Below are 68,505 nucleotides of genomic sequence, written 5' to 3'. Positions count from 1 at the left end.
TCTTATTCTTGTTTCTCCATTATTTTCAATAACACTATATTCTATTTCTTTTTCATTGGGTATCTTATCTTCCTTTTGGTATCTTACTACATAAATAATCTCTACCGGTTATTAGCTTGGCATACCTTTAGCTTGGTATACCTTTTTTTCATTCTATTACTCTAAGGTTGTAGTTTTCCTTGATAGTGAGGTGTGTTTCTTGGAAGTAGAAGAATGATAAATCCTGTTTTCTAATCCAAGTCTGTGTCTTTTTATCTGAGACATTAAGACAATTAATATATGAGTCACTGTTGAATATTATTTATTAATTCCTGTCATTTTGTAATTATTAAGAAATTATCTAAATTAGAAAAAAGGAGAACCACATACTTTGCAGTAGGACAGAATGGGTGCATTGAGGTTAAGCTACCATTCATCAAAGGCTGCAGTCTGTGAAATGTGAATTAATTTGGTAGATGAGAGACTAAACTGATAATGCTTATAAAGAATGATATTCTCTGAAAAAAAAAAAAAAACACCTGTGAAATGTTTTCATAGGTTTTTGACATCAGAGGCCACAGAGACAACTACTGCTTTTGGTAGAAGTCCACTAAAGCTTGACCAGGAAGTATAATTTACAATGTTATCCACTCCATTCAGTGTATTGGTAGAAGACTGTAATATACAAGAACTATGGGATTTTGGAGGATGGTACCAAGGTCCTAGACAGTTGCTGAGGTTGGAGAAAGGTATCTCCATGTCAGAATTTCTACAAGGAAACACTAAGAGGGCATTTTATGAGGCTATGAATGTGAAGCACAAATTGAGAAAGAGATCTTTCATCTCTGGATGATGCCAGGATTGTGAAATACCCAGCTGGAAATATTGTACACATGGAAAGGCATCAGTTCAAGGGAGAGGGTCACGTGCTCCACGTGAAAGCACTGGCGGGGAAAGGCTTCCAAAGTTAGTAAAACAATGATTCTAACATGAGGTTCCAATGCTAACATTGAGCTACAGGATTTATTTATTTTTTTCCTGCTGGGCTTTACTCTTGCCTTGGCACGGGTCTTTTCTTATTATGTTTCAACTTCTCACACTTTGAATGAGAATATTCCTTTAGTGCCATTCTGTATTAATTTTGTAGAGTCTCAGTTAAAAGTTTGTTTTGAGTCTCTGATGAGTCTTTTAGGCTTTTAAATTGTGTTAGAATTATTAATATTTGAATGACTCTTGCATCAAATGCATTTTGCATTATGAGATAGCCATGAGCCATTGAGGACCAGGAAGAAAACTTATGACTTAAAAATAATGTTTTGGAATATCACATTGACAAGGGTGAATATTTAATAGTTAATCTTAGTTATGAACTTTACAGATTTCAAAATAGGAGACAAACTGACAAGGGGTGAATATTTGATAATTAATCTTAGTTATGAACTTTACAGAATTAAAAATGGCAGACAAACGTCTGGGTTTGTCTTTGATGAATTTCCAAAAAGGCAAAAATAAGTGGGGACACTTACCTGGAATATGGACAGAACCCTTTCATGGGCTATGTTCCTGGGTTGAATAAAAGAGAGAGTGGGAGAGAGAGAGAGACAGAGAGGCAGAGAGAGAGAGAGAGAGAGAGAGAGAAAGAGAGAGAGAGAGAGAGAGAGAAATGGATCATCAGCTTTCATCTCTCTGTTTTCTAACCAAAATGGAGCCAAAGTAGCTAAATCTGACAGTGTTTCTTGGTCCTGAAGCTAGTGTCATTCTCTTTATCAGAAACTTCTGTTTTGTCCACCTAGGAGTCTGAAATACCTCAAAACTCTTTCCCAAACTAGAGAACCAAGCCAGATGAGTGCAGAAGCAAGTACCAAAAATCTGGAGAGACTATGAAACACAGCCACCAGATTTGTTCCATTTTTAGTTAGTTACTAAAATCTATTTACAATAAATTTCCTTGAGACAGAATCTGAAATATTCTCTGTTCTTTAAGAGATATTAAAATAGCGTAATTCATGAGGTATGTTCATCTGACTTAAAAAATTTTCCTAGGTGTGATGGTGCATCTCTGTAAACCCAATAATCGTGAGTCAAAAAACAGAAAAATTGCAAATTGGAGACCAACCCAGGTATAGGCAATGGAACAGAGAAATTAGCTAACAAGACTGCTTCACGAATAGAAATAATAGAAAGAAAGGCTTACTGGGAAATCACACTGCCAAGGCCATCTCATGGGGGGCGGGGCTTCAGAGAGAGGAGAGAAATGGTGGAAAAATGAGCAGATTTTATATGACAGTCATCATAGGATCTCAGCTATCAGGACTGACCAAAGCTTTGGTGCCCTTAGCCAACATAGTTGACTTTTGTGGGAAGATTAAGGGATGTTCCTGAAGGATTAGGATAGTTCCTGGCAAATAGGAACCTTCCTTATAAGATATGCTTTTCTGGTAAACAAAAACCTATACTTAGGCTTCTTTAACTGATAATAATCCTGTATCCCCCCTCAAAAAAATCCTGCTGTTAAGGACAATACCACCAGCACTGCCATTTGGGGCAGAAATTTTGAACCCACCACTGGGCTGCACTAGAAAACTTTGTCCCTTAGAAAACAACAACAACAAAAAAATGTTTTTAAAACAAGTATAACTCTGAATTTCTAAAAATTCATACCAATTTAAAAAGAGATTTGTTGCGTTCTTAGTCTGAAAGAAGATAACATAATAAACAGCGAGTTCATTAGAATTAAGAAGTTTCATAATTGGTGCTTTATAAAACATGTCCTTTTTTTTTTTTCAATGCAGTTTATTCAGGAACCTTGAACAATCCTCGGACCCTGGGGAAAGACATCCCACAGCTTAAATAGCCTCTGGGTAGCCAACCCAGGCGTGCCACGTGGGCAATGCAGATAGGTCCACATACATGGAAGCAAGCCAGATCCTCAGCCTTAGCCAAATGGGAATTGTTCGTGACAGAGAGCACTCACCATCGGGAAGGTGGAAGGCGGAAACCAGCTCCATCTTTAAGGCATAGCATTCCGCAGCTCTCTACAGTTCCCCCTTTTTGTTTTAGACGCATCAGGCAAGAGTAGAGGTCTGATCTCTGATATTAGAAATAAATTGGGACTTTGTACCGATGTTCGTTCAGGTGTCATCCACCCAAAGAGCATCAGACCCGACCGATACCTTTTTCTCAGAGGCGGGACCTGGGGCATCAACCCACATGCAATCAGACATGCTCTTCTCTGGGTCCAAAGCGGCTGACCCTGAGTGCAGTGCTTAGCCTCGCATCCTGAGCGTAACATTTTAGCTTTTTATGGTATCCAAACATGCTTGGGGAGAATGTCCTGCTTCAATGGCTGTAAAGGCCTGAATGATCATGGCTGCATCACACTGTTGTGAGACTCTAATCTTGCATATATACCACAGGCAAACCAAGGAGACCAACACCAGAAGGCCTGCTATGCCTTAGTTGTACATAAAGGAATTAATGCTCAACTAAAAGGAAGCTTGATGGTGTTCAATCAGAGGATTGACCTCGTGCAGGAGCAAATTGATACCCTATGGCAAATCGCTCAACTTGGCTGTCAATGAAAATATGCTGGACTTTGAGTCACTAGCATATAACATGAGAATTTTTCCTGTGCTGCAAATCTGTCTAAACAATTGTCGAGCTATATTTAGGTAATTGGACTGGAGAATTCGATACTACGATGGAGCAGCTGAGAGTGGCCATTGTCACAGTAAATTCTACCAGAGTGGATGCAGGACTAGCCACAGGATTATCATCATGGATTGCTGCAGCCATGAATCATCTGAAGGAATGGGCGGGCATAAAACATGTTCTTAAGATGGTTGAGTCACATGGCAGTTTGCAAGCCATGTGGTTGACATGGTTGCTATTTAAAAACATTTGTTTCTATAGATATATATCTATGAGAGTTGCATTATATACACATGAAGTTGAATTAGAGTTACATACACAAATGCACATATATATGTATGTATATATATATATATGTAATGTTTGTGTGTCCTAAAGAAGAGTTGAACTTAGATTTTAAACACCATACACAATAAACAAATTATAAATCTGTTGGGGGTTGGTCTGATGCTTGTATTTTGATGCTAATTACTGGCCTTAAAGAGCTGGTTACTGTCTGGATAAACCTATCCTTGTTGTGTAAACCTGCTTAAGACATTATAACTGATTGGTTGATTAAAAAGCCTAAAATCTGGGTAGGGCAGAATGGGGTAGATGTGGCTAAGGTTCCCAGGGGTTTGGGAAGAGGAGAATCATTGGAAAAAGACAGAAGGACAAGAAGAGAGGAGGAAGGAGAATGTCACAATGGGTTAGTGTGAAGAAGAGACCATATGGGCTAGGAGGAAGGACTCCAATAATGATGTGGAAAGGCCCAGATGAAGAATACAAGCAATTATTTATAAGATTATGGATGAAAGATAACCCAGATGAGGATGGTTAAGGAGGATGGCATCGGATGGGGGCTGGGAGGTGGGTGGGGAGGTTATTGAAATAGCATAGATGGAAATATCTGCCCAGCCTAAGGGGTTTTAACGCAATTATAAGATCCAAGAGGTGTTTGTGTCTTATTAATTGCAATAGTGGGTTGCCGCCACAGTAATTATAAGAATAATAAATAATATCATCTAGCCTAACACCTATTTTTATCGCCAAGAACAGTTTATAGTATAATCTTAACATATGTATTTTCCTTTTGAGAGCAGAGATAAAAGATTTTAAAGACTTTGGATGTAGAGTCTTAGAGCTAAGAGGCTTTGGGAGCATAGAGCAGAGTTTAGATCTTTGGGAATTATTTGTTTGTGGTTGAGAGAATCTGGAAATTTGATATGCCAATTTTTGGCCTTTGAATGGGGCCGGCTTTCTGTAATTGAGGGTCCACTGAAGGAAGAGAAAGGAAGAGCATTGCCTGCAATCCAGCTGCAGGAGTGGGGAGGGGCTAGCTGCAGAGAAGGGTCCATGTGGAGGGAGAAGCAGAGAGTCTGGGCCATGTGGAGAAATCAGACTCTAAGTAGAATTTGGAATCAAAATCACAGACAAATGGTCCACACATACCTCAGGAGTGGTCTTGAAAATAGCTGCTTGCAGAAGACAGGGGGTTTCCATCCCTGGCCTCCCCTGCCCTGACCTATTATAACTTACAGACAAGACATTTAAGCAGCATGGCTAGAAAGACAAGAGAGAGAGAGACAGGACTTTAAGAAAAGAGAAGGGAATCACTTTCCATTTCATCTATTGCTCTTAGTGTTCCTGAATAATATTAAAAATTTGATTATAAAGGCAAATAAATTTAAAGCCCTAAGGTCAGGTTTTAGGTGTAGAGGCTAGAGATTGCTCAAGGGGAATGAGAAAGTATGACGACACCATTTCTGTGGATGAGAAAGGGGAAGGAGGAATGCCACAAGCTGTTCACTGAGTCATCACACATTTACTGGGGTCAGAGCTTTGCCTGGCTAAATCCAGAGAAACTCTGCACCTGGTACCTGGGACTTTCAGAGAATCCAGAAGGCGAGGAAGAAAACCGAATTCTCGTAGAACGATCTTATTCACAAAGACGAATTGAGGCAGAGTCAGAAAAGCCATGAGGGCCTAGAGGAGCAGTTCTGGAGTGTAGGTGATAGAGAAGCAGGAAGCGGTGCAGGGGTGCAGTAGCCCACTGGGACCAAATAGAAACTTCAAGGTTGCAGAGACAGGCGAAATTTACCTGTCAGTGGTGGAGGACAGTGAGTAACCTGTGAGCTGGAAAGCAGATTGTATGCAAGTGGCAGGAGTTGGAAGCAGGATCTCAGTGTGTAGCTTAGACCCCTGTGAAGCACCAGGGAGAAAGCAAATCTGTTGCAGGCATGAGTAGAAAGGATCTGGTTAAGCCAGGACAATGTGAGAGCCCACAGAGATTAACAGCACCAATGTTATAATAATGTTTATGCCACAACATATCTGGTAAAAGGAGGTTTATTGTGGGAAAGGGGGAGGGGGTGAGAGAGGGAGGGGAGGGAAAGAGAGGAGGGCACACATGACAAGGAGAGAAAGATAAAAAAAACAATGAGGGAGCAGAGGAACAGTAAAGATAAGACAGGTAGAGAGAAAGAGTGAGAAAGCTGGGGAGGCAGGTGGGGTCTTTTATCCAGCACACACCTGGCATGCACCTGGTGGTGGCAACAGGTGATTTCATAAGAAGTTGCCAGGACCCTGAAAGGCAGGCTAGTGGGACCACCTGCACTCTAATAATAAATGTAATTATAGAAAAAAAAATCAACCTGAGTGAGGTAACCAAGACCCGAAAAGACAGATATAGTTTGTATTCACTTCTAAGTTCATATTAGATGTTAAGTGAATGATAATCAAGCTACAACCTGCAGACCCAGAGAGGTTAAGTAAGGAAGAGTGTCCTATGGGGAAAACATGGATTTCCCTGGGAAGAAGATATAGATTTTTGGGGGATGGACTGTGGGTGGGTGGGGCTTGAGTGACATTATGGGAACCTAGTACAGTGGAAACTGTCTGGAATTTATGAGGGTGTCCCTAGTGAGGGCTCCCAGTAGTGGAGAAGGATACAGAGTCTGAACTGACCATCTTTTGTAGTCAGGCAAGTCTTCCAGTGGTGGGACTGAGCTGCCTTCAATTGAGTTGGCTAACGGGGTCCCTTAGAGGTCACTAACCAACCAAGCTTGATGCTAGGACATAAGGTCATTCTCTGAAAACTGACAGCCAGGGTCCATTGCCAAGGACAACATCTAACACAGCTCACTGAACATAAAATGGTCAAGCTGGTCTCTACATGAAAACGTCACCCCTATGTTCTAGTCTGTTTGGCACAGGAAGGTACTTTGCCAGATAATGAAAGAGAAACTTTGACAGCAATTTAGCCATAAAATCTTTGGCCTACAATATGTGCTCCCTCAAGATGTGCAGGGGCAATGATGGCACAGAACTTGTAGGAGTGGCCAGCAAATGACTGGTTTACCTTGAGGCCCAAGCCTCTTTTCTACACTTCCTAAATGATCAGAAACCAGACACTGGATAGCCCAGAGATCTAAGGTAGAACCAAACACAACTGGCCAAATAATAATAATAATAATAATAATAATAATAATAATAATAAATAATTCAATGAAATATTATCGAACGATATTCTGCTATACCTGTAGATCTGTGCCTTGTACAGTCATCATCAGAGAAGCTTTCTCTGGCAGCAGATGGCAGTAGGTGCATGTGGAGACCCACAGCCAGCCATTATGCAGGGCGAGTCTAAATTGGAGGTTTTCGTTGGGTCCCCACACGCTGAGATCTGGGAATCCCACCAAGGACTGGGAGAAAAGATTCCAGCAGTAAGAGGGTATGGAGGACACCATGAGAACATGGCCCACTGAATAACCTAAGCAGGGCTCCTGCGGGTTCATAGAGCCTAAAGTAGTAAGCGTGGGACCCAAATAGATCTGTACAAAGTCTACTCCTATGTATAGGCTATAGCTGTTAGCTTGCTGTTTTTGTGGGACTCCCAACAGGGGGATAGCGTGTGTATCTCATTCTTGTGCTTGCTCTTGGGACTCTTTTTCTCCTATTGGTTTCCTTGTCCAGCTTCAACACAAAGGCCTTTGCCTTGTCTTCTTGTATCTGGTTATATTGTGTTGTCTCTTGGAGGCCTGCTCCTTTTTTGAAAAAGAAACAGGGGGGAGTAGGTCTGGGGAAGAGAGGGATGGGGAGATAGAAAACGGAGTGGGTGAAAACTAGAGCCAGCATGTTTTGTATAAGAAAACAATCTATTTTCAATAAAAAACAAATACACACATTAAGAGAGTAATAGTAACTTTATATCCAACTTCTGCTTTTCAATAAAATTTCAGACAAAAATAATTTGTTTTTATTTTTTATGTATGAGTGTTTGCCTACATATATGTATGTACACCATGTGTGTGTGGCCAATGTCTACAGAGGCTTATAGGGGAGACCTTAAAACTAGAGTTATAGATGGTTATGAACTACAATGTGGTGCTGGAAAATAAACAACCCAGGTCTTCTTAAAGAGCAAGAGGCCATGAGACGAAAAAGAAATGGGGTCAGGGGAAGGGAGAAATTGAAGGAAAGGATAAAGGGAAATTGTATGTGTGTGGGGGGGAGCATCTATGCAATCACCAATTCCAGCAGAATGTCAATCTGTGTGAGAAAAGGTAATTTGTTTCAACAAGACTCAGGAGTCAGTGTAGTGTTGGCCCAAACTTTGAGTGTCTGACACAGATTAGCTTATTTCAGACACCTACTAGGACAGCACAATTTGAAAAAAGTTTTTTTGGTTATAATTAACTCAATATCATGTGCACAGCAAAGCTTAAGATATGATTACATCAAAACTAATATAAACTCCAAGTGACATCTTCCACAAAATTAATTAATTAATTAATCAAGGTAAACAAAGGTCTTGATAAGGATATGCAGGAGGACAGTGTAATAGATAAACTGAGATAAACAAACTTGAGATAAGAGGCTAGGGAAGCTGGTGCGGACCTGCCATACAGATAACACAGAGGTTACCAGGGTATTAATCTTCTCCTCTCCTCACCTTCTGGGTAAAACTAAAAAGTAATACATATCTCCATTTGAAGAGATAACCTTGTGTATTTAATGCAGCTGGTTTTCCTGGTGCTTACCTATGTCTCCTACATATCTCCCCTGTAAATTTTTCAATGTTAACGTACGTGGCTAGTCTAACTAATATAGATATGCATTAGAGAATTATAACAATAGTCAACAGAGGGCCAAGGAAAACGGAAAGTCATCTTATTTTGTCCTCATTGTTTCTCCAAGGTCTTGGAAGTCTTGATGTCTTCCCATGTTATAGGCTTCCTCTTCTTGAAACATCTCCCCTAGATGAATTTTTATATCTACTTTCAGATGCTTCATTTGTCTGGTGGTCTCTGGGATACTTTTCTGGTTGGATGCATCGAAGTAGAAGCCATTTAGGACTTTATTCAATTTCTGAAAAGACACAATTATAACCTTACCCTCATTCTACAAGAACTTCAGGGCCTTTCCATTGATTAATTTTTAGATCTTTTTATGTAACATATACTTTAGAGTGTGTCCCCATCAAGGCAAAAGTTTTTGGGGGGCAGCAGAAAAGGTATTATCCTTTAAAGTAAAATAAAATGATTAAGTTTTACATAGCTAAATGTAGCATAGTGTGCAGGGATTCTGGTGGCCCCTTTTTTATTTTTAAAATCTGTTGTTTAGGTATTTGGTGGTGTCATTCTACAATAGCTTACTCCTATGGAATGTAAGGGGTTTCAGGAACATGTTAAATATTTTGTAAATTGTAAAAAGTTTTACAGTATTTGTTTGTACAAGCAGGACAGCTATCATCATTTAGTTGTAATGAGAGTCCTAGAAAAGAAATATACAAAGAGCTGTTTGACAAAGTCAAGTTTCGCACATGACACAACAATATTTTTGTGGAGTCCCCAGTGCCCCATTTTATGCCTGAGGCAATGTTCTGCAGGTGACCATTTAGCAAGTGACAGTGTGCATGCCTTTAGTGCACTCCAAGCACATGTTTTTATACACCTGACAGAGGAGAAGCCCCAGACACAGACACCCTAGTTCCAGATATTACGTGAGAACCACCCGCTAATTATTCACCGGAAGCTTGGAATCTTACATAACAGATGCCTTCAATACAGGAAAAGCTATCATGAGTCTCCTCCAACTTCCTCCCTTGCCAGAGTCTGATTGTTCATGACAGATTAAAGAAAAGCATGAAAGTAAAATAAATAAATAAATAAAACCTACTTAACAATGTCATTAATTTCTAAAGATCTATGTCTAAGGCTTTTATATAATATTTAGGAATTTTGAAATTTAGGGCATTTTACTTACCTCCCCTACTAGGTAAAAGGATAGTCAAAAGTACCTGAGAAATAATCACAGAAAATACTGAAGGAGAAAATGCTTTTTTATTTTTACTGCAACCATGAAAGTATCTAGCTGATACTGTAAATCAGTGTTTTTCAATATTTCTAGTGCATTATTTAATAAGATATTCACCTGCTCTGCTTTTAGTGTTTTGGAGGAGGTTAACTGGGAGCCTTCAGAAAAACACTTAAGAGTGGAGTCAAATTCTTAGTAATGATAGGCAGATAAGGACATACAGTTCTTCATTTGGCTTTCTTTTTATGTTACTAAGATGAAAGGACCAGAAAGGTCACCTTTTAGACATGTGAGCACTGGTCACCTGAAACAGATCTTCTGAGTTGCTGCTATTCCCATCATAGTTACCTTCCAACCTGAAGTAAATGATTGAAATGAGCTTGAGGATGAACACTATCAGCACACACAGGATCACACTAATATCTTCCAACCACAGAGCGTCCAATTCAAAATGTGGATCTGAAGCTGGGACTGGAAGAGGGGAAAGAATCAGGACAGTTGCAGCCAAGAGAGGAGATTACTTTATACAAAATGTAGAATCACTTTTCAGGTTCCTATCGTTCTATGCTTCCTAAAAAACAAACAAACAAACAAACAAAAAAACTAATAGAGAACAAACTTTGCCTATTTGATGGAGATGAGCATGTTTGTGTCAAGCCTGGAAGAGGAGACAGAGAATGGCTTGAGGTAGCCATTCTCCTCAAGTAGCATGGCTTTCTCTTACCAGTCTGTCTGAAAATCACATGGATATATTGTGGTTTTATTTTATTTAGTGCTGAGGCTGCCCGGAAGCTCTGACCATGGAGGTTATAGTGAACAGAGCATTCTTAGATGATCAGGGTCTCTGGAATGGAAGAGGTCTTACAATCCTCAAGCATCATATTCCCTGGGAAGCATCCTCCCTCCATCCTCATTTTCATCTCTGTCTTCACTTTCCATCTGCTACACATCTCCCCTGATACCCATCTATACCATTCCCCCTCTCAGCATGGATGTCCGTTCAAGACCCACCCATTGACAGTCTAGATCTTTGATGAGGATCTTTTGATACTTCCCCATCCACCCATAGATGTGCCTTGCAATGTAGGGCACAGATGTTCATCAAGTACATCCTTCTGAAAATGTTCAGGTGAGGAATAGTTTCCTGGCTCCTCCTCAGGTTTGTGGCTAGCCATGAAATAAAACTGAAAGAGACAGATTCGTAGGAGAAAAGAGCAACAGATATTCACCAGTGTTCTCTCTATGATAGAGCATCCTTTTTGACAAAGATTCCAGCTCAGGATGACTTAACTATTTTTATGCCTCTGCTTGATGAATCATGGGCAGCTGTTTCTCAGTATGATTGGACTAAAGAACAGACAAAACAGAGCCTGCCAGTTTGGTTTGTTTCAGGCTTCTGTTTTTCCCTCTGTGATGTAGGTCAGATCTCTTCTCAGATGAAGCTCTTATGGCCTACTGCCAAAACCAGGCAAGAGAATTTCTGCCTTGGCCAAGCCATAGAAACAAAGGCCTGGAAGTTAGGGCAGGGTCTTCGGGATTGGGAAAAAGGAGGAACCAGGTTCCTGATTCAACTCGGCATAGAGGAATTCTAGATTTTGGCCTGCCTCGGGAGGAAATGTGAGAAGGAGAAAGAAGGGCGGAGGGAGGGTAGGAAGGGTTTCCATTAATGTCCTTTGGGGTCCCCTTCAGTTTTAAATGCACAATGTATTGAAGTAACATATTTTGTATTTTCATTCTCAGATTCTCAACAATCCCCACTGGACACAGGCACTGCACCAGCTAGCATTGGAGCCATCAGTAAGCCAAATAGACGGAATTCCTCTGGAGAAGAGCTCCCCACAAAGTTTACAGTGTGGTGATGGTGGGGAGTAGAAAGACAAAAACAATGACAAGTGTTGGCAAGTGCATGAAGAAATGGACTTTCTCGTGTATTCTGGTGGGAATTTCAAATGATGAGGACATGGCATGTTATCTCCTCAGGAAAAAAAAATACAATTACCATATGATTCAGAGTTTTGGACATATGTGCAGAAGAATGGAGAACACTCTCTAGGAGTGGTATTTGCCTGTTTTCACAGGAGAATTAGGGCCAATAACGAACAGATGCACAATCCATACTTTTATTCTTCAGGCCTGATCTAAACCATTAGAAGCTACCGTTCTATACACAGAAGACAAAATAGCATGGGAAGGAAGTCATGCTTTGGTCCAGCTCCCTTGTGAAAAAAAGAAATAAAATCTTCTAAATTTCATTTGTCAATGTGCCCATAAATCTTCATTTCCAGCCTGTAACTTCAGTTTTCATGTGTCTAACAGGCCCTCTTATAAAGCAGAAGACATCACTATTTTTCATTTTAATTATGGCAAAGCTACCTGATATTAAATTTACCACATTGGCCATTTTTTACTTTATAATTTTGTGACATTAGGTACATTAATATTGTGCAACTCCCATTACCATTCATCTTTGTAAATGTATTTATATTCCCAAATTAAATTGAGTCCATCAAACAATAAGACCACACTTTTTTTTCTGCTTTTAGCTTCTGTAAACGGCCACTCTACTTTCTATATGTACTGTTCTATGTGTTTTCCAATGGCTATGATTCACAGTTTGAGAAGTGCTACACAATATAGGATCATTTTGTCTCGTGGCACTGTGCCTTTGTACATAATTTCCCTAAGCACCTTAAAGGTAAAATGGAGAACAAACATTTCAAATATATCCTTGTATTTTAATTTCCATCTTTATTTTACCCTCAATGGTGAAAAGAAAGAATGACCCCAGCTGTCTATGGACACCATAAAATCAAACAAAATTTGTTGGAAAAATGGGAAATTTAGAAAAGGATGTCTTTTGCTTTGCATCAAAATCTAAGAAAAAGTTTTGAATTTAAAATTATCTTTTTACAATGCAGACGTGTTTTAAAATTAAAAGTATTCAAATCATTGCTCAATTATAGCATTTCACTTTGATAACTATTATTTGAACCAATTTTGCTTTTGTGAATATATATTATTTTGAATTTATTCTTTAATGTTCTTTATTTCACCCAAGACAGGGTTTCTAAGTGTAGCTTTGAGGGTCCTGGACTCACTTTGTAGACCAGAACTCACAGAGATCTGCCTGCCTCTGCCTCCCTGAATGCTGCCATTAAAGGTGTGGGCTACCATGCCTTACTACAAATAATTTTTTTTACAACATATTGTTATTATGTTTTTCCCTCCACTCTGCTATTCTCAGCTTCTTCTCATCTCTTCAGCCACCCAACTTGAAGTCTTCTTTTACTTTCTGATTTTACAAAAGTTGATATTGGGCACAATGTATCTCATTCCCCTTTTACTACAACATCTTCTGAGCTCTCCAATTCATCTACCTCCCTATGTCATGTCCCTTTTTTAGTTTTTGGTAAAGCAATGAGTTTAATGGGTGTTGCTGGCTTGTAGGGCGTGGAGTCACAGAAGCATAGGCAACCTACCAATGGCCAAACTCCCAAAGAAAACAGACTCTTGCTCCCCCAGCATCCATTAACTGCTAATAGCTCCTCAGCTGGGGTTGGCACCTAAGATGCCCTGCTCTTTTTAATGCTGGAAATTTTAGCGGTTAGACCTTGATTACAAAAGTTTGAGATATTGGAACAAGAGAGATGGCCCAGCAGTTAAGAGCACTAACTCTTCTTTTTGAGGGCCCAGCAACCACATGGTGGCTAATAACTACCTGGGGAACCTAACACCATCTTCTGGCTTTCACAGGTACTATATATGAAGGCAAAATACCAGTGCATATAAACAATATTTAAAAAGACAGGAAATTTAATATACTGTGTTATTATCTCCTTTAGACTAAAAGTATAAGGAATTCAGAACAATTTACTAGGTAATTATGATTGTTGAATTTCTGAAAAAAAAAAAAAAACCTCACTATGAATTGTAAAGAAATTCTTTTGAAGCAGAGTAATCAGCTGCATGCACTCTAAGCCTATAAAATTCAGGGTTCTGGGATCTAGAAATTGTGGTTGTGTTTTAATGGCCCACTGACACTATAGTTCAAGCAACAATCATTCTTCTTTTGTTAAATGTCTTACTGGGCAGTTGGGAGAAGATTTTTACCAGATGGCATCAGCCTCTTGCTTACATACCTCTTTGCTTTAGATGCAAAATGAGCATGACTCCTACAATTGCACACATGGAAATCATGAATACCATTGGGCCCTTTAACCAATGACAAATTCTCATGCAGTAGCTACCTAAAAAAAAAAAAAATGTTATAATCACTTGATATTTCTCTGAGGATACTCTACATTGGAAAGCATACATTAAGAAATTAAGAGCTAGTGTGTGTGTGTGTGTGTGTGTGTGTGTGTGTGTGTGTATGAAGTGAAATATATCAGCGCATGTAAGGGCTGTTTTTCAATACTTTCTGCTTGTGTTCATAGATGAAGAAAAGATTTTGGATTAGAATATAAGATAACAGGAGTGAAAAGGAGAGTTGTTTTTAAGATGGGGCAGGTTTGAGATTGAGATTAAGCTCAAAGGAGAGTAGCTAATTTTTCCACTGCTCTATCTCATTTGTCATGAGTGGGCATTCTTAAGATCAAGAGACAGAGCTCTGCAGTCCTGATTATTATTTTTCTGGGTTTTAAAAAGGATGAAAGGAGGATAGCTCTGCAGTCCCCTAAACAGGGCAATAGGTCCTAATTTTCTTAATAGGAAACAGTTTATACCTACAGGGCATTATCTAGCACAACGAAAGTTGTGAATCTGTGGCTTTCAGGTGAGTGGGCACAGGCTAGGCCCCACAAAAGGGAGGCTGGAAATGGCGCGCTGTTGCAGTCAGACAGCAGTGTTCAGAAGGCCACTAGGAATGATGTAACACTGGGATGTAAACAATGAAACCCCAAAACTTCAGAGAAATACAGAAGCATTTATTCCTAGACCCTTAGGTAATGGCCATACTATATTTGTTGGAGTAGATCTACAGGATCTGAATGTCTTAGATAAATAGAACTATAGCAAAAAAAGGTGTTAAAATTTTAATTTATTGCCACATATTCATGACATATAGCAATGAATTTCTTTAATATATTTTCATTCAGATACTCGCTAATCATTGACCATATCGCCACCCCCATAAAATCTTTTGTCTCCCTCCCTCTCACTTAATGATCCCTTTTATCTCCCAGACAACGTTGTTTTAACATTAACGTCACACATATTTAAAAAGTTTCTCGTAGCTATGGAAGCTTTAGAATCCACAATTGAAGAAAATCATGATAAGTGTATTTCTGAGTTATATTAGTTAAAGTATCAATTTCCCAGTGCATTCACTTCATGCCCTACAAATAACTGACAGTTCAATTCTTTGTAGCTCAGTAAAACATCACCATACTTGCATATCACATCATTACATATTTTTATCTGTTCCTCTGTTCACAGCCCTCAAAACTGACCTCATGCTTACTTGGCTATTTTGAGTACCGCCTTAATAAAATGAAATATACAGTTATTTCAGTTTTGCGGTAACTTGGAGTCTATGGGAGTATACATAGAATAGTCATAACACTAGGACATATCAAAGTTCTAAGTTCAGGTTTTTGAGAGACTTTGCCACATGATTTGTCATGGGAGGATGTGAACAAATAACAGTCTCAGACATAACATCTACAATAGAACAAAGAAAGTATTCTACTTTCAGTCCAGTTTGGTGGACCAGTGAGTTTCCTGGGATTACTTGGAAGAACATGGCTTACTCAATGGTAACTGTGTAACTGAAAGGTTCCTTTCAGTATTAATGGCAAGTCACAAAAATTGCTTCTCTGGAGATCTGTGCTCAACTTAAAGGGAATTTCAACGAAATGATTTTTCTCCGGAAGTTGTTTACTGATTTTATAAGTAATAATGAGGGTGAGAATTATGAGATATATAAGTTATGTGAGTTTCCTGATCTTTTTATGCTTCCTTTGCTTCTTAAGTGTTAGGATTCTTCCTTTACTTGCTGGGAAAAAAAAAATTCTATTAAAAAAAAAAAACTACACAACACCCCTCCCCCGTTCCTTCTTCCAACTCTTGTGTTCTTTCAATTCATTTTTTTGACCTTTTCTGAACTTTGAAAAGAGTTGTGCAGGTGTCTTCATTTGTTGTTTCACAGATGCTTTTCCAAATCTATAAGACACTTACAAGTTAGCCTTACACAATGAAATCTCTTTTACAGAACTCGGGCAGGATCTTTGAAGGCTCAGTACTATCCACCTCAAGCAAGAGTCCATTGGTTCTTGAGGGCTAAAAGAATACTAATGAGCCAGGGTGAATACTGTATGAAAATGTCCTACCCTTTGTATCAATTATTCCATTATGAAGATCCATGCTGGTATAAGTGCATGGACATTAGAAACTACCCATGTAGCCATCTACAACTCAATCATATTTTCTAAGTCATCAGGTCTCCACATCCCGGGGTGCAGCTATTGTAGGAATCCTGAGGCTCTTTCCAACCTTGATAGTTCTTTGGGCTGTGCTATTTTGTGCTGCTCATTCTGCCTCAAGTCTAAGGAGGAACAGGGTGTTATATAGACTTCTGTGTCTATTGCTACAGTTGGCTCCCTGGTTGACCAGCTCTGATCCAGCACCACAGCTTCTTTTCTTCATTAACCATATATGATTATAGAAAGGTGATAAATGAAAACATTCACTTTTGGGATACTTATTTACAAGGAAGAAACACCACATATTCTGGCATATATTTATCTCTATGAACAGTTCAATAATTTCCCTATGCTGTTTCTTCATTTATGCCTTCCATGAACTGTTTCTCAGGCTTTAAAGCCTTCTAGAAGCCTACCAATATATAACATTTGACATTTTGGTGAAAACATCCCCTAGCATTCCAGCTATCACATTTATCTTAGAGTGAACTTGCAGATCCTTTTGTCTACTTTGCTTCATCAGCTTTTTTTTTATATTAATTGCATTTTATTTGCTTTGTATCCCAGCTGTAGCCCCCTTCCTCATTCCCTCCCAATCCCACCCTTCCTCCCTCTTCTCTTCCCATGCCCCTCTCCAAGTCCACTGATAGGGGAAGGTCCTCTTCCCCTTCCATTTGTCCCTAATTTATCAGGTCTCATCAGGACTGGCTGCATTGTTCTCTGTGGCCTTGCAAGGCTGTTCTCCCTTCAGGAGAAGGTGGTCAAAGAGCCAGCCGTAGAGTTCATGTCAGAGACATAACAAAATACTTGCAAATCGAATCCAAGAACACATAAAATATATCAGCCACCAAGACCAAATAGGCTTCATCCCAGGCATGCAAGGGTGGTTCAATATATAGAAATCCATCAATGTAATCCACTATATAAACAAACTGACGAAGAAAAACCACATGATTATCTCCTTAGATGCTGAAAAAGCATTTGACAAAATCCAACACCCATTCATGTTTAAAGTCTTGGAGAGATCAGGGATACAAAGCACATATCTAAACATAGTAAAGGCAATATACAGCAAGCCTATAGCCAACATCAAACTAAACAGAGAGAAACTTAAAGCAATCCCACTGAAATCAGGGACAAGACAAGGGTGCCCACTCTCTCCATATCTCTTCAACATAGTACTTGAAGTTCTATCTAGAGCAATAAGACAACTAAAGGAGATCAAGGGGATACAAATTGGAAAGGAAGAAGTCAAAGTATCACTATTTTCAGATGATATGATAGTATACATTAGCCACCCCAAAAATTCAACCAGAGAACTCCTTTAGCTGATGAACACCTTCAGCAAAGTGGCTGGATACAAAATTAACTAAAAAAAAAAAAAAAAAAAAAAAAAAAAAAAAAAAAAAAAAAAAAAAAATCGGAAGCTCTCCTGTATACCAAAGACAAAAGGGCCGAGAAAGAATTAGAGTAACAACACCCTTCACAATAGCCACTAATAACATAAAGTACCTTGGAGTGATTCTAACCAAGCTTCATCAGCTTTTGAATGACAACAACGTAAGTCATTCAGATCTGTCAAAATCTTTTCTACCATGCAAAGATCACATCCAACCAAGGGGGCTCAGCAAAGCCACTAAAGTTCCATAGCAGTAGCTGAATTAGCTTTTTCCTTTAGTTTTTGCAAAGAGATTCTAGCCATCCCGGGCACTGGCCACCTCCTCTGTAGCAAAGTCTCCTGCCTATTCTTCTTCTGTTGCCTTCCCTAAAGATGTTGTGGAAATCTTGGCTGGAGCAGCTGAGTGTTCCTGTAAGTCAGTCCATTCAGACTGATGTCCTTGCACTGCCTCATGTTATGCAAGATTAATAGCTATTTTGCTGTTTCTCCAGTTTAGTCATAACTACATTCTCCCACTTGTTCCCATGATCCACAGCCTCACAATCCATGTCCTGAGACTAATTTTTATTTTATTTTAATGTCTTCCCAACTTTAAGCAGTTCAGAGTCAGAGTATTGCCTGAATATCAGAAACACATTGCCTTTCCTTTCCCGATATTGAAAATCAAGCTTGATTTGGGTATGTTCTACCATGGTTAGCTCATGGGTTTTTCCCCTTCTTACTTGAGGATTCTATTTTTTTTTTTTTTTATTTCAAGAAAAAGCTCCTTAGCAAAAATCTAACTTGTTCCCTTCTTCCAGCTGTGGGAAACTGCAAATTGAGATCTCTTTCTCATCCCCCATTTATTTATCTTTTCATGTCAAATCTGAGACTTGTGGAGAGGATAGCAATGTTCCTGGTTTTTCTTATAATTGTTCCTCACTGCTGTGGGGATATTCTTTATAGGCAATATAGTCTCAGTTTCGTGTCTTACCACCCACAGTTAAGGCATGCTACTGCTGACAGAACTTTGCTATGATTTTCTGGGATATGAGTTACATTCAGAGACTGCGATATTTAGTCAGCTAGGCATCTGAGGTGCATCTCCATACTCAGATAAAACAGATGTCATATTCACCAATGAGGTATTTCACCTGACGCCACCTAAAGAAAGATTTCCACAAGAACAGCCTCCTTCCCAAAAGATGCTCTGCTTTCAGATATATCAGCCATGGCTGCATGATTGATAACTCATCACAGCGAGGATGCAACTATCACCACAGAAAATAGGCTCATTGTTTTCTATCACATGGTAAAAGGAATAGATACTGAGTTTGATGCTTTACCTTCAGATTGATCAGACTCACATAGACCATTGTCCAGGGTAGATAGTGACTCCTCCTTCACAACTTTTCCTGGTTAGACAAACAAATAAATAAATAGATAGATAGATAGGTAGATAGATAGATAGATAGATAGATAGATAGATAGATAGATAGATAGATAGATAGATCATTTGCCTCAACAGGGCACCCATGACAGGCCAGCATGATTTCCTTTAAATCTATATTATTGAACCAATGTGTTTACTTGGGATTACTGACAAGATTCTCAGTAAGAGGTTACTTACTTGAGCCTGGAAAATGCAAAGATAGCTACATTTCTGAATGGCTCACTCCATTATGAATGATGACATACACAAGTTTCATATTACAGTTGTCTGAAACACTTTTTTTTTTCTCTGTCAGGTGCGCCACCAGCAAAAGCAGAGAATGTAGGACCAAGAAGTGGGTAAGGACATATAACATTTGATCCAAGAGTTTAGGACTTCCTGGAAAAACTGCCTGGGGAAGCAACAATTAAATAGCTGTTGCTACATTCCCTTCTCCCACCTGTGATCCTCACCGCTCAGAGCTTCTTACCTTGTATGAGATGCTGCTGAACGCAGTACGTCAGGTAGAAGGCTATCAGCATGAGGGCTATTGTGCTCAGCATCATTATCCAAACCGTTTTCCATGAAAACAGTTCACCTGAAACAGTGAGACACAGATTTTACCGCCGGAAAAACTTGACTCAGACATACTCAGTTAGGAATGGGGATTCATCTGAAACATGTTACAATTCAAGAGTCTATACCACCTGCAATATTAGGCCTGGGAAAGAATGGAGAGGCAGACTTGATGGGCTGGGAAAAGCGAGGGGACAGGGCCAGAGCAAAAAGCAAGGCAGGTAGGATGTCAAGTGACACTGATACCTAGGTGTATGGGCCACCTCCCTCATTTCTTCCCATCCATCCTGCCTCATAAGCTTCCTGGGTGAAAAGGAAGAGGCTTTTCACCTCTCGTAGAGCTTATTAAGATCTTAATCTCCCTCAGCGCTCAGATGTAGGCTTCCAAGGATTACTATAAAGTCAGTCCTAGCCACAGTTGTAGTACTTATGTCTGAAGTATGATGGTCTGTGCATTCCACAATTTAATATGCTCATTGAGTTTCCAGCTCCTGATTCTGAATATATCTAGAAACTTAAGTTTATGTAAGTTTTCCTTTTCTCTTCTTCATATGAATTTTCATGTCTTTCTTCCCAGATAAAAAATTTACACTATCTAAATCGTGTCATTATGTCTAGCAGGTGGCTGTTTTAAAGACTACGAAGAATTTTCCTACATCATTCATCATTTTGAGTATTTGTTTTTTTTTTTTTTTTTGTGGAATAAGCCAGAGTAGAAAGAATATCTTGTGTATAAAATGGATGTAGCACCCGTCAGTAATAAATCTGATGACCTACAGCTTAGGCAGGAAATAGGTGGTGGGACATCCAGTAGGCAGAAAGGATTCTGGGATTGATCTGGCTTAGCAAGATTCAGCCAGCAAGATATGAGGAAAAAAATGATGGTGGCTGGAACAAACATAAAATCCCCCCAACATAACACACCTCCTTTCTTTCATCTTAGAATTAGGACCATAATATGCTGATCCAATTTATCAGTCCTCCCTAAACACCAGTGCTTTTTAGCAGCTGTGCTATTTGTCCCGTTAACTTTTTAAAAAATTCAAAGGCAATAAAGCACCATTTAATCTCTTTCTGGGAGATAGTCTCCTTTCTATTTCATGACTATCTCCTTTAAATTCTGGTTAGATCTTTCTATAACTTCTTGACTTGTAGGACTGTAAATTATATCTGTAACATTATCTATGCCACAATGTCTCCAAAACTGTTGTATTTAAATGTATACACATGCTGAAGCACTGTCAGCCTCAAAGACACCTCCAAGGCAGTCACCATCTCTAACAAATGTAACCTTAGAATCATCTTTGCTGGAATTCAAGGTTAAAGCCCATTGGAATTCTGAATATGTATCAGTAAGTAGAACCTGGATTTTTATTTTAATATATTGTATCTCTATGGGTTGCCATTCCAATTACTGAAGCCCCTGTGGACTTTTACATCTGGACCTATTCTTTTTAATCTCTGCTCTACAGTCTCCAATCCAGAAATCCGTTTCTCAGGCTCTTCCTTCTCCAAGTCTGTTTTAGTTTGATCTTTAAGTTATGAGCTAGTTAGAGAAGAACCTAGCTATATGATGTAGGTATTCATAAAATAATATTTTGAGTCTCATGAATTGTTATTCTGGGAGCTTGAGGATGGGAGGAAACCCTTTCCTCCCCAACAAACCTGTATTTAGCTGTTAATTTCGTATATGTAATTCATAGGAATTAGTTTTCTCGTGCCTTGTAATCCAATAAGCTCAAACTGAATTCTGGCCAGTTCGGCAGTCACTCAGTAATAAATTCCTACATGATTAAAGTGGATCATAATCCTTTCTTTGTCATCTAACTTGGTTTTTCTTAATGTTCAGTGAATGGAACATTTGGTTAAAGGTTTCAGTTTCCTGAAACTGAAGCACAATCTCTAAAATTTATGTTAATTACAATTACTTTAAACATGTTGTTTAGATTCCATAAATACAGTTGTATATAAATTAACAAATATTTCAATTTTTTTCTTTCCTCATTTATCTACACATGTATGTGTGCTAAGGATCATATATACATATGTGTGTATATGCATACACACACACACATTTCTGCCAAATCTGCGGCTTTCGTCTTTTTTAAAAGTTTTTTTTCTAGAAAGTACATGGCCAAGAAAAAAAAAATCACAGGCAGACGCATCTCTGAATTTGGGGCCAGCTTAGTCTACAGAGTAAGTTCTGAACTGCACAGAGAAATGCTGTCTTGAAAAAACAAAAACAAAAAAGTATCTGACTAAATTCATGGATAGATACCAATATGGATGCATGTGTCAAACATATTATTTTTGTTTTATTTAATTCCTTTAAAGTATCAGCTTTTGTTTGTTTAATTACAATGTGGCATCCAATAGTTGAAGCAGTTGGGTGGGTTAGTGTATAAAATCACCAAGGATAATGTACACATGTAGAGAAATAAGATAATACTAGGTGAAAAAGGAACTAATATAAAAGGAAGCAGAGTTAAAATGGTAAGGAAATAGGGAGTCCCAGGTGCAGGTAGGCAGGTGAGGTGTATGCTTCATGTCAAGGTAATGCTTGTTAGGAAGTGAGATGTGAATATGGAAATACTGAAGGAGATAAGGAAAGTTAGTTGAATTTTCAATATGCTAGAAGAAACAGCTAGAGAGGAAAATCAGAAGGCAGAACTCATCTACATGGATGTGTGAGTGGAAGACATAGAGAAGGAGAACATTAGGAGGTAACAATTCAAACTTAGACAGCCATGAAAAGTTGAGGGTAAGTGATGAAGAAGGAGGATATAATTACTAAGTTGATATCATCTCTTTGGCTCCTTTTTTTTTCCTGAATTGCTGGGTTCCTAAGTTTATCATAAACTTCATGATTGCAAGTCTACACCAAACACAGAGTAATCTCAAACCCTGATGTGCTGGAAACTTCTTGGTGTGAAAAAGATTCAGTGTACTGTGCAAAATCTTTCAACTCCAGCTTTTGTTTATTCATGTCTGTATGGTTTCAACGCCTATATTGTCACCTGGAGGACACCTTTAGACTTGTTCTATCAGTGTGACCAGAGTGAAATTAAATTGCTTTTTTTTTTTTTTTTTTAGTTTTAGCATCAAGTTTTATACCTATTTTTCTTTTTAGGATATGTGGCTAAGTCTGAATCACTGGTGCACCCCGGAATCTGGAAACCTGATGCACACATCTGTCTTGGGACTCCAGTAACAGTGAAATTCTCGATATATTTTAAAGGTAGACTGGCATTATTTCTTCCTGTACATGAGTGTTATAGAAAATGGAAGTCAAGGGTGACTTTAAGGATTTGGTTCTGAGAATCTGGAAATATGAAATTCTACCACAAAGCAGTAAATTAATCAAGCTTGGGAATGCCCATGAGTTTAGTTCTTGATACGCTTATATTATGATATTTATTAGACTTTTGCGTTTACTTAGGAGTTTTCAGATGGAAGCACAAGACAGGAGATATAACTTGAGAAACCTATAGAGGTCTGGTGGTACTTAAAGACATTAAATGAAAGGAAATCAGAAGAGAGTAAGACTGTGAAAGTTATGCCTTGGAAACTTTAATCCAAATATACCAGTTTGCTTTCCTGACGTGACACCAACTAGAGTCATTTAGAAGAAGAAACCCCAACTGAGTAGTTGCCTTCATCAGATTGACTGTGGCTATGTGTGTGGAACATTTTATTTATTTATTTAATGATTGATGTGGTAGGGCCCAGGCCACTGGAGGTGGGTGGTGCCATCCTTGGGCAGGTGTTTATGAATTATTTAAGAAAACATGTGGAGAAAGCTAGAAATAAGAAGCCAATGAACAGTGGTCTTCTGTGGTCTCTACTTCAGTTTCTGCGTCCAAGTTCCTACTTTCTGGTTCTCTTGATGATGAACTATAATGTAGCAGTATAATACAAATAGACTCTTTCCCCAGCCCAACTTGTTAATGAACATGATGTTTCATCATACTGATAGAAACACAAACTAAAATAGTCAAGGACAAAGAGTGAGAAAATAAATACATCAAACAAAATAAGAGACAACACACTAAGTGATGAATAAGGGCAAGAAAAAATAAGGCCTTCGGAACCAAGTCAAGGAAAAATCACATAATAAGTATGTGTGGCAATGGCTGCTACTGAAGAACAAACACACATTTTACCTGATAGGACAATACTTATGCTTTCTTCTTGGTAAGTTAGAAGGTTTTGAAGGTAGCAAGTGGCATTCCTATGGGAACCGGCTTCAATAAGGAGGGCCATTTTCATGTTGAACAATTTGTTTTCATCCTGCGAATGGGACTTTGATGTAGCTGGGATGACCTCTCCTTTGCTGTCTCTCCACTCCATATGAGGCTGTGGGAACCAACCTCCTGAATGACACTCCAACATCACACCTTTGATATTAGGGGGATGCATAAGAATCTGTATGTCTGAGCCTGTGGCTGGTTGAAAAGAAAAGAAGAAAACCATGTTGCTAAATAGAAATGGAAAAGGAAACAACAGAAAAATCAAAGCTCCTCTTAGTTTTAAAAGATGCAATAAAAGTCAAAAGTCTACAGGACTCAGGTTGCCATAGAAGCTCCTGAAAATAGGAAGAGTCAGATGGAAAGGTGGTAATACCCACCCAGTCAGCAATATGTTCAAACTTAGCTGAGGAAATGCTTTCGTTCATTTATCTCTTTATTTAAAGTATTTTTGTTTATTTACTTAGTCTAAGAAATTAAGCTAGGTCTTTGGATTGTGATAAACAGAAATAAATATTTGACCCTCGTAGAATTTATAATTTACTTTAAAAAAATTTATCATTGTCACTAGCTACATTTTAGTTGCCATAAATAGATTATAAAAAGGAATTTCATTGTAAACACTATCAGGAACTTTAGCTTAGTTGCAAGTTTAGTTGCAACTTAGTTGCAATAATACTTGGTATGTATTAACTTGGAGAAAATAAAATGTCTGAAAACTTTCAGGATAATTTTTGAGGCATAAAACTTTGGGTAATCTGTAGGAAAAGAAATAATGTATAGAGACTTAATGCACTGTGTCAAAGCTGATCTGTCTAGTAAAATGTCTCTGGAATAAAAAAAAAATATTATATATCTGTGCTAACACAGTTGCCCTTGGCACTAAAAATGGCAATGATCTCCATTGTGCAGCTCAGCTTTAGACTACAGTGTCGCACGGCATCCAATAAAGATTAATTGTCTGGGTCTAGAGTCCTACACGTATGTGCACACATTTCTGAATTTGTTCAGTTCCTTCTAAACCTTCTACTTTCAATTTACTTATTTTTCATGTAGAACAATTTAGAGTAAGTAAAGTAGCATAAATGCTGTGCCATCGTCCATATTTCATATATAGTATTATATCTGAATATAGTGATGATTGTAGTTAAAATCGTCTGAAAAAATTTAGAAAACTTAATTGGACACTAAGTAGTGAATTGATTTGGAGAGAAATGGAAATAAGTATTTTCAGAAAAAAGAATATTTTTCTTTTTAAAAAATTATTATTTTATTTACATTCCTGTTCTGCCTCCATGTATGTTTGTGTGAGGATGTCAGATCCTTTGGAATTGGAATTGCAGACAATTATGAACTGCCATGGGGGTGCTGGGATTTGAACCTGGGTCCTGTGGAAGAACAGCCAGTGCTACGAACTGCTGAGCCATTTCTCCAGCCTCATTTTTCTCTCTTTAATTAAAAAATTTTCATATAATTTATTTTAATCATTTTTTCCTACCCACTTCTTCACATAACCTCTGGATCTCCCTACATACCCAACTTTATAGTAAGAAGCAAATTTTTTAAAATTCAGTTCATTTGGAAAATGAATGTTAGAAGTCTAACAATGCTAGAACCAATTTCTGCACTGTAGTAATTTCACAAACTAAATGCACAAAGTCCAGTTTGCTAATAAAACCATGCAAGGAGCATTAAACACTAATATTTTTCCAACCACTCATCTCCAGATAGGCTTTGAGTACACAGCAGTCTCAGAGGCATCCAGGCCTACCTGTGACCTTGACCTCTGTGATGTGCTCCTCATATAACTCGCCATCTTTGAAGAAGCAGTGGTAAGATCCGTCATCATCGGCTGTCACTTTTAAGATCCTGAGGGTCACTTTCCCCTTTCCAATGTCGTTTTTCAGAAGTTCTGTCCGCTCCACATACTTGGAGACAGTTTCTCCATGCAGGTCTTTACCATTCCTGTACAGGTGCACGGGCTCTGTATAGCGATTCCGGAACCAGCGGATCTCCATGTGCTGTGCTTGTTGTGGTGGGATCAACTGACAGCTGAGCTCAAGGTTTTCACCCAGTGGAGCCAGGACTGTTCTCTGTAAGCTAGTCACGGTGAATTGTTCTGTGAAGGATTACAATAGTTAAAAGACAAGAATGTGATTCAGTGAACATGCGTACATCCTTTTTTAAAGCTGTTCTGTTTATCCCACTTCTCTCTACTCTCCCCTCTCTAAATATCCACACATACTTCACTTAAGATCACGTCGTGTTGTTTGGAGAGAGGGTTTCTCTGTGTGGCCCTGGCTGTCCTGGAACTCACCCTGTAGACCAGGCTGGCCTCGAATTCAGAGATTCACCTGCCTCTGCCTCCTGAGTGCTGGGATTAAAGGTGTGCACCCCCACTGCCAGGCCGCTTTGTTTATTTTGAAGGCATTTCATTTACTAATTACCTAATTGATACGGAAGCACAACGTGTTAGTAAATTGTTAGAGGAGATATTAAGGAACTATTTGAGGCACTGAGCCACTTCAAGAAAGGCTGGATTTAAGATAAATCAAGACAGTGTACAAGACGGGGTCAGCAAAAATGGCAATATAAGAAGCAATGTCACGTAGTGGAGATCTTGAAGTTCTGAGGCTTCAGGTACAGTCAAGGATCCACAGTCCATTTCCTTGTGATAAATGCATAATGTTTTAGATAATACGGTGGCTGGCACTGCAGTTCTCTTGTGTAAAATCCTCCGCCCTTCAGTGATATAGATGAGGAGGCTGGTCTGGTGTGTTCAATAATGGGCCTGGGGTTTATGATACATTCTTGATATGGCCATGTGCCCAGTTATCACCTACCCTGATTACTTCATTGGTGTTGTTTCATTTACTTTAATTATTAAGTTGTTTGTAACTTTGTTCCTCATGATTCATACTGGGGTGCTGGGAAGGTGGTTACTTGCACAGATGTAGACAGTCATTTGAACTCCTCATGTGCACTCAAAGTTTAGCAAACCACTGCACTGCGAAATGGCAATACTCAGCTTGAAAGTTACTGTTCTACACGATGTGAAGTAAGGTAGAGCAGGGCACAGCCTGAACTCTGCAGTAAACGAAGATGAAAATTAGCTCAGTATTGGCCTGTTGGAATGTTGTAGATCAAAATGACAATAAGGGAAAAACAGAACTGGGGAGAAGATGGCGGCACCGCCGGGACGACTCTCGTTCTGACCAGCAGCACAGCAGGATCGGCACAGTGACCAGCAGTCAGAACTCTTGGCCATAAAACACAAGTGATTGTGTTTCCCAGGTGAGAGCATACCCCACGATGGGGGATTCAATCAGCTTTAACTCACCCCGATAAACCTCAGAAGAGATCCCGGTTCTGCCAGGCGCTTGGCCGCCAGCCCAGAGCCACACGCCAGCGTGCTCTGGTCACTGTCCCAGACTGAACTGTGGGCACCATAACATCAGAGACTGGAATTTCCAGTCAAGAGATAACCCCACGCTGCAGGAAATGATTGGGACTGACCTTAGGTCACCCAGACATCCCCTGGAAAAGACTAGGGTTCCGCTGGTGCCCAGGAGCCAGCCAACATGTCACAGTCATATGGAAACCTAATAGAGTAGGAGATTCATATAGATATATGCAGGCAATCCAAATGAAAGCACCAAGGAAAGGGGGTGACAGCACCACGTTTTGACATCTCTCATCACCAGTACCAGGAGTGAGTCTAATATGGTTGGAACCTAAGTGAATGTGCATCATTGATGTTTTACCATTGGAAAAATCAGCATTTGCTAGAATAAACTACAACTTTTATATCACTTTGTTGTCTAAGTCTCTATTTTAAAATGTCTCCCAATAATCTGGATTTATTTGTGCTTTGCATAGATGTCTCTACAAAGTCAAATTCTCATTCTCCTAGCCTGTTTCATCTTCTCTTTTCCGCTGCAGTGTTCTCTACTCAGATGGATTCTAATGTGTATCTGCGCCTGTACCAATTCCTCCGTATAAAACTGATATTTAAGTCCTGTGCACTTAATGTGAATATTGAGTCCTCATGGAACTTTTTTTTTAAATCTCTTTCACTGTACTTTCTTCCTTGAAGCTGAAACAAACCCAAGGAAGGAATATTTGCTCATTAAACGTAACTACTTGTTCCTCTAAGCTGGATTTTTTTTGTGACTGTCTTCACTTCATTTCTACATTCAAACTTTAGGCACAGTGGCTAAATGCCGTGTCCTTTGTACCACACCTTGATTTGTCTGAGGTACTTGATGTTGCTAAGGCTCCTAAGAGTATGTGAGAGATTCATACCTGAAGTGACTGCTACCATCTGAAGGAGGCAGAAGACAGCACAGTACGCAGCGAGAGGTATTTCTATAGCTCCCATTACTCCTATGATGACCACTGGAAACACAAGCAGAAGTTGTAGGAATCAAATACCTCCTCACTTTTCTATAACAACTGGCTTTCACACAGAATTACACACCATTGGGCCTCAGTTTCAGACAATGAATAACTTTACTGCAGTCATTTGCCTCATGATATTTACCATCCTGAAATTTGTATTTGCTACCTGGTGGCCTTGCTGTAGGAATGTTCCAAGCAATGACTAGATTCATCCAAATATTTCTTCCCCATTAGAGGGCTGCCTCCTCCCAGGCTGGATGTTGTCTTCTGGTTTTGGAAACTTTATCATGACATCTGTCTGTCTAAACAAGGTTATTAAACTGGCAAACGGTTCCAAGTCTCAAAAGCCCAGTGGTGTGTCTGTCACACTGAAGTATAAGACAGATTTACCTTTACAGTTATTAGAGTAATCATGTGGCCTTTTAGAAACAGACAGTTATTTTTGTTTGAACTTCCTAACTGTAATTTTAGTACTGTTAGGAGCTGTACTGTAAATATCTATGTTTTCTGATGGTCATAGGTGGCCGCTGTGAAAAGACTGGTCAGTCTGTAAAGTGTTTGTGACCCACACATTGAGAACCTCTGATGTATATACACCACTTGAAATCCTGGTGCCCAAGAGGTCAGAGAAGATTGTCATATCTCCTGGAACTGGAATTAAAAATGGTGGCAAACCACCATATGAGAGTCAGAACTGAACCTGGCTTCTCTGCAAGAGGAGTAAGTACTTCTAACTGCTACATCATTTTTCTGTTCCTCTTTATTTTACATTTTATTAGCATATATTACTACTATATTGTAAAAATAACTTTTATTCACCTGTGTCAGTTGTTGTCTTGGAGGCTTACTGCCACATTCTACTAAACTAGGCCTTGTCCTGAAAGCTTCTAGCCTCCATACGATCTAATCTAGGCCTAGAACACTTTCAGCCTCTGAGACTTACTGTTTAATAAGCTCACCCTTTTTTGTTTTACTGAGCTCATAGCTGGTTGGTTCAAATCAGCTGTTCTGGCTTAAACACCTCTCCCAGCTGACTTATTGTTTGTTTTTATTTTCTATTTTTTCATTTTTTATTAATTAATTCAATTTACATTTGGTCATAGGCACCCTCTCCTCTTCTCCCAGTCCCACCCTCCCTCTCTTATTCCCTCTCCCCTATTTTCAGAATAGGGAGTCCCCCTACCCAGACAATCCAACTCATCTATTCACATGAGGACTGAGTTCTGTCTTCCTCCCCTGTGGCCTTGTGCGGAAGTCCCATCAGGGGGAAGTGATCAAAAAGCAAGCAACATAGTCTATGTCAGAGATCACCAATCCACCCACAAAAACCTCAGTCCAAAACTTACTCTACCTTCAAGACCTGCAGGAATAAAGACAGTAAAGGCAGAGCAGAGATTGAAGGGATGTCCAACCAATGCCAGGCTCAACCCTAAGACCCACCCCATGGAAGAGAGCCAACCCTTATCATTATGAATGATACTCTGATATGTATGCAGACAGGAGGGTACCAGAGTTGTCCTCTGAGAGGCTCCACCCAGCAATGTCTCCAAACAGATACTGAGACTCACAGCCAAACATCGGGCAAAGCATAGGGGGTCTACTGGAAAAGGGTGTGTGTGATAAATGGACCTAGAGGTAACAAAAGCTCCACAAGAAGACTATCAGAGCCAATCAACCAGGGCCCAGAGGGGTCTATGGAGTCTGAGGCACCAACCAAGGACAATGCATGGTCTGCAGTTCAGTCCTCTACTTATAAGTAGCTGGTAGACATGTTAGGCCTTATGTGGGCCTACTAATTAGGAGAGTGGGGGCTATCTCTGACTTAGCTCACTTATTCAATGTGGCTTTTCTCTTGGCCTCTAAATTGCTCTGCTTGGCCCCGAAGTAATTCCAACAATCTGCTCTAATCTCATTTTCTGGCTTTTTCAGTCTTCCCCCGAGTCCTCTTCTCTGCAACCTGTCTCTCTATTACTGTCCCGGTAAAACTGCCTCTTTTCCTCTGTATTGCCCCTGAAGTGGCTTCCGTTTCCTGTCTCTTCTCGTGAGAGTTGGGCATATCCTAATCTGTCAAGTCTTTCTATGATTCCTCACTTTTTCTGCCACTCAAATAGACATCACTTTCAAACACACGTACTTCCTTCTACAAACTAGCTTTACTTTCATTGTTTGGGATTAAACGTGTGTTACCACCATGCCTGGACCTAAGCTTTTCTTGTGAGTTTCTCTGACTTCCACTAGATGGCAAATGGTGAGAATGACCCTGTGCAGATCTCTAGCCACAGTTACTGTGAGTTCAAGTATTCCTAAGGAAAATTTAATGTTTTCTTTATAAAGTCTAACTTTCATTTCCTTTAATATTGTCTTAGTTGAAATGTGGCATTTTCTTTAATATTCCATGAATTAGAATGTGATAGCTGTACATTTCATGGGTGATATTTCAGTTTGTATGCTTTTCAATTTAGGACCTATTGTTGATCTCTTCCAGTTCTTCGAAAAATACGTTACTTTGTTTTAAACTAGAGTTGTCCTAGTAGAACTACTTCTCCTGGGTAATTACATTTTGGTACATTTTTTAAAATATTAGCTAGCTCTCATTTCTTTATCACTTTCCCTTTTCTAGGTTCTATGGATAATGATTCTGCTCTCTTCTATGAAGTCAACCTTTAATATTTTTTACTTGAAACAGAATCATATTCCTTTTCCTCTCCCCCTCTTCCCTCTAGCTTCTCTCATATCATTCCACTCTCAAGCTAACAGCCTCCTCTTCTGTAATATTGTTCTGTACCACTACATATGTGGGAATGTAAGTGTATATGAATACATACATGTGCGCATGTGTGAGTATGTATGTATGTATATCTATTGCACAAATATAGATATATAAACTGTACACTGAGCCAATTTTTTATATGTATGTTTGTATGTTTGTATGTATATGTGCATTTTTGTATTTTTTTTCAAAGCTGACCACTCTGCATGGAACAGCCAGAGGCTTATGCCTGGGAGAGGCTGATTCTTCTTCTCCCAGGAGACAATAATTGTCTGTAGTTCCTTTTCTACAGTGGAACTCCTGAAAAAAAATTCCCCTTTCTATATTATATGTCTCCTTTGTTCCAGTTCTGTTTATGAGCTATTTCTAGAAAATCAACTTTTTAAACTTCTGTGTATGACTAAGATCGTGAAGAATTTGTCTTTTTATGATTTTTATATTTTGGAAATTGAGGGTTTTTTCTTTAATTATTGTTATCATTTATTACAATTTATTCAATTTGTATCCTGGCTGTGGCCCCCTCCCTCATCTCCTCCCAATCCTCCTCTTCCTCTTTCTTCTTCCCCCTATGCCCCATCCCTAGACCACTGATAGGGGAGATCCTCCTCCCCTTCTATTTAACCCTAGCCTATCAGGTCTCATCAGGATTGGTTGCATTGTCTTTCTCTGTGGCCAAACAAGGCTGCAACCGCAGGGGGAGGTGATCAGAGAGCCTGCCACTGAGTTCATGCCAGAGAAAGCCCCTGCTCCCCTTACTAGGGAACCCACTTAGAGACTGTGTCTATGGGCTCCATCTGAGCAAGGGTTTTAGGTCCTCTCTGTGAGTTGTCCTTGGTTGGGGTATCATTCTCTTTGGGACCCCATGGCTCAGGTTGTTTGTTTGTTTGTTTGTTTGTTTGTTTGACTCTGTTGGTCTCCTTTTGGAGCTCCTGTCCCCTCCAGGTCTTTCTATCTCCCCCTTTTTTCCTAAGATTCCCTGCATTCTGCTCGAAGTATGGCTGAGTCTCAGCCTCTGCTTCAATTGAGTTTTTAAAAATACACTTTAAAAGCTCATTTGGGACATCTCACATATTCTTTTTCTGATTTTGTTTATCACAACTAGACACGATAGAGAAGTTACTCTGGTTGAGAAAATCATGGGATGGCAGAAGTCTCACTACTATGTGGCTAAGAAATAATTGTCATAGGAATATATTTTCTTAAGACTATCCCAGACTCCAGAACCTGAGCTTAGTATCTGCCAAGATTCAATGTTTATTTTCAACTGACCCATAAAGAAAACTTGTGTGTTCCCTCCCCTCAAAGGTACCAACTCTCCATCCTTCAGAACCACATGATTTATTAATCTTAAAATACAGTCTGTCTAAGTCCTTGGGACTTGTTTCTAGATGGAGAGTATTCCTCCTATGAGGCACAAGGAAGAAGAGAAAGTAGAAGAAATAAAAATGATCTGTGAAAATAAACCATATCCTAAAACTTACTACACCCCCCCCCCCACTTACTTACCTAAGCCTGATGATCCAGGTCAGCTCTCTGTTGTCCCTATTAAAGCATCTGTTGAATCATCTGAATTTACGGTAATGCTTCAGCAGTTTTTCTGAAGCTATAAGCATGTCAGAGTTAGATGCTGATCAGGGAAAATGACTACCAACACCCCCTCCTCTCCTACCCTCAAAGTCTGGTCACATGATTCTGCAAGCCTGATACTTAGGTCTCTATTCCAGGGAAGTTCCTACAGGGCTGGTCATATCAACCCATAAATGAGATCTTTGTTTACCTCAGTGACTGCATCTGGTATTACTCAAGTACTAGCAAGACTTGCCTCACCCAGAAAAAAAAACAAAACCAAATTGGACTATTTAAATGTCTTTAGATAAGTTCTTCCATTGGTGTATGGTTGCCTTACCGGGGATACACTTAGAGAAGAAGTCCTACAGATCTCCAAACATTTCAATGCTCCTGGTTCCCCTCCAGAACTTAAGAGTAAGGCCTTAATGTTGAAGCCATCACATATTTGAATTACAGAATACATGAAAAATAAAGCTGGGGTCCTATGGAAGACAAAAGTAATAGTAAATCTTACCCTGATGTGATCTCTGTGAGCCATAACAGTGACCTGCCAGGCAACACATATCCACAAGTACAATAGTGGCATTAATGTTAGGTGCTGATATTGAGGCCAATAATCTGTGGCTAGACTGGAGATCCTAGGGAGAACCTGCTACTATTACTTGGATAATGAGACATAGTATTAAATAAACTCCTAATGATTCATTGTTACATGCATAATTTTATGCATCTTTCTACTTCATCACAGAAGCCTCTTTTCCCCCTTATCTTTCATTTTTGTGATTATCACTTAATTATGTTTCCCCTGACCCTTTCTTCAATCAAAAACCTCTGATATAATCCTTATAATCCCTTCTCTCTCCCTTAAATTCATGGCTCATTTTTCCATTGTTTGCACACATACACTCCTAAACATAACCCTTTGAGTCTGTAAATGCTACAGATATGCATGTTTTCTAGGATTTTGAACTGACCATTTGGCACTGGACAATCACTTGGAATACCCTTCCTTAGACGAAAGCCTCCTTTCCCACTCCTAGCCCTTTTAAGTTGCTTATAGTTCTTTGTATATAACCGAAGACTTAACGAGCTTCTCTGCATTAAGTTTTGTCATTGTTGTTGTCTTGGTTTAGCTCACATATAGACAGTCATGATGCAGAGACCCTATGAGCATAGCTTCTGATATTACTAGGAGCAATCTCACAGCAAAAGTCCTCATCTTCTGGCTTTTCAAGTCTTTCTGCTCCTTCTTCCAAAATGTTGCTCTAGTCTTAGCTGTGGAAATATCTTGTAGGTGTATCCATTGGGATTGGATTCCATAACTGCATTTTGATTGGCTTTGTTTTTCTGCAGTGGTTTCAATTTGTTATAAAGAGCAGTTTCCTTGATGAAGGGTAAAGACTATACTTATCTTTTGGTATAAGGACAAATTTTTTAGATTGTTTTAAGGGATTATATAAACTAGTGGTTGCAGATTCTCTACCAATAATGACTTAGTTATCATCAAGTAGTTAGCTAAATTTCTAATTATAGCAATGTTTGACCTCTTGTTGAGTGAGTCTTCCAGTTAAAAAGTAGTTTGGCTAACACAAAGGTTTACATACCTTATTGCACTATTAGAATTATCATGCCATGGTGGTCATTGATATGGCTCATATATATATATATATATATATAGCATTGTTAGTTACTTCCCTTTTTATTTTGAGCATTCTGATACCATGAAAACAAGCCCTTAGGGAGAAGGCTTTCAGGCCATTTTTAGATTAGGTTCTAAAATGCATGGCATCTTCAGTAATAGAGACTTACCTTCTTCCTCTGAGTTGGGTAACAAGGCACAACAGCAACAGGCTGTTTCTGGAACATCTTGGATAGCCATAGCCAAAAGCTGAAAGGAGGTCTAGTAAAGCCTATTCTCTATAGTAGATGGTAGTTACTGAAGAAATCCACAACTGGTCATAGCATAGAGAATGAGAGACAGCTGAACGTGCATTTATAAGTGAGACATCTGTATTATACCCCTCTTCCAACGGTTCAGTGCTCATTGTGAATGAAGAAGCAGAAAGACTGTGAGTGCCAGGGTCCTTTGATCAGTACAAGGAAGCCATGGTTTCCAGAAAAAGCAGGAGAGTTGCATATAAGAATTCATAGGAATTGAGATAGCAAGCATAAGCTCAAGCTAGAAAACAAAATGCTATCATGGAGAGAAAAGCAAGGGCACAAAATTCCATCCCTAGCTAAGGGGTTAGGGCAATTGATAGCTTCTGGAAGAGAAAGTGTAGGTTTTCTTTAAAACCTGGTAGGTGCCCAGGTTCCACTGGAAGATCACACTTCCATGAGTATATGGGCAATACCAACTGGCCTTGATGGGTTAAAAAACAGAGGGCACAAAACTGTGTGAGTAGGAAAGGTAGGTATCTCTGGAAAAAGTAGAACAGATAGATCAATATGATCAAAGTACATTATAAAAAGTTCACAAAGAACTAATTAAAAGAAAAAATAAGAAAATTATAACAAATATTGCAAGCAAATGCATGAAATTGAAAACAATTGTCTTGAATGAGGCAACTCAGACACAGAAAGATAAACATTTCCTCTTTTCTCTCATATGTCGATGTGAGCGTTGGTTATATAATTTCTTTTGCAATGTTAGGAAACTTGTAAAGGACCATGGGAGAGCAGAAATCTTTAAAAGAAAGGAGCTAGAATAGAACATTCATATAAAGTAGAACAATCATGGCATAGGAAGGCTTACATGGTGTGAATGATGGAAGGGCAGGGTAGAGGAGGAAATATTGTAAAGCTAACAAACACTAAAGGGCTTTTGAAAAAGACATGAAAATCTACTACTACAGAAACTTTCAAAAATACATCCATATGTATATAGTAAAAGTTTAAATTGGTGTACCCTATAATGAGGGGAAATTTTTTCTACTAGACACTTCATAATAATAAGTAAAACCTCCAATATTGGGAATGCATATACTTTTTTTGAGTTGTTAGCCAATGGGGATCAACAGATCCCAGATCTTATTGGCTATTCTGAACCCTACGAGCCACAATAAGAATAGAACTAGTAAAGCTGATACACATTATAAAATGCAATTTGTTAAACTAGTGTACACATTAAGATCTAGATTATCAGTCTATGAATCTGCATGCCTTTACCGTCGTCCTAATCCTGTGTAGATGTTTTGGATGTTCCATGAAAAGTGGCTATTGATATGTATAAGTTAAATTTCAGGAGTAGAATCTTAGAAACCCAAAACACCTACATTGGTGACTGTCAAGTCTATAACTGACACCACAGTGTTTTCTTTTAGGTCCCCAGGCAATTTATGACTGCTGAGCGGCCTCTCAGTGTGTGGCCCCTACATGGCTGATGGAAGGAAGACACTCAGTTGGAAGGCAGCACAGCCTGTGCTTGTTGTTTAAGGAAAAGAACACAAAGTCAGGTAAGGACAGGAAAGGAGCTGGATCTTAAAGCAGAGGGGAGTAAATAGGATCATTGTGTAAAATTCTCAGAGAACTGGTAAATAAAAGGAGAGGGAAGGGGACTGTGGACATGCTATTGTCTCTGAATCTCAGGGCACAATGGACCTTATCATTCATCTTCATAATGAAATATCAAAACAACCCTCTCTTTTGAAGGGCTTCACAGATTGTCAGATTTCTAAGTCCCAACCTATAATCACTCTGTAATGAAAGGATTGTCAAGTTGTGAAACTCTGTAAGTCTAGATTTACAGAAGCAGGAAACACCCTTGTCTCCAACCATCGTCCACACCCTGATCACTTACTTGAGAATTTCTTTTCTGGTGCTTCATCAATTCCCAGGGCCTGCAGGTTGTTCAGCAAAACTTCTTTGCCTTCTTTAGATGAGAGTTGGTGCTCTCTCAGAGATTCAACTGGTTTCCTCCAGTATAAAGTCCCTGAGCTCATGCTCACTGGCAGCACACATTGTATCACCCAGCAGCTGTAGGCTGTTTTCAGAAGGCTTGTTCCAACATGATAAGCTTGGCTCCTGATGATATCTGAGACAGTTTCACCAGAATAGTCATTCCTTAAAAACATGCCAATGCTGGGAATACCAGGGGACTTTTTTTTTTTTTTTGTATTAAAAGTAATATGTTCTGGAAATTACCATTGTAAGTAATGTTTACTTTTTTTCTTACCCAGCCTCTGACTATTTTAAAACTTATAGATATATGTTCTCTTGCTGAAATTTCTACTATATTCAGTCATGTTCTGGGCACAAGATAAGAAAAGTGCCTGGCTCTTTGATCACCTCCACCTGAGGAGGGGGGTGGGAAGCCTTACCAGGCCACAGAGGAAGACTATGAAAGACCATGAGAGCCTATGGTCAAATGGAAGAGGAGGAGGACCTCCCCTATCAGTGGACTGGGGGAGGGGAGGGGCATGGGAGGAGAACAAGGAGGGAGGGCAGGATTGGGAGGAGATGAGGGAGAGGGCTACAGCTGGAATGCAAAGTGAAAAAATTGTAATAAATAAAAAAATAAATTAAAGAGAAGTAAATGGAAAGTAATTTCCAGGGTTGTATTCTTATTAAGTAAATGGAGAATTTTTAAAGTAAGAAGAACCTGGTCAAGACTTATATGATTTCTCCTCTAAACTGTCAATAGGAAACTTTTAGTGATACCTTGTATTAGATACCCTAGATCACTAGGACCACAAATATAGATTAAATTGTGGAAGACAAAACACTATGATTGTTATTTTTTTTCTAATACTCCATATTATCACAAAATACAAAAAATAATAAATTTTACAAAAAAAAAAAAAAAAAAGAATGATTCACACAATCCCTTAAGACTCTACCAGGATAGCCAGATAGCACCATATAAGAATTCTTTCTTCTGCCATGGCCCTTGGAATAAAACAAGCTAAATTACTCTTGGGCCACAATAATAACTTTCACAAGTACCTAAAATTACTTCTTTTATCCATATAAATTTTAGAATTATTTAACAATTTACATTTGTTAGAATTTTAAATAAAAGACATCTGACATTTTGAGACTATAAATCCATGATTATTCAATTTATCTAGGTTACCTTTGCCTAATTTATAGACTATTGCCTACTCTTGTGGCTTTTCCATCCCAGAAATCACACAGTAAAACCTTATCCAACTGAGGTTTCTGGGAATTAGACTCTGAAATAAAGAATTGCATGGAGGAAATTTATGGAAATGAAGATTGATCTTCTAGGGAGGTAGGAGGCCTTGTACAATCAAATCTTTAAACAATGACAAAGAACCTTCATTGGTATAACCTTTCCTTGTATGAAGGCAGTTTGCTTCTGCTGGGTAAAATTCCCAGAAATTTTAGCTAAAAAATTGAAACGATAATTCTCACAGTCACTTGAAGAATGGTGCCTCAGTCCTGTATGCAAATCTGAGTGTTCAGCAGAGCATCTTCTCTTTGACACCCAATAAACTGCTTAATCCACATGCACAATAGAATGTGGTTATCTTGGAGTTTAAGGGTCATAGTTCTCAGAGATGTTATAGCTCATTCTAAGTCCATAACTAATCCTTACCATCTCTCTTCCACCCTGTGGATGAATTCTTCCTAGGAACAGATAATTGTATCACAGTATCTTTGTGAGTCTGTGTCATTCAATTGAAGGGATATCCTAGATCTTTATTCCTAAAATAACCAACACCCTCATCATGATAGCCTTTTTAAATTAGGGCTGATAAGTTTGGCTTTTCATGGGAGGTTAACCAACCTGAATGAAAGATAGTTACATGGTGTGTACTTCTCAAAAATCAATCAAACTGTATTGTATATTATAGCACAGAAGTCATAGATTATCATGAAAAGCCTCAGTGGACCACCTAAGTGTAACTGATTGAATTATTTACTAATTACGTGAAATTGTCAACTGTTGAAACTATTGACAAGATTCAGTTTTTATTCATGAAGCATCTCTATTGTAAAAACTGTTTACACAGTTTCAACAGCAGAAGAACATGAAGTGAACAGGGTTGGGGAGGGGTGTTGAGATCTTTGGAGATTGACTTGGCTTACTCACTATTGATTTCATAATAAAATATCTATGCTTTCTTGATGTTTAAAATACCAACAGTTCTTATGGGAAGCACCCAGTTCCAGGAAACCACAGATAGGCTTATGGTTAACACCTCACACTTACCTGCTTACATAAATCAACTCAACCATTCAACCAGGATTGATCTTTATATTCTGCCAAGCCTCTGTTGAAGTCAAGGACAAACTCTAAACCCACTTCCAATGGATACAGGTACATATTTTTCTGAAACAAGTAACATCTTTAGTTCGGGTATTTTATATCACCCTCCTGAGGTCAATAGCTCTGAAGAAAAGCATTCAGTGAATTCACGTCAGATGAAATGAACCTATGCCACAAATACGTTCTCCCTTCTCTCTCCATTATGTAAAACTGTTTCTACCTCCTGACATTATAAGCACAAGTTACTCCTGCAAATATACTGACAACTCTCCTTACTTACAATTTGCTTGGTATGAGATATCAACAAGATGGCATTCCTTATTCCACAAATAATGAATTAACAAAAAATAGTTTATCAACAACCAAATGGAAACAGTAAGATCTGGAGAGGACAGGAACTCCACAAGGAGAGCAACAGAACCAAAAAATCTGAGCACAGGGGTCTTTCCTGATACTGCTATTCCAACCAAGGACTATGCATGGAGATAACCTAAGACCCCTGAACAGATGTAGCCCATGGCAGTTCAGTATCCAAGTGGGTTCCATTGTAATAGGAACAGGGACTGTCTCTGACATGAACTGATTGGCCTGCTCTTTAATTACCTCCTCCTGAGGGGGAAGCAGCATTACTGAGCCACAGAAGAAGACAATGCAGCCACTCCTGATGAGACCTAATTGACTAGGATCAGAAGGAAGGAAAAGAAGTCCTCCCTATCAGTGAACTTGGGGAGGGGCATGCATGCAGAGGGTGGAGGAAGGGAGAAATTGGGACTGGAGGAGGGAAAGAACCACAGGGGGGATACAAAGTGAATAAAGTGTAATTAATAAAGAAAAATATATTTAAAAAAGAAAAATACATAAAACTTTTTTTCAGACTTTAGAAAAATAAAAAAAAATCAAGAAACTCTCTGTGCATTTTGTAGCTGCAAATGTTTTTATCTCCTCAGATTAGGAGTTGAGATGAGAGCTGTACCCAAGTGGGTACTAATAGATGGCTTGGGCTGAGCCCAGAACATTTCTGTTCAACTATCCCTAGGCATAGGCCTAGAAGCTTGTAGCTTCTATACAATCTAATCATGAAGAAGAAATTATGGTAATAAGATAATAAATAAAAATGAGATATGAATCAAATAAAACATTCTAAAAGATACTGTAGAGTACATGTGCCATCCATCACATTGTTCAAAGTTGAGCAGTAATGATATAAATTTGAAATAATAAGATTACTGTTCAAATTAATGTTTCTTGGCTATCCTAAATATGTAAAAATATTTTCTCTTTTCTAACTTAATATTGTTGAAATATTCCCAATTAATTTTTAATTTAATTAAATTGTTTATTTATTAAAATTTATTCACTTTGTATCTCAGCTGTAGCCTCCTCCCTCATCCCCTCCCAATCCCACCCTTCCTCCCTGTTCTCTTCCTATGCCCCTCCCCTAATCCACTGATAGGGGAGGTCCTCTTCCCCTTCCATCTGACCCTAGCATATCAGGTCTCATCAGGACTGGCTGCATTGTCTTTCTCTATGGCTTGGTAAGGCTGCTTCCCTCCCAGGGGGAGGTGATCAAACAGCCAGCCACTGAGTTCTTATCAGAGACAGTCCCTGTTTCCCTTACTAGGATACCCACTTGAAGATTGAGCTGCCATGGGCTACATCTGTGAAGTGGTTCTAGATTATCTCCAATCATGGGGTTAAAATATCAGTCTCAGAAAAGACCCCTGTGCCCAGATTTTTGGTTCTGTTGCTCTCCTTGTAGAGCTCCTGTCCCCTCCAGGTCTTTCATCTCCCCTTTGTTCATAGGATTCCCTGAACTCTGCCCAAAGTTTGGCTATGAATCTCATCATCTGCTTTGATACACTTCTGGGTAGAGTCTTTCAGAGTCCCTCTGTGGTGACTCCAATTCTGTTCCCTGTTTTCACCCTCTTCCAATGTCTATCCTGTTTGCCTTTCTGAATGAGGATTGATCATCTTACCCAGGGTCCTCCTTCTTGCTTAGCTTCTTTAGGTGTGCATAGTTTAGTATGTTTATCCAATATTATATGTCTAATATCCACTTTATAAGTGAATATATACCTATTCATTTTATTCTACATGTGCTTTTCCTGTATGTATTATCTTGTTCTGCTAGCATTGGTCTACTATCATATACATGTCTAAGGAAACATGAATAGTTTTAATCTCTATATTTTAATTAGCCTACAGAGCAACAGGTTTTAATATGACATTTTCACTCATGCTTAGTTTTGTTTGATTCCCCCATGTCCAGCTTTCATTCCATTTTTTTCACACCATTCCAGTGTTCAATTCTTCCTGATATTTCTATTTTTCCTTTCCATTTTCATACCAAATGTGTTCAATCCTTCACTTAAAACATTGTTTTCCTTTTATCTCACATTTCTTCTTTTAGTTTCTTGAACTCTACCCACAGGTTTCTACCTCAATGCACATAATAATAATTAGAAGTCAGGATCTGCATAAGAGAGTGGGATTTGTCTGTCTAAGCTAGGGTTATTTCACTTAATAAAGTATTTTACAGGTGTACCATTTCCCTACAAATTTCAGTTTCAGTTTTTGTTATGGGTGAATAAAACTCTTGTATGTGTATAAATCACATTCCCATTATCCATTGATGTGTTGGTGGGTATCTAGGCTGACTCAATCCCACTGGTGTTGTGAAAAGAGCAATGATAAGCATGAATGTGCAAGTGTCTCTGTAGCAGGATATAGAGTGCTTTGTGCGCATGTTCTAGAATGCTATATTTGGAGCATATAGCAGTTAATTTTTTAATGTGAATATATTCAAGAAACCAAGACTTGAATAGCTTTTATATTTCAAATTCTATATTTCAATTTCCAGTATTGAAATTCTTTTACTATTATTTTTACTATTTTATTACTTTACTATTATTAGAAGACTCTTCTAAGCATTGTAGATTTGAAAATAATTTTCTCGTTTTTCACATAATTATCAAACCATAGTAGTAAGCTTTTACATCTTTTCAACTAAAAATAATTTTATGTCTGTTAAGTTCCTAATATGATATCTCTCCAATTTCTGTATGAAGGTATACATGGTACTTACATAGCAACAGACAGCTTGTCAATAGAATAATATCAAAGACACAGAAATATACCTACACATATCTATAGACATTTGAATTTTGACAAAGAAGCCAAAATATTACAATAGATAAAAATAAAGCATCTTCAACCAATGGTGCTGGTCTAACTGGATATCTACTTATAGAACAATGCAAATAGATATATATCTATCATCTGGCATAAAACTCAAGTCAGGGGGATCAAAGACCTCACCATAAAACCAAAAATACTAAATAGAAAATAAAATAGAGATCAGCTTTGAACTCATTGACACACCAACAGCTCAGGGTCTAAAATCAACAACTACTAAATGAGACCTCATGAAACTGAAAAGCTTCTGTAAGGCAAAGGACACTGCCAATAGAACAAAACATTAGCCTACAGAATGGGAAAAGATCTTCACCAACCCTACATCAGACAGAGGGCTAATATCCAAAATATATAAAGAACCCAAGAAAGTAAACACCAACAAACCAAATAATCTAATTAAAAATGGAGTACAGAATTTTTCTTTCCAGGTCTGTAAAGAATTGTGTTGGTAATTTGATGGGCATTGCATTGAATCTGTAGATTGCTTTTGGTAAGATGGCCATTTTTACTATGTAAATCCTGCCAAGCCATGAGCATGGGAGATCTTTCCATCTTCTCATATCTTTGATCACCTCCCTCTGGGGGGGAGCAGCCTTACCAGGCCATAGTAGAGGACAATGCAGCCACTTTTGATGTGAACTGACAGACTAAGATCAGAAAGGAGAGGAGAACCTCCCCTATTAGTGGACTTGGGGAGTGGCATGCAAGCAGAGGGAGGAGGGAGGGTGGGATTGGAAGGGGAGGAGGGAGGGGCTTATGGGGGGATGCAGAATGAATAAAGTGTAATTGATGAAAAGTTAAAAAAAAAAAAGGAGTACAGAGATAAACAGAGAATTTTCAACAAAGGCATCAGCAATGTCCAAGAAACACTTAAAGAAATTTTTTTCTCTCGCTGAACATCCGAGTGGAGGAGTTGGAAAGGTCTGTACAGTGGGTAAAAAAATGACAATGGATGGAGATGTGCTATCTCTGTATCTCTTTGATGTTAAAAGCCAGGTTAGTTTCCAGAGCCCCAACACCATTTTCTTTATGTTCCTCTTTGTTTGGGATAGTAATCATTTTGTTATATCTACTGTTATGCATTAAATTTTTCCAAGTTAAACTTATTGAGAGGACAGGATGTATGTTCAGGTGCATACACCTATAATTCATGCATATAAATTTGTTAATGTGTATATATGGTAGATATTGCTACAAATTTGACTTCAAATAACTTGAATGTATTTTCCTCTCAGTTTAAAATAAGCATAAAAGTTTTGTGCATTTACTTGACTCATCTGACCTATATAATAAGAAATATAATCTACACATATTTTCTCTGTGTCTATTATTTTTTTCACAAATGTAATCATATAGCCATTTTAACAATAATAAAAATGTTCATCTACAACAACAACCAAAAATGTTTAATGTCCTTAGTTATCAGGGAAATGCAAATCAAAACAACCCTGACATTTCACCTTAAATCCATCAGAATGGGTAAGATAAAAAACTCAAGTGACAACACATGGTAGCAAGGAATAAGAGCGATGGAATAATAGCGATGCTCCTCCATTGCTGGTGGGAGTACAAACTTCTATAAACATTATGGAGATAAATCTGTCAGTTTCTCAGAGAATTGGGAATAGTTCTACCGCAAGACCCAGCTATACCACTCCTGGGCATATATCCAAAAGATGCTCCACCACACCACAAGAACACTTGCTGAACTGTGTTCATAGCAGCTTTTTTCTTACTAGCCAAAAACTAGAAACAACCTAGATGCTCCTTAAGAATGGAAAATACCAAAAGGAAAGATGAAGAAAATGTGGTACATTTATACAATGGAATACTACTCCGCTATCTAAAACAAGGACGTCACGAAATTTATTGGTAAATGGATGAAAGTAGAAAATATCATGAGTGAGGTAAACCAGACTCAGAAAGACACAGTTGCTATGTTCTCACTTGTAAGTGGAGCCAGAAAATACAGGATAACAAGGCTGCAATCCACAGACTCAAAGATTCCAAGTAACAAGAAGGGCCCAAGGAAAGATGCTTAAATCTCAATCAGAAGGGGGAATAAAATGGACATCTTAAATAGTTGGAAGGAGGAAGGTGGGTGGGAGAGAGGTAGGGAGGGGACCGGGGGTAGGGATGCAGTGGGGAGAGGGGACTGGGAGAGAGAATAGAAATCAGTGGCGGTGGTTGCATCTCTGTGAAGGGGGAGGCTTCTGGGTGTCTATGGGGCTGACTCTAGCTAAGACTTCTAACAGCAGGAGATAATGGAGACTGAAGAGGCCACCTCCTGTGGCCAGGCTTGACTTCCATTGGAATAAGGGGGACACCAACTCATCCACAAAATCTTTGACCCAAAATTTGTCTTTTCTACAAGTAGAACAGGGATAAAGACGGAGCAGCGATCAAGGAAATGGCCAAGCAATGACTTGTCCAACTTGAGACCCACCCCATGGGAGAGAGCCAACCCCTGACACTATAAATGAAGGAGCCTAGCATAAGTATCTTCTGAGAGGCCTCATCCAGCTGCTGATAGAAACATGTACAGAAACCCACAACCAAACAATAGACAGAGCTAGGGGAGTCATGTGGAAGAGTGGGAAGATGGATAGAGAGAGCCAATGAGATGAAGGATACCACCAGACCTACAGAGTAAACTAACCTGGAGCTATGGGGCTCACAGAGACTTCACCAACCAAAAAGCAAGCACGGACTGGACCTAGGTTCCCCACACATATGTAACACATATGCAGCTTGTTCTTCTTGTGGGTCTCTTAACAACTGGAGTGGGGGGCTGTCTCTGACTCTGTTGCCTAACTTTGGATCATTTTCACATACTGGACTACCTTGTCTGGCCTCAATGGCTGAAGATGTGCCTCATCCTGGTGAAACTTGATATCCCAGTGTGGGTTGTTATCTAAAGGGCCTTCCTTTCTCTGAGAAGGGGATGGGGGAGTGAGGAGGTGAGGTTGGGACTGGGATGAAATGAGGGAGGGGGCTGCTATCAAGCTGTAAAGTGAATACACTAATACTAACAGAAATAAAGGATAATGAAGGAGTTGCTTTTCTTTGCAGAAGGTTGATACAGGATTGCTAATTTGTATTGCAGCGTGTGTACTCATATCTCTTGCATTTGGAAATTCCCACCTGTTGAAATTTGATCATCAGTGCTGTGGTTTGTTGAATATTCTCATTTTGGCCTCTCCAACTATATACTGGCAATGTTCACAAAAATCCTAAAGAAAACCAGGTCAGGGATGCAAAAACAAAAATGCTGTACATTATTCTCCTGAGTATTGTCTATGGGTCTATTTTGCTTAATAATTTCTCTGTATTGTTTGCAGGTATTCACTAGAGCTTTTTTGTTGTAATTAGGGGAAAGTTTACTGGCAATAAAAATTACAATTTATTAACAATGTTGTTGGTATAATGTTCTTTTGAAATGTATACACCTTACCCTTTTTCATCCAAATGCTGATTTCTCCCCTCTACCCTCTGGTTTCAATCCCGATATTGCATTGTGATACTTATTCTAAGCATCCTGTCTCAACTTTGTATAAACAGGCCAAAATAAAGCAACTAGCCACAATGTTGAGCAAGGAGAGAGGAGGAGCCAGAGGACAGAAAATGAGTGAGAGGAAAAAAGGGCAGCAGGCAGAGCTAGGAGAGCCGAACTGGGAGGGGATCTTGGAACTATGTGGAGAATGAACCAGACCTAGGATTTCACAAAAAGCAAGTATAATGGGTAAAATCTAAATGTTAGGAAACTATGAGACCTTGGAGGTTTAGGAGGGAGTAAGTATTGCCCAGCATTGTGTTCTAGGTTAACTAAATAAACCTAGTCTCTGTGTGGTGCTTTGGTCATACAGCTCTTTAGCATTAACAGCAGCTTTACCAGAAGATATATCAATAGTAAACATTAATCACCACCTACAACATAATGTGCACATTTTTAATGTCATACTTTAGAATCGTAGGTTATTTGTGGGACATGTGGACTGTGCCACCAGAGGAACTGGCATGGAACTGGTGAGGTGGAGGGTGTTCAAACCCCAGAAGTCTCAAACTAGAGATTTAAAATCTCATCCTGAGAACAGCAGGAGTGGGATGGCTCCCTTCCTGTTTCCATGCCTGCCATGGAGCAGAAGCATGTAATCTGGCAACCCCCAAACTGGTGGGTATCAGTAGTCAGCCATGCAGCCCTGCACCTGTAATTTCGTGCCATGCAAATGAAGCATCATCAGCATCTGAATCTCAGCAAATGGAACACACTCACCCCCACATGCTCTTCCCACTGACCCAGGTTTATATCATCCCTCTCCTCCTTGGATAAATGGAAAGGGCACAAACTATTTCACCAAAGATCATATGAGAGTGGCTGCTTTCACTGAGCTGGAATGTTTTTGAGAGATATCTCTCTGTGTGTCTTTGTCTTTCTCTCTCTGTCTCTCTTCCAGCATCCCTCCCTGTCTCCTCTCTTTCCCTCTCTCCGAAGCATTCATCATCCCTCTGTCTGTCTCTCTCTTTCTCTCTTCCTACCTCCCTCCATCCCTCTCCCTCTCCTTTTCCCGTACTCTCTCACTTTTCCTCTCCCTCTCCCTTTCTCTCTGAAACATTCATCATTGACCCTTGGACCCACCTGCGGGTTAGACTCTCACAGCTGCTACCACTGTGGCCACAGCAACCTGGTCCAGCATCAAAGTCTGATCTCCTGCCCATCTTCTAGTTCTGGAACCTGAGGAGCCTGAGTTCCTGCTGTTGACTGCCAATGAGCAGCTCCTCGCCACATTGCCTGCCAGTGCCTGAACTGCTCCACTCCTTTTTTCTTGTCTCTCTTGGGGAAGAGCTAAAATCCTCAAAGAAGGCCTTCTCCCCCAACCCAGTACCCCCAACAGGACTGGAGTCCTGCAGACCCCACCCATTTTGGACTCTTCTCCCTCCCTCCTACCTCCGTGCTCAACAGAGTCTGGAAAGCCTCCCAGGGACAAAGCAAAACATGGAATGACTGTTATTGGTAGATCAAATAAACAGGTGTTGAAAATTTCTGTCTTTGCTTACATTTTCTATATCTCCTTCTGTTTGCGTAAGGACAATATGTTGTGCAATAAAAGCAGGGCATTTAGTTTTGGGCATAAGTTAGGAAATGTTTCCAAGAAATGAGGATAGGGTTGGGAATTTTCTTGGCCCATTGATTGTGAAAACATGCATGTTTCTCATAGAAGAAATTATGTCATTTCATTGTCATCATTTTTATTACTTTATTAAGTTATATTTACAAATCCAGACCACATTTCCTCCTCCCTCTTTTTCCTAATCCTTCCTATTGCCCCCCCCCCACATCCACACATCCTCCAGTTGTCTTCAGAAACATGTCATGGATATCAACCAGCCATGACATATCAAGTTGCAGGAAAACTGGGTACCTCCTTTTCTATTAAGGCTGGTTGAGGCAACCCAGTTGGAAAAAAGGTTCCCAAAAAGCAAACAAAAGGTTCAGAGGCAGCCCCTGCTCCCACTGTTAGGATGCCCACCAGAAGACCAAGCTACCCAACTGCAACATGTGCAGAGAGCCTAGGTCAGTCCCATGCAGGCTCCCTGGTTGGCAGCTCAGTCTCTGTGAGCCCATGTGAGCCCAGGTTCATTGATTCCGTAGGTCTCCTCGTGGTGTCCTTGACTTCTCTGGTTCCTATAATCTTTTCTCTCCCTTCCACGGGATTCTCTGACTCTGCTTAATGTCTGATTGTGGGTCTCTGCATCTGTATCCATCAGTGTCTGGGTGAGGCCTTTCTGATGATGATTATGCTGGGACCAATCTATGATTATAGCAGAATATCATTAGGCATCATTTCAGTAACATTTTTGCCAGTCATGCTTGGTTCTATTCTAGGACCCTCGGCTGTTCGACCTACAGATCCTGCGCTCCAGACAATGTCAGGGGTGGGCTCCCTCTCATGGCACTGTTGTGAAGATGGACCTTAATATTTGAGATGCAATGTTAAGAAACCTTCCAAGTTTTCAGAGAACGGATCAAACAAGCAGTCTTTCCACTTTTCCCTGATACATTTGTCACAATCAGATCTGAGTATGCCATTAACATTTGAGACACAAACATTTCTATAACTATATTCCCCAGAATCCTTGAGAAGAACATAAACTGAAAGCCTTTATAGACCACACATATGTTGTGCTTTTCTTTTTTAAAAACTAAGATACGGTGACTAGGAATTTAAGCTTTAAGACATCTTGACATCACACATAAACACATTCTATGAGCTGACGTTCCTCATCCCATTTACCTCTCAATCTGAAGTACATATAGGAAATGAGCATGGTGGCAGAAACCATCAGCGCACACAAGATTACACTTATGTCTTCCAACCACAAAGTATCCAATTCAAAATGTATATCTGAAACAGGAACTGGGGAGAGTTCCAAAAATTAGGAGGACTGCAGCAGAGTAGGCACAGCTGGATTACAGACCTATGATTCACTTCTCAGGTTCTACTGCTCTGTGCCTTCTGGATGTGTGAGTGTGGGACAGGACAGAAGGCTCAGATATCCCAATATCTTACAAAACAGACTTCAAACCAAATTAATGAAAAGAGATAAAAGGGTAACTTCATTCTCACCAAGGAAATTATCCACCCATTTTTTTACAACTTGTTCTTACACTGTCTACAACATTCTGAAGGACAACTCATATAACAAACACATTCATGAATTTGTGTGTGGTATTAACTCTAGTTTGATTTTATTCTGTGTGCAAATCATCAAGGGAGAAAAATTAATGAAAAAACATTACTGAAAATACAGTTCAAGTTTGTGACTTCTACACTGGGCTTTTTTTTTGTGTGGAGGGCTATAACTGAATTATCCCATCTTTATTTCATTAAAGTTGTTAATATAGCTTCCATTACAACTATAAAGTTGAAGACCAAATTATAGCTCAGGACTAAAAAGTTGAGAGGCCAATTGATATTGCAATCTATGCAAGCATCCCTCTTCTTTAGCCAAATGTCTAACCAGTGACATTGGGAAAAGTATATTTACTAGAAGTTTTCATACACTTCATGGTACTCACCTCTTTGTTTCATATGTAAATACACCATGCTTGATATGACAATCACCACTGAAGATGTCATTATTAATATTCCTATCACCCAAGGAGCATCCCACTTCCTGAAATCATCTGAAGAACAAAGTTATAATCACTCGTTATGGTGTAAAGGTTCTGTTTGGAAATTATATCCAGAAAGCAAGGCTGTCATCTGATTTCATCTCTTTGTGTTCATCAGAACATAGCACAACTGAAGCTTGGAGAACTGATGGTGACCTGAGGGAGGGGCAAAACCGTTTACAGGATGGAAGGATTTCTGGACCGAGACTGGCAAACCTCCAGAAAGAAGTTCATCTTTACTTTGCTCCCTCTTGTCAATCAGTCTGTGATGTAAAAATTCTCATTACAAAATTAATACTGCCTCCTTGTGAATGATCCATTTAACTAACCAAAGTTAGTTAAATGTTAGGGGTTTGAAGTGTGACAGTAAGAAACAGTTGAATAATGGGAAGAGAATTTTACAGTAAAACTCTATTTAGGAATAGTTTTCACTGTAAATCTCTCAGAGCTTCTGGAAAACCACGTTTAACCCTTGACAGCTGAATAAATGTGAAACACACACAGAAGCATTTTTAAAATGCTTTTTAAAAACATTTTACATAATATAATTTCACCATTTCCCTCTTTCCTTTTCTCCCTCTAAACATGTTCATGTTACCCAAACCCTACTTATCTCTTTCATATTCATGAACTATTTTTAATTAATAGTTGTTTTACACAACACACAGGTGTGTGTTTGTGCATATGGCATGAGAAGACCAGGGGTGAAAATTGGCATGCATGCCTCAGTGATAACTAGCATCATGGCCTACTCAACAAGAAGAAATCATGCCTTGTACTGGAATCCTAGATAATCAGACAGAGCTAGCAAAATCATGTGTCTCGAAGAAAAACATACAAATGCCAATTAACTAACTGAGCCTTCAAACTTTCTAAGCACATTCTACACATTTGTCTTTAAACCTAGTTTTTAAAGAATGCAATAACAGTATGCAGATGTCATTGATAAAGTGTTTACTTTGTATGCACAAAGCCCTGGGATCCATGCCTAGCATTGTTTAAAATCATGTTTGCATCACACACTTATAAACTTAGTGTTGGGGGGTTGAAAAAAAACAACCCAAGTTCAAGGTCATTCCCATGAATAGTAAAATTGTGACCTGTCTTGGCCACATGGCTTTCAGGCATTCCTTCATATATTCCGTAAAGGCTGTGGTAGAAAACAGGAGTGCTTGAGTAGACTAGCAAGCTCAGACTAGAAGTTTTCAATGGTAAGAGGAAATATAGGAACTTCAGAAGTATATAAAACCAACAAGACTGAATTCCATAACTGATGGCTAAACTACAACTGGAAGGAGATCTAGGATGCCTAATTGTGCTCTCCCAAAATGGATCTATATTTAAGGCTTTTAAAGTAGAGAATACCCTCAAATTTGAGACAGCTGGGTTTTTGTTTGTTTGTTTGTTTTCTTTTGCATTTTATATTTTTTGGGGGAAATCCTTCTCTTGAATGCAGCACAGTAGAGAATGGATGCAAACTTTTTCTCCTATAATAAGTAAATAACCTGATGTCATAATTAGTACCCCCTCTGTGTAGTCACTTTATCAAGTACAGTTGAGGACATTACCCCAGACAAGGCAATTGGATGCTTGGAGTGAAGTGATAAATCCACAAAAATAGCATTGATTTCTAAAACATTTTCCAGGTTGGTTTGGTGTCTTTGTCACAAGAGGACAAAATAAAAATTCCAACATGATGGAGGTTCTAGAAACCCAAATTTCCCAAACATATTGTCAACAGCTCCATAAGAAAGACAAGGCACGTTAGGAACAAGAAATAGCTAGACACACATGTAACTGATAACACAGAACATTAGAGCACTTTAAGCAGGGAGGTCTGCAAAGCAAGGTTTATAACAGCTTTAGCTCCTTCCCCTTCTCCAACTGTGTGTCGCTCACCCTTCAACCCTACTTACAGTTATGTCTTTGATGTAGCAGACAACTGGAAACCAAAATGGAGAACACCATCACAAGTAGTATTATGCCTAGAATCATTTTCCAAATCTTATTCCATGAAAAAAATTTATCTGAAATAGATGATCACAAATATTAAAATGTAGAAAACGTCAAATGTTCCACTCATTCAATTACAAATGATGAACTTGCAAGACAGGTTCCTATTCAAGATCTCATATCTCTGGCACATTAGATATAGTACACTTTGGAGAAAATTATCATTGCCCCCATGAAAAGCATGGCATGTCTAGAGTAAGGCTAAACCAGGCGTGAATTAGTTTGAGACTAGTGCAAAGTTAAATAAGGACAATTATCTTATGTACTCCCTCCCATTGCCTCTCAAGAGTTTCTTTGGTGAAAACGAAGAGGCAGAGCTAATTGTTCCTTTTCATTGCCTATGACTGAAGCACAGGTTTCCAGGAATGATGATAAGGTCATTTCTAATGCCATCTTCCAGTCCTTTGTGTAAGTTTCCATACAGTGTGCAGTACTGAATTTGTACGTGGATGACTTTGTTCTCCTAATCCCCCTGCCTCTACCTCGCTAGTAATGGGATTACTGGAGTACACTGGCAAGCCCAGTGTATGTGGCACTAGGAATTGAATCCATGGCTTTGTGTATTCTAGGGAAATATTCTACCAACCGTGTTGTATCTGTACCCTCAAACATGGTTTAAAACAGCACATCATCATTAAGGAAGTACTGACTCATAAAACATGCTTTGCATGATTCACTCAAATTGTAAATAAATAGTATCTCCCCTTTACCTGTTATTTTAAAATATGCATGTGTTATAGGTACATTAAACGCGTGGGTTTCTATACACACAGTATGTCACATATCCATATATATGTTTGTGAAAGTGTGTGTGTGCATATGTATAGATAGATAGATAGATAGATAGATAGATAGATAGATAGATAGATATTCTATGAACTCTGGAAGGATAAGAGATTATTGAAATGTTTCCATCTTGAAATTATTTATCTTCCTATTTCTGACACTTCTATAGTATAAAGATTTACTTTTCTATTAAAGATTTAGTTGGATGAGAAAAAGAAGTTGAATGAAAAGTAAATGAATATATATTTTTAAGAAACTAAATTGTCTAAACTGGTTAGTGACTTATCCCTATATAATTCTCTTGTGTTTTCAACATGCCTCCCTTCATCTCAATCTCTCGTTGGCATTATGAACACATATAAACACTGACATGTGCATGATTATCTGGCAATTTATAGCGCACACTCTAAGTTTTATTTTAATTCACTTATATAAATAGGATATGCAATATTTGAAAGTTTCCACACATCAGTATATCCAACCAACAAAGACTAAAAGTTTATGGGTTTGAGACATAAGTAGGTAAGAGATAATAAATAGAATTGAGTTATACAGTACGTTAAAAGGAAATAATGCTAAATGAATAAGAAATCATAAAGTAACAAAATCCCGGGTATGGGGTGGGACAGATTGCATGATTTTAGGTTGTTTTGCATAAGTAGTCTTTAATAGGACGGTTAATAGTTGAGCATAAAATGGTAAAAGAAACCAGGAAAGTAAGTAGAATTTACAGCACGCTAGGAGTCACAGACACCCAGAGTGAAGATCTCCGAGCAGGAATCAGACTCCATGAATGAGAAGCAGCAGAATCCCTGTGAATATATTTATGTGGACAAGGGAGGGTCTTAGGAGATTTGATCAGATAAAGTAATACAGAAAACTGTGAGGTATTTATTCTGAAAAAAAAATTTTCAGGGACTTGAACAGAGAGTGATATTTTATTGCTATTGTTTTAATAAGTCTACCTTCATCGGTTGATTATATCTAATCATGGGAAAGAGTAGCAATGGGTAACTTCCAGGCTCCTGTTGCTAAAAGCATAGGAGCATGTGTGATACATAGCAGGGGTAATATGGCCCAAAGTGACATTGAGGAATCCAGTCATCAACTTGACTCCATTTTTCTCTCCGGCTTGTTCTTTTCTGAGTTTCTCTATATCTCAGTATATCTTAAATTCTGGGAGCATAGGTCTGGCAAACGCCCTGTACCATGCGGTACATGAAGCCCTTCTTAGTCCTTATAAAACAACAGCTTCCTTGCCACCATTCCCATGGCGTCTTCTTCAAAAACTCTCAACTCTTTCATTGGTTCACTCTCTTATATAATCTGACAACATCTGATGCTACTGGTAGGACAGCCATCAGATTTGTCTTCAAACTTGGTTACACTAAAATTAAAGTTTCATGTCATGTATTAATATCAACATCTTTTTCTAAATTTTCTCAGCTTATAAACGTGTGTGTTGTGGTGTGATCATGCATGCACATTAAATGATCAGAATACTACTTGTGCTAGTAGTGCTACCTGTGGGTTCTTTTTTTTTTTCCATGTGACTCCCTGAGATCAAACTCACCGCACTCACCATCAAGTCCTTTATCTGTTTTTCTATTTGAAATTCAGGATTGAATCTAGGTCATTGGATCCCTGAATCAAATTTCTGCTTTGGGATTACTCTAACTCTGGATAGATCTTTCATTTTCCCATAAAGAGAGGAATCAAGAATTATTTCAAGATTATTTTTAGAGGAGCTGAATGTATGAAGTGTAATTTGGAAGGCAGTGAATCAATCAAGCTTCCTTCATGCTGGTTAGCGTGTGTAGAACTGGAAGTTATGAAGGAGGCAGGGAGAGAAAAGACACCAAAGGCTTTACCTAGTGCTGAATTCTGCATAATTTAATACTGAGGTGTCAGGCAAGATGTGACTGCTAAAGCAATATTGGCACAACTATAATAAGATAACTGCTTTCTGATCTTGTTTGAGATCTGTTCCACAGGATGGAATTTCATGCCTGATATTGTATTCCTGCTCAAAAATCCAAGACATGGAAACTCATAAGCACCATTATCAGTAGAAACTTTCTACTGTTATTTTTCTCAGTGATTGAGTAGTTATATTTACAACAATAGACTCTTCTCAGCTTCGGTCAGAGAAGCTTCTTTTGCAATGAGAAGTAGTCAATGATCACGATGCTGAAAACAAGATAATGGCTACACATCTTCTAAATATGATATCTATATTAGTCTCATCATCATTAAGGCTCAAGGAACACTTCAGAAGTGAAGGCAGAAAGAATGTAATAGCCAGAGGATAGGGAAGGGTTCTATAGAATGATGACTTCTGGAAATGGCATGGATTACACACTCATGAACACACAACAGCTGTACAAGACCTTTAGAAGATCAAGCCCATCAAAACCCCAACATAAATGGGGTTAAGTGATCTCTAGGTGCCATTCCAAACTGAGGAGCTATTTGCAGGAGGTAGTTGCTGAAAGAAGGTAATGTGTTCTCTGTTGAGGATGTGGCTTCTCAGTGGTTTCCATCTGTCCAGTGAATGCCACACAGCCATGCCCCTATAGAAAGCACTAACTAGGCATTGTAGGTTATTATTAACAAACAGGACATAGAGTTGGGGTGTGTATATGTTGAGGAGGATATGTGGGGAGCTGAAAGTTGGAAAAAGGATAGGTATGATTATGTGTCACTATAGACAAACCTAAAATTCCCCCAAATAAATTTCTGAAATTGCCATAGAATTCCAATATCAAAAAAGACAAAAGAATGAAACAAAAGAATGTGGAAAAGAGAATAATCAACGTAAAACAATATGGTGAATAAAACCAAAATAAATTAGAGGTTGGGGAGCCAAGTAATGAAAGAAAATGAATCTGTTTCGCTTTAAATCATCCTTCAATGGCTGGTGTTGAGGAACAAATATACAGACTTTACCTGATAGGATAACACTTGTCCTTTCCTCTTGGCCTGTGAGAGGGTTCTGAAGGCAGCAAGTGACTTTCTGAAAGGAGCCATCTCTAATGAGAAGGGATATCTTCGTGTTGAAGAGTCTGTCTCTATCCTGTGACTGGGATTTTGATGCAGCTGGAATGACGGCTCCTCTGCTGTCTCTCCACTCCACGAGCGGCCTTGGGAACCAACCTCCAGACTGACACTCCACTATCACACCTTTGGTAGTTGGAGGGTGCGCGTGAATCTGCACTTGTAAGTTTACGGCTGGTCGGGAACACAGGAATAAGAAAAGTATTTAAAGTGAATGAAAGGGGAAATGGAGCAGAAAATAAAAGGTCTCTCCCACATATTATTTGATTACTAAAACTTAAAAGGTAAGGGCTCTGATTGTGTGGGTTTTCAAAATAGGAGAGAACCTGATAGAAAGTCATAGTACACCACTAGCAATAAGTTCTATATTATCTATTTATCTACTGATTCATTCAAAATATTTACTTTTTACTAACTTGAGACTGGCCTAGATCCTTGAAATATAATAATAAACAAAAATCAATATTTATATCCTCATAGAAAATGTGGCTTAAAATGTTTCTCCATAGTCAACACTTAGTCACTGTTGAACCTCAACAATATTAAATAATGAAGTCAACAATATCATAATGCAATTCTGAGTCTTTGGTCGAAATTTCAATTCCATAGCCTGTGTATACAGTTTATATTTACATACAATATATTCCATATGAAATGACTAATATATTGATATCTTCAAAATACATTATATACTAATTTGGATCAAGTTCTTGTCTTTGAAAATGTTAGGACATTATCTGGGATATAGGACTTGCCTAAAATGTGGAAACAATTATGATTTAACCTAATGCCAAAAGAACTCTAACAAAACTTTCTGATATAAAAGAACTATTGAATATATTTGCTCTCTGATAGTCCCACTTTATACATGAGATGGTTAAACCTCTAAAATGGGGACAAGTGATATTTAAGAAGGGAGTGACTAATTTTAGGTACTTGATTTAAATATATATGCATATATCTTTATATATTTATGAATATATATACATATAATATATTGCTCTGCTGTGGTAATCTTCATTCCTTCTTCCTATTTCTTTTTCTTCTTTCTTTCTTTCTCTCTTCCTTCCTTTCTTTCTTGCTTGCTTTTTTTCTATTACAGTGTCTTATTATGCAATCCTTACTGCCATGGAATTCTCTACAAAGGCATGACAAAACTAGAGCACTGCATAGACCAAGTTGGCCTTGAACTCATGGAGATGCCTACTTCTATCTCCTGTGTACAGGGACCAGAGACCCATACCAACACACCGTGCTTTAAAGTATAAAATTAATTAGTCACGTCACATTCTTTAGGTCAGCTCTTAATTATTGGGTTGGAAAAAATACATGAGGTTCACAAATATTAACTACCTATGAGCTTAGAGTCCAAAACACATATTTCCAATGCACAGATTACTTCATTTTTTGCCTTAATTCCCCACTTTCCTGCCATTATTTTGTCATTCATACAATTTACAGGGTGAGAAGACAAATTTAAATATTATATAATTGTAGAACCAATGATTCAGGAAAACTATTCTCACACTAGTATTCAGTGAATTGATTTAAGGAGAGTCGTGAATAGAAATTAGCACAAGGAAAATTATTTTAAAGTTTAAGTCACTAGTAAATAACAAATTTTATTAACATGTTATTTGAAATCACTAAAGGGATAAAACAAACCTAAAAAGGTTTTGTTGATAAGTTAGAAATCTGGCACTCTGTGTAAACCTAAAACAGAATTTATTAATAGACTTGATGTGTACAAAACCATAATTTTATTTTTGATCTAAATAAAAATCAAAATTCATGATCCTGATCTTGATAATCAAGTATATGTTATAGACACTGAAACACTGAAAATTTCTCTAAGCTTCAGATCCCTATGGATTTAGAATGTGGATTTATAGAACCCTCAGAAAGATCCTTGCCTACCTGTGACCTTGACCTCTGTGATGTGCTCTTCATAGAAATCACCAGCTTTGAAGACACAGTGGTAAGATCCGTCATCATCAATAGTCACATTAAAGATCCTGAGGGTCACTTTGCCTTCACCAATCAGATCTCTCAGGAGTTCTGTCCGCTCCACGTACTTGGAGATAATTTTTCCAAACACGTCTTTACCATCTCTGTACAGGTGCACAGGCTCTGTATACAGGTTCCGGAACCAGCGGATCTCCATGTGCTGTGCTTGTTGTGGTGGGGACAACTGACAACTGAGTTCAAGGTTTCCACCCAATGGAGCCAAGACTGGCCCCTCCAGGCCAGTCACTGTGAATCGTTCTGGGAAGGAAATCAAGAACCTAAAGTAGTAGTGACAGGATATAACTTATCACTCTCTTGCTCTGCTCCCCCTCTGCCCCCTCCTCCTTCCTCTCTGCCTCTTTCTCCTCAATACAGTACAGGGAAAGTCACCCTGTATTTATAATTGGTTACTTAATCTCAAGTATATCATAATTTATTCATTTAACTGATTTTAATAGTTGATGCGCTTTATAATAAACTGCTGTATAAATTTAAGCTTTTTCCTCTGGAAAAGTTACACCGAGCTTCTTGAACTGTGTAATTCTTTGTTCGTTTCTGCTTAATTCTTCCTCATTGAATATTTATCTCCCTCTTTCACTCACTATAATTTCTTACCATAGAATTCTATCATCTGTCTTCAGGATTTTCAACAAGATATACTAAACTATCACAGTCTACCCCATTAAGCATTCCTTTGACAAAACATATTTTTGTTGTTGCTTTCCCTTTTGATACTACATGGCTATAGCATATTTTATTTGGTTAAAGATTCAGAAATTCTCAACTTTGACATCAAGTCGCTGAGTGAAATTAAGTCTGGGAATAGAAGACATTTTTATAGTTTCTCATTTCTGTCCTGTCATATTTACTGAATGGGAAAAATAGTTGATACCCTTAGTATTCTGATTTTCCAACAGAAAACTTTCTTAAATTTCAATCATTTCTTTTATTTTTCTGAGTTGATAAAAATTATTGCATCAATTTAAGTTATTGTCTCCTTTGAGGCTAAACAGTTCCAAGTGCCAATGTATAATAGACAAATTGATATTTAGAATAACAGATTATTTTGCATAAAATGGGGATTTTCAGTGGACTTGGAAAGGGGCACGGTGGAGATGAGGGAGGGAGGGAGGGAGGGAGGGACTGGGAGGGAATGAGGGATCGGGACACGGCTGGGATACAGAGTTAATAAAATGTAACTGATAAAAAAAAATAAAATAAAAAAAGAAAGTCAAAAAAAAAAAAGAAGGGCGAGTGTAGATTCAGAGAGAAATTTAGACCAATTACAACGAAATAAGTTATATTTTTGACGAATGAATTTATTCTTTAAATGCTTGTGTCTGCTATACTGCTATTTCTGTTGAGACATTATGTATAATTAAACAAAGTGAAATCAGAGATTTTACTTCAGAAAAAAAAAAATGGGGATTTAGATGTATATTTATTGGACATAGGATAATGTAACATTCTGATTACATAATTACAATTTAAAAACAATTATAATGCCTGAGCATTGCTAAAAAATATTTTAACTCCTTGGGGAATTGAATTCTATCTGAAGATTTGAGCTTGGGAACCTCAGATGAAGAGAACATGTGACTTTTATTTCTGTGTCAGGCTTACCTCACTCAATATAATTTTTCCAGTTCCATTCATTATTCTGAGAAGTTCATGATCTCATCTTTTACGACTGAGCAAACAGTGTACCGCAGTATATATGTGCCACACTTTCATTATCCACTCAATACTTGAGGATTACTTAAGTTGTTTCCACTTTCTAGCTATTGTAAATAGAGCGGTGAAAACAGATGAGCAAGTATCTGTGGAGCAGGGTAGCAAGTCCTTGGGCACATGCCAAGGACTGATAGAACTGGGATGTATAGTAGTTTTTTGTTTTTTTGTTTTGTTTTGTTTTGTTTTTTGTTTTTCTGAGAATTCTCCACCCTGATTTCCAAAGTGACTGTACTAGTTTGCAACCCCAGCAACAATGAAGAAAGATTCCCTTTCCCACATACTCCCGCCAGCATTTGCTGTTAATTGTTTTCTTGCTCTTAGTCATTCTAAGAGGGGGAAAATGAAATCTCATAGTTGCATGAGATTTGCATTGCTGATTTGCATTGCTCTAATCACTAAGGATGATGAACACTGTTGAGATATACCTTGGCCTTTTTGATTTCTTCACTTGAGAATTCTCTGTCCAGATCCATTTCTAATTTGGCTATTTTTCTTGAATTTCTGTTCTCTGAGTAACTAGTATCTCTGCATGATAATCCTCTGGGAAATGAATAGCTGGCCAAGATTCTCTGCTACTTTGTGGATTCCTTTTTATACTGTTGATGGTGCCCGTGGCTGCACAGAAGCTTTAACTACCGCCACTTTTCTAATTCATTGTAACTCCTAACTGAACGCTAAATGTTTATGCTTAAACACAGAAATAAATATATCCCTCATCCCTCATCAATGAAGCTTCTTTTTGCAGACTAAAGAGCCCACTTCAGAAAGCCACGACTCGTCAAAATGCTGAGAGCAACTGACCTTGGGGTGCTCAGCCACATATACAACACAGCTCATATAAATAAAACTCAGAGAACATCTGGTTAAAGAGGTCAGAAAGTTGGTAAGAGCCAGAGGAACAGGAAATCTGCTGTGAGGCTGTGTCTAATTGATATGACAAGAAACCTACATCCATGAACTATTAACAATGTAACTACCTAGATAAGACAGGAACAATGAGTGTACCAGGCGACATGGCAATGTGGATGTGGAAAAATCTCCTGGAGTTCCAGCTTTAGATGAATAACCATAAACAATTAATGACTACTAAAAGAGGAACAGTCTAGACCAGAGAGGAATCCCCTTTTTGGTAATCCAATACCAAGTATAAACGCTATGAAAGCGTTTATGTATCATCAAAACAAAATGAACTAAATAGTTTTATTTATATATGCATTCCTGTGTGAGTGAGTGTGTGTGAATGTATCTGTGTGTGTTTATGACAATTTTTTAAAAAAAGAGGCCAAGAATTTGAGAGGGAATGAGGGAGACAGATACAAGGGAGGGTTGGAGAGAGAAGTGAGGTAAATAATATAATTATATTTTACTTAAAAAAATCTGCTTTCATGGGTTTCCCTTTAAATAATTAGATATTTATGACTTTAGTTTGTTGTTAGGCAATTTCAGAATTGAGAAGTCTTAGTTTTAAAGTAAACAAAGTAGGATCAATATACATTTCATCAGGGCCTAGGAACCAAAGAATATTATTCCATTATCAACTCTAATTTAAACATAAAATTTTGTTAATAATAACCTATGTATAATTACTTAACTGTAATAAATATATCACACTAACCAGAGATGTTAATAATTAAGGAAAATCTACACATGCGAGGTAGACATACTATTTTGAATCTGTGTGTATTTGATACAAAATGATCCTATAAACCCAAAGATCTTCTGAAAATGAAGTTTATAAAACTATTCTGATGGTAGAGGCCATAAAGAGGATGAGAAATAGAGAGAGAACATAAGGTTTGGTGGGAATAGAGATGGGAAGGAATTAAGAGGAGTTGGGAAGAGAAAGGAATATGACCAAAACCTATCGTAGGAAATATTTTAATAAAAATTTAAAGATTAAATGTTAAAAGTAGAAAATGATACATATTTGAGAGCTAGGGAAACTTTGTCTTCAACAAAATAATAAAAAGTGAAAAAAAAGACTTTACACATGTCAAATGTATTTAGAAATTCTTCTGAATTTTATTAAGACAGAATACTTGGATAAGACAGAAAAGAGAAATTAATATTTAATATTAATAAATTAAATCTTAATATTAGGAGTTGTTAGAAAGCAAAGAAGGGAAAATCAGAAATGCAAAGGAAATAGGACATAAACGCACTTCAGAAAAAATGGCAGGTTTTGAAATAGAAATGCATTATTGATTAATTCAAGAGGAAAGTGTAATAACAGAGACTATAATTTTTCATCAGTAGATTCAAAAACAATTTTGACACTTATGATACCTACCTGACAAGCTCATATACGGCAACAGTGCAGAATGACATTTTCAATACCATAGTAAAACAGCAAAATATAAACATGGGCCAGCAGCTCTACTCATAGAAATATATTTACAGCTATGTTCACAGTTATGCTCAAGACTATGTGAAAACACATTTGTAGTGAAGTGACCAAGCCAAATATGAGACCCAACTAAATATGATCCAATAAGAATTTTATCGCTTAACATGCAGCTCTTACTAGAACATTCTACATTTCTGTGCCACTTATTGCCTCACGCTTTCCTTTTATGTGCTTCCAAAGAGTCCATAGATCAACTGCGCAAATTCCTTTGCAAACTCAAAGTGCACCACTGATCAAGGCTTCAACTTTCCTCCTCTTATTGTAGTGATAACTCCCTTTGATCCCCGTGTGAATCCACATCCGGAACCATTTCCTCAGTGTAAAGGTAGTATGTAGGTCATGTTTGCTCAATATGAATACTGGTTCTGAGAAGCAAGTATCTGATGTTCTTCACTTGTGTTTTCCCCCAAGAACGGGACACAAATCTAAGAACAGAAGGTCTGCTGGTAGAGAGTGACGCACGATTCCTAACCATGCAGCTACTGTATCTGACTGAAAATGGCCCCACGGTCTCGTGTGTTTGAACACTTGGTCCCCAGTTGGTGGAAATATTTGGGAAGAATTAGGAGGCTTGGTCCTGTTGAAAGCTGCATGTGGCTGGAGGTTGGTTTAAGTCCCAGTGTGAACTCTGCTGGTCAAGACGTGAGCTCTCAGTTGTTCTGGCCACAAGGCCTTTGTTCCATCATCATGGGATCTAATCCTCTGAAACCATCAGCCCAATTAAGTGTTTTCTTTTTAGGTTGCCTTGGTTGTGGTATGTAATCACAGAAGTAGAAAAGTAACTAATACAGTTACCTAGTCCTGTCAGTGTTATTGCTCGTCACTATGCCTGGCACAGTTGATATTGCTAAAGCTATAACAGTGAGTGATAGATTTATACCTGAGCTTGATGTAATCATCTGAAAAAGGAACATTACAATACAGTGTCCATAAAAACATAGTCCTGTAGATCCCATTGCACCTGTTAAAAACAAGGAGTCAAGTTAAAACGAATGGAAACTTTAATAAATGTGCAGAAGTGAAAGACAGACACAGGGGAAAAGAGTACATGGATAGGTCACTATAGGGGAAGACTTTTGTATAATTGTGTCATTCTTTACCATTTCTGACAGTTCTAGAAAATTGTAAGTATAATAGAGGCTTTTCAAATGTTGAAATAAGAATTTGAGACGACTTTTAAAGAAGTAGGCAGTCTCTATCTTTTTTTAATTAATTATAATTTATTCATTTTGTATCCCAGGTGTAGCCTCCTCCCTCATCCCCTTCCATCTCACCCTTTTTTCCTCTTTTCCTCCCATGTCCCTGATAGGGAAGGTCCTCCCCTTCCATCTGATCCTAGTGTATCAGGACTCATCAGGGCTGGCTGCATTGTCTTCCTCTGTGGCCTGGTGATGCTGCTCCCCCCATCAGGGAGAGGTCATCAAAGAGCCAACCACTGAGTTCATGTCAGAGACAGCCCCTGTTCCCCTTACTCAGGAATCCACTTGAAGACTGAGCTACCATGGGTTTTATCTGTGCAGGGGTTCTAGGTTATGTCCATGCATGGTCCTTGGTTGGAGTATCAGTCTGTTCCCTGTGCCCGATTTTTTGGTTCTGTTACTCTTCTTGTGGAGCTCCTGTCCCCTCCAGGTCTTTCTATTTTCCCCTTCTTTCATAAAATTCCCTGCATTCTGCCCAGAGTTTAGCTATGAGTCTCAGCAACTGCTTTTATACATTGCTGGGTAGAGTCTTTCAGAGCCCCTCTGTGGTAGGCTCCTGTCCTGTTTCCTGTTTTCTCCCTCTTCCTATGTCCATCCCATTTCCATTTCTGGACGAGGATTGATCATCTTACCCAGGGTCCTCCTTCTTGCTTAGCTTCTTTAGGTGTACAGATTCTAGTATGTTTATCCTATGTTATATTTCCAACACTCAGATGGCTCAGAGGTTAAGGTCTCTATCTTAGCTCTGGAGAAATTCCCAAACTTCTCCATTATTATGGGTGCTATTAGTAAAGCCTTTTTTGCAGGGCCCGGCTCTGTGCCTACAGCTTTCCTCAGTCAATGTCTCCTGTCCCTGGCCTCCCCAACTTCCTGAAGTTTCCATTGAAACTTAAACTTTTCTTCCTTGTTTAGTTCAATGTTTCCTCCGAGCTTCCTACCAGCACTTCCAACTCTGCCACATAGGGTCTCAGAGGGTTTCAGAAATGTTCGTACAAGCTTCCATGACCCCACACTGTTGCATGTTACATGCATTCAAAGCTGGTACCAACTAGATGATGTTGTTATGTTCTGCTGCCACATTAAAACCTCAGTAGAAGAAATATTAACTTATCCTCAACAGGTAGATACTCTCTCATTAAATCTGTATTTCCAGATTGTGCCATGTCACAAGCTTGATGCATATATTGTCCTTTCATCCTCATACTATTTCATGCATACTTATTTCTGAGCCAGTGATTCATCTTACAACAAAGTAAACAGCAAAGATACTCAAGAACAGTACATTCTCTTGTCCTACCACGCACAGCCGACTTATGACAATAACTCTATGACATATGATATATGCTTTAAACTTGGGCTTACTGTGCCCTCCTCTGGGGGTAGAATGCACAGGACTGCAAACCCCAAAAATGGGCATTTAAGATTCTGATGTCACTTAGTGAGTTTTGGACCTACGTTATCGATTATTCTTTGTCTTTTATGTTATGTGTTTGAGGATCTCACCAGAAAAATCCAACTGCGAATGTGATTTATTGGAAGCTGAGACTTCCTCCTAGACATTGGAGAACCTCACATTTGTGTACATGTGTCAGAATGGTGGGTGACCCTGTAGAAAATGGTTGAAGGCCAAAGTAGTACTTTGACTAATAGTCATAGTCCATAGAAAACTAAAGTGGCTCACAGCTACCTGTAACTCCAAGGATCTTATACTCCAAGGATCTTCTGACCTCTGTAGACATCTGCATTTATGAGCCATACAAATAAGAACATACACATAATAAAAATGAAATAAATATTTAAAAAAGAATCCCCATGTTAACACTAAATGTACAAGCACCATTAATACACTAGAGTTCAGTAACTAGACTACTGTTTTAAAATATTATTTTTCACATTTTGTCACAGATATTTTAAGTATTACTAATGGTAGCAGCCTAAATTTCAGGACAGAAATGTGATCAAATTATTGTTTATCAGGATACTACATCTTAAAAGATTGGAGGTCTTCCATGGTGTGATATAAACTTTCATTCACCTTGTGAACAAATCTGAGCTGTGAATTAGACCAAAGTCAAAGGTGGGCTCTGACAAATAACATCTCTCGTCATCCGTAGTCGCTTCTCCAAGCCATTTTGTAAAGACATCTGAGTGAAAGTCGAATATCAAAATGTTTGCACAATTGAAATGAAAGCGACTTTCCTATAGAAAAAAAAATGTACTTTGGAACATTGCTAAAGAGAACTACAAATTTCATTCTCACTTAGATGAACATCTTAACCACTCACATTTCTCACTATGCTGACTTATAAAAGCTACTTAAACAGCAGTGAGTCTCAGATGCTGAGACTCACAGCTAAACATTGGTCAATGCACAGGAAGTCTTGGGAATAGTGGGAGGAAAGAGAAAAGCATCTGGAAGTGACAGGAGATCCACAAGAAGACTAACAGAGCCAACTGAGACTGAAGCATCAACCAAAGACCATGCAGGAACTGGACCTAAGCCCCGCCCCCCACAAAGATGTAACAGATGAGCAGGTTAGTCTTCATGTGGGAGGTGTGGACTGCAGCAGACATAGACTCACTTGTTAGCTTTTCGATCACTTTCCCCTGGCAAGACTGCCTTGACAGGCCACAGGGGAAAGAGGGTACAGTCAGTCTTGAAACAGCTTGATGAGCTGGGGTGGATGGGAAAGGGATCTACACTTTTATGAGGAAAAGAGGAGCAGGGAGGAAGAGAGGGTAGTACTGGGAGTTGGGGAGGGACTACAAGGATGTAAAGTGAATAAAATGAATAAATAAATGTAAATCATATAGCATTTTTGTTATATGATTTCATACACAGCAGTCTTTATGTTCCCAGAACTAGTGACTATGCATTTATCATCTATAAAGATGTACCAAACACTGAAGACAGTTTTTTTAGACTGGAATACACTATCTCAGCAGCATATCCACCCTGGGGCGGTGAGATTGTCCAGTACCCATAAAGCGCTTGCCACAGTAAGCCGATTTTAGGGACTGCACACAGCTATCTAGGAGACACAGCTTGTACTTCTTGGCTTTGTTCATGTACAGCACTTCCATGTTGCTGCTCCCCTGATCTACAGCAAGTCACTCTCCTGTGGGACAGTATCCCAGATATAGCATCTGTGAGGCAACTTTGTGCAGCTGATCCCCCTAGTGCATATGCTAGGACCTAAACATGTAGCCCAAAATGTCAGTTCAGAGCCTGACACATCATGAGAAATGAGCTGGTTCTGTGGCCCAACATTAGTGTCTGGCTGTGAGTGTCCCACTCTTTATGTTGCCGCTGCGGTGTGAGAATCGGTAATTGGAGTCTGGGCTTGTGGCCAGAACATAGCAGGGGCTGAGAACATCAGCTCTGCCATGGAGCTTGGGGTAGAGTTGCCAGGTCCCTAATGGGCAGGGTTTTGGCTTCTCATCCCAAACGAGAGTGCAGCCATCAGGTGGTAAGTTACAGGAACAGATGTAATTACTTCTATCCAAACTACCCAGCTGAGAGATGAGTCTCTGGCTGAGACAGTGGAGAATGCCTCAGACGTGGACCCAGCCCATCATCCTGGGTAAACCTATCTCATGGAGTTGCTGATGGTAACTGCACACAACTTCTCTCCATGGTTGAAAGTCCTAACCTGGCAAGGACTCAGGTCTCCCAGCATATTATCCCAAACGCAGTGCATACATCATGGCTATTCACATGGCATCCCCTTTGCACACTTGCACATTCTTTGTGTTGAGAATCATAAAGTCTTCCTTCTACCTCTTGAAAATCGTCATGGACATTTCACAATGAGGTATTTCTCTCTGTGCGTTGTTATTTGCAAGCTATAATGCACAAATGGTTTTCTGCTTGCCAAGTATATTATGGCATGAGATCTATTCTGAGAAATAAAATCAAGACGAATACGTGTCTTTCTTCTTTATCGAACCAAACTCCAGATAGTGAGTCCATCGTTTGTTGAGAGTCGATGCTGCAAGGATGAGTTTCAGCTGTCACTTAAAGAAAACTTGAAAAAAGATCCTTCCCTCTGGGTGACTCCTACTCATTCTTCTGACTCCCTAGATCTCATTAATTTTCAGAAGTAGGTCAAGTGACAGGAAATGTAAGGACAGATTGCCTCCCATGAAGCATAGGGAGTGAAAGGATGAAAGAAAATACCATCTATGGAAAGAGACCCTCTCCCCTATCTTACCAGATGGTCTCACTTACTTGACCGTGGTGATCCTGGGTTGACTCCCTTTTGTTCCTGTAGAGAAGGTCCCAGTTGTATCACCCAGATATCTGACAATGCTCAAGTATTTGTACCATAGCCAGGGCAGTGTATGCCAGGGGTAGATGGGAACCAAATGAGCTCATCACCAAAGCTTCTTTGACATCCCACTCAGGATATATGATTCTCCAACACTGATATTTATATAACTTTCCAAGGGAAATTTCCAGTAGGCTGATAACCTCAATACATAAATGAAACCATTACTTGGCTCAGGTCTTACATTACTCAAGTACTAACATGACTCTCCTTGCCGTGGGAAGAGGCAAAATAAAATCTAACTCATAAATGTCATGTAATTAGCATCACGGTCAAGAGCTGTGGTAATTTCATTTTAAAACCTGTGTCTGCACTTAAAAGGGAAAAGAAGATAAATAAAGGCCCCCAGCTGGATTAGACATTCAAGAGGGGTTTCAGAGAGCTAACGATTGCTGTAAAGAGTTCTGAAATGAAATTACCCGCAAGGCTAGTTAAGCAAAGAACTACAGCAGGTATTCTAGGCTGTGAGTAAAATGACCTTTAGAATATTGAATGATAAATCTACATAAAGTACTTCACTGTGGCTGGGATGAGAGATAGGATGGGAAGAGATGGTGAAAGGTGAGCTGCATGGAGAAGCAATGTTTAATAAAGGAAGAAATTTTAGAAAACTATTTCTGGTTAAGTTTATGTTTCTATGTGTATACTTTTAAGCCTAGTATAACATACAAATGTATTTGTTGTATGTTACATAAACAATAAGCATATAGATTTATAATTATTATATAAATATATAAGTATGTAAATATATACACATATAACACAGTTGCACATATTTATGTGTGTCTCCTAACATATGTACATGTATTTATAAAATGAAAATGTTTCTCTGCACATACATATTACTATGTTTATATGTAGAATACATATGTAGGTGGTAATGCAATACATATGGAAATACAGATGTGGTAATTCTACATATTGTACAGACATATGACAATAAAATTATATGTGAATATGTGCTTCTTGATATATAATTCATGAACAATATATATATACACACTATGAATACATATGTGTTTATATACATATATATAAATCTATCCACGTGTCATCATGGGAAATTATAATTGTAACTTAAATCATAATACTATAAGAGCATATATTGTACACCTGAAAAGATCTGAGATCTAGTTGGGGTATAGAATTGACAGCATGATAGATTAGAGGAAAATTATGGCTTATAAGGTTTCCCAGATTTTAGTATTTGCCTGACAGGATAAACAGGGAATACGATATGAAGAATGAATTCATGGGAAAACAGCTTTTTATAAAGGAGAGGAAATGTGGTGTCAGTAAGTGAATGCTCTGTGTACCTTGGGTAGTCTATGTTATGCTCAAGACAACTTGATTATGGTTTGTATTTCAGATGCACTTTGAATGCTTCACTTAGGGACAGGATCTATATCCTTTTTGTTTCCCTGAGGGCTTCAGCCATATTTGCCCCAATAAAACTCTTCCCTGGAGTCGCTATCTTCAGAAGATTATCACAATTGGCATTTTTTTATTATTTCTTAATGCATTCTGAACAAGGTAACTGATGACTTACTTTTAAATTCTGCCCTTTACTTCAAGGAAACAGAGAATGAATTACATAGAGATGGAACAATTTCTACAATATTAAAGATATTAATATTATAAGAAG

General features: G+C 38.6%; 2 protein-coding genes across 2 annotated transcripts; both read right to left on the bottom strand.

The window, feature by feature from the left end:
- Positions 1-7,884: 7,884 nt before the first annotated feature.
- LOC110542619 (selection and upkeep of intraepithelial T-cells protein 2-like) lies at positions 7,885-36,652 on the bottom strand. The gene is made up of 11 exons (XM_021629175.2): positions 36,522-36,652; positions 33,060-33,204; positions 32,660-32,756; positions 28,288-28,380; positions 25,754-26,101; positions 23,899-24,180; positions 19,650-19,757; positions 19,074-19,142; positions 14,067-14,174; positions 10,276-10,398; positions 7,885-8,979 (listed from the first exon to the last, which is right to left on the bottom strand). Exons 4-11 carry the CDS (start codon positions 28,361-28,363, stop codon positions 8,969-8,971), a joined length of 1,125 nt encoding a protein of 374 aa, XP_021484850.1. The 5' UTR covers positions 28,364-28,380; positions 32,660-32,756; positions 33,060-33,204; positions 36,522-36,652; the 3' UTR covers positions 7,885-8,968.
- Positions 36,653-47,756: 11,104 nt separating this feature from the next.
- On the bottom strand, positions 47,757-62,286 carry LOC110542745 (selection and upkeep of intraepithelial T-cells protein 1-like). Its single transcript, XM_021629268.2, has 7 exons — positions 62,211-62,286; positions 57,100-57,447; positions 55,075-55,356; positions 51,243-51,353; positions 49,231-49,338; positions 48,446-48,568; positions 47,757-47,962 (listed from the first exon to the last, which is right to left on the bottom strand). The coding sequence occupies exons 1-7, from the start codon at positions 62,284-62,286 to the stop codon at positions 47,757-47,759; spliced, it is 1,254 nt and encodes a 417-aa protein (XP_021484943.1).
- Between the last annotated feature and the right edge of the window lie 6,219 nt (positions 62,287-68,505).

Source organism: Meriones unguiculatus, chromosome 12, assembly GCF_030254825.1.
Source record: "Meriones unguiculatus strain TT.TT164.6M chromosome 12, Bangor_MerUng_6.1, whole genome shotgun sequence".
Classification (NCBI taxonomy): Eukaryota; Metazoa; Chordata; class Mammalia; order Rodentia; family Muridae; genus Meriones; species Meriones unguiculatus.
The sequence above is the reverse complement of the archived record's forward strand: the minus strand, read 5'-3'. Positions and strand labels throughout refer to the sequence as shown.

Excerpts from the sequence above, each read along its gene's own strand:
- LOC110542745 (XM_021629268.2), bottom strand. The coding sequence starts at position 62,286 with ATGGGATCTACAGGACTATGTTTTTATGGACACTGTATTGTAATGTTC. Across the intron at positions 57,448-62,210 it reads GATGATTACATCAAGCTCAG|AACGATTCACAGTGACTGGC; the intron begins GTATAAATCTAT and ends TTTCCTTCCCAG. Across the intron at positions 49,339-51,242 it reads GCTACATCAAAGACATAACT|ATGATTTCAGGAAGTGGGAT; the intron begins GTAAGTAGGGTT and ends TTTGTTCTTCAG.
- LOC110542619 (XM_021629175.2), bottom strand. The coding sequence starts at position 28,363 with ATGGGAGCTATAGAAATACCTCTCGCTGCGTACTGTGCTGTCTTCTGC. Across the intron at positions 24,181-25,753 it reads CACAGAGGTCAAGGTCACAG|CCACAGGCTCAGACATACAG; the intron begins GTAGGCCTGGAT and ends CTTTTCAACCAG. Across the intron at positions 10,399-14,066 it reads TTTGCATCTAAAGCAAAGAG|TCCCAGCTTCAGATCCACAT; the intron begins GTATGTAAGCAA and ends CCCCTCTTCCAG.